We start from the raw sequence: 72,089 nt of genomic DNA, 5'->3' as shown, positions 1-72,089 counted from the left end.
TACCTGATAAGGGAATAATCCATTTATGAATTAAATAGGACTGATATATCTCTTCAACTTATATTAAACAGATTACAGAGGGGTTATTGCAAGGTTTATCAGCCCTATTAACTACCACTATTAATGATCAATCATATGTTAAATGTGTTCAACTAACCCATCTGTTTCACATTATTGAGCTTAAATTTGACTAATATCAACCTCGTATTATTGAGGTAATATTTTGATCTATTACAATAGAGGACAAACATTGTACAGTAATAGGGGAATCATTTAAAAATAAAATTCTCTTGATATTTATTAAAGATGGTAATTTACATCCAAGAAAGTAATTAATTCTTCTGAGCAGGATAGCGGTTAGACAAGGAAGTATTGTCTATTTTATCAGCATTTTGTCAATCCTAGTGTGTCAATCCATTGCATTTTTTAATATTTTGCTACTAGACCAATTTAAATCAATTCAAATAATAATCATTTTAATGATCTCATTATATAGCAATACAATTTATGAGTGTATGTTGTTTTCCATTCTGAGTGCCCCAGATGATCATTCTTTTCTCTCTTTTGAAATTTTGGATCAGTACTTGCAAAATGATCGGGTGCACCCTTCCTTGTTAGATATAATATATTTATAAGTCAAATTGATATCATAATTGGAGGAAGATGAATGGAGTGCTTGGTGCAGTCTTAATCTTTTGTCAAATAAGCCCTGATCCTTTGCCTGGACCTCACCTCGCTGCCTGCTTATGCCCTGAGACCTCGTCCTGTTCCTAACTACGCTTATCTCCTGCTAGAACTCCCTTGCCCACACTACAGTCATATCCATTAGCTTGTACTACCCTGAGTTTAAGACTTTGGGGCATCTGAGTACCTGTGAGTGCGACAAGCTCTACTGGAAAGGTGGCTGCTATAGGTGAAGATCTCTACCACCTTGTTCTACAAGCTTATGACATTAGCCATTAGCCGTGACATTGGTTATGTTAGATGTAAACCCAAGAGGGTGGTATGTAGTGTGTAAGGGCAAAGATAATCCAGTAATTGATGTGTGGATGAATGGTGCCATGAATAGATATATGTCTATGGCAGAGATATTAATTTTGATATCAACATTAAGGGACCTTTTAAATGGTAATTCTGCGAGGTAGCAGATGAAGGGTGTTGGACATTCTCTCAGTGAGTTTATCTCTCCCGAACAAAATCTGATAAAGATCTTCCTTATCCTTAACCAGGGGATAGTGAATAGTGGTATCCGTTTAAAGGGTGAGGTCAAGTATGTGTGACTGTAGTCAGAATACCTTTTGAAACAGAGGTCCTAGAACCAGTCAGGCCACATATGGATGAATGTAGCATCTCTATCCATATGACAGCAGGCGTAATAGCGCCCCAATTATCATCTCCATGTAATGTAATAACAAACGTCAAATTTATGTTATATACCTGGAGAATTTCAGTAGAGGATTTCAGAGTAGATTGTTGGAATCACAGATGTAAGGAACTAGTAAGGAACCAACTAGGTATGCTAAAGGGATGAGTAGAATCTTGACAAGAAGAGATGACTATAGGCTTAGAAGGAATAGGGGAAAACAAGATGTGAGCTTACAAAATGCATAGGTACAAGAACCTAGAGCTAGCATTTCACCACATTAATGTATTAAGAGTGCATTAACTAAATTGTTGCCTTTCGTTTTTTACAGCTGATGAGGAGTCGATGGGTCCTCCAAGACACAGCCAGAGGCTTCTGAGTCAAATAAAAAAAGAAGAAAAAAAATATCAAAAATATAAAGAAAACGCCAAAAAAGTAAAAACAAAAAATATCTAAAAAAAAATTTAAATACATTTTATTGATTGTTTATTTGTTCACATTTGTTGTGTTTTAGTTTATAAATGAAAAATGTTTTGTTAAAAGAAAAACTGGTATGTGTGTGATTTGATTGACCAAATTTACGTATTCTCATTATACACTTAAGTCAAGCTGTTGTTTAAAAGCCAATGGAGAAGAGGCCAACCAATAGGGTCACACCTCACATCCGGTATATAATGTAATAAGCCCCCAAAGAAATAACAGTTATGTACGGCATAACCTCTTTCATAACATATACTGAAAACAGAAACAAGACACAACATGATACACAGGGAAAACTGGGCTAGCGGCATAACCTCATTGGTGTTATAGGTTAATAAAGTAATAAAATAATTCCTTCATCAAAAGAGACTTAACGAATAAAATTGGATCATTGTTTATTTACAAAATAATAAGCTTCCACTCTTTTTCTATGCTGAAAACTCTGATCTTAAACAGACCAGACATGTACTTTGTGTTTCAACAAAAGAAGGTTGTACTGTAATTTACACATATCATATAACAATTGGCTGAGAGAGTATATAGGCGTATCCTGATCCTTCTGAGTCTCCTGGATGCAATGGACAACTCGAAAAAGTCTGTACAAGTCTTTGTTGAAAATCTCTGGATTGGAAACATCTGTTATTTAAATAACTCCTTCATTCCTGTTTATATCCTTTTCCTTCCAGCTCACACGAAAGGCTAATATATATATATATATATATATATATATATATATATATATATATATATATATATATATTATATAATACATATGACATAATAAAACCACATCAAATATACATGATATACTAAAATAAGATAAAACAATGAAAATATTTTCATATTAATAAATTTAATTAATTAAAACTAAAACATCTTGACAGGGTAAACAAAGTAGCATAACAAGGGGAATATATATTTTACGGTTAATTACAACCAGCAGCATGATTCAACAATTGAGAGATACACCAATGATGTTACTATGCACTAAACAGCGTAGCGTTCGCTTCTGCAGGTTATGCAAGTATGTGCTGGCGTGTACGGCTGTAAATGGCTACAATAGGAACATTTGCGCCGCAAGTCATGAAGCTGCGTATGTGAGAATACGCAGCTTGATGACTTCGGCCGTTCGCAGCCACCAAGTACGTGCATTAGTGCACGTACGTATGCTGCGCTCATTTTGCATCCCTTAATGACTCAGGCCCATAGTGTCATCTCTCCATAGTGGTCACTATCCATTAAACCTTAGACAGAGGATAAAACAATTTATCCCCCCCCCCTTTGTATTGAATCGTACAAACTGGTGGCTCACTCAGTGGCATGCTTGCCAGAACTTGACCTGTACCATTTCTTCTCTAGCCCCAGTTTCTGGAGATTAAATTTACACTGCAGTAAATTTAGATGTTCCAATGTCATGGGATACAATACTACATCCACGTCTCCAATCTGACATATTAACATATGAAGGGTCATATCCATATCCTTTTGACATGGATGGATGTTGGAGATGGGAAGATGCTTTATTGTGTTAAGGGAGTTATGATAGAGTACTGAGACAACAGTGCGGGGATACTGAAGGATCACGTAATTTGAAGTATTTGGGACAAGGATATTTGTATTGGTATCAATGGCAAAATACATCTTATACTGTATATGCAACTAACTGCACTCAAAGAGAGAAACTCCTCCGAGGAGCATATTGTACTCTTATTCCCACGCTAGGTACTGATGTAGCGGAGGAGATGGGAAGAACACCAGTGATCCCAGAGAAACTACTAGATATCCATCCAGATACTACTGTGAGACTTCAGAAAATTCTGCTTGGTTTTGGTACAGAACTCAAGAATTGGTTGCTTGACTTCGGGAAGGAACAAGACACACAAGAAACACAAGGACTCTGAGAATCAAGCTACATTCAAGCTGGAGCATGATGCCACCAAAATAACTGAAATTGTCCATGATTTAGAGGAAGATGCCAAAGTATTCTGGTGGGAAAGCATATTTGGTTACAGTCCAAAAGCAACATCATTCTTCAATCTGCTCATCCATCCCGTAATAGTTCTCATTCTATTGGTATTAGTCATGTACCTTGCTTTGATACTTCACTACAGAAAAATTAAATGGTTTGCTAAACAAAAAGACACAGTAAACTTGTACATTGAAGAACAACATATGAGCACTAAAACACAGAAAATGATGAACTATTAAGGGAAGGGGGTATGGACTTTGTGAACTTTATGGACTTTGCAGGCTTCACAGACTTTGCGGGAATAGAAATTGCTTTAGAATGTTTTGGGTTTTTTTCTTTGTACCTTTTCTCTCTGTTTCTTCTCTTTTCTCTGTCCCTCTTCACTCTCTTTTTTTCCTTCTCTTCTCTTTACACGCTCGGACATAGGATGTTTTCCCACTATGGTCCCTCCTTTAGGAGGTTTTTTCCTGTTGTGCACCAATAACACAAGAGGTTTTTTTTATGTCATCTCCATAGTTGGTAGGAAGAAGAAGTGAGTGTTGGAAATTATTGGGGCCTCTCTCTCTGTCCCTTTCTCTTTATTTTTTTTAGTTCGCCACTAGCTTGGTGCATGGCCACACAGAGACTGACCGGCGCATGCGCAGTCATATGAAGAAGCCCTAGTGTTCATGCAGACTCCTGCTGTTCATGCTGGGTGCTTTCCAGTCTGCACTATAAAAGCCTGACCCAGGACTCCCACATCGCTCTCTCTTTTTGATAAGTATAATATTGAGTTGTTTAGTACATATCACTTTTCCACACAAGGCCCGACATTCCAGGGAGCAGATGAGCATGAATAGAGCTTAAGACACCAGCAGAAGTAGCAGCAGGTAGTCAAAGCTTCAAGAACAGGTACGAGAAAGCAGCTTAGACTGCCACTTAAAGAAAAAATAGAGGAGAGCTCAGAGGCTACACTATTTTATATTTAAAATGAAATAATATGTAGGCAGAGTTTTGCAGTATTAAGGATTTGCTAAAAACTTAAATAATTAAAACATTTATTAAAAAGCATTTTAAAAGCTAATAGCAATGCTGGTATTCAAGCTGAAAATATACGGCTTACAATGCAAAGCAATACCTTTCTCAGTAAAACAGATTAAATAAATGCCAATTCCTCAATAGATGGCTTCAAAAAGAAATGTTAGCGTTAGAATAGAAAAATAGGATATAAATGTCCCGTTATATAGAGGGAGGATAATTACCCCCCCCCGGGGGACAATATACAGTCCAGTCCCCTGATGTTCCAAGAACTCCACCTGCAAGCTGGGATGCTAGATGTTAGTCTGTTGGCCACTAATATTAAGTTGAGATGTGAAGAAATTTACAGCTCACATCTCATCCTAATTTAGCTTGAATTCAAGCTACATAGGTGAAGTAGTAACAAAAGTATGCCAATCAGCCTGCAAGCCATGGTCACACCTCTCTGACTTAATGCTAAAAGTCAGCTAAAAGGAAGTAATCAAAGTGATTATGTCACTGACTTAAATACAACTTTGCCCGCTGAGCTAATTGAGGAATCACATTCCTGTATATGATTAGATGCAAGCCATGGTGACTTTTAACACAAACTGTGTACCTGCGGAATTCTACAATGTGTACAGTGATACTGTTAACTTAGGCAGAGATTTAATTGCTGCATTACACATGCAAGTGTTAAATGAGCTTGTTGCTACAAACAAGTCATGCACATAGACTCCAATTAACACAATCAAAATGGAGGCACCAATGGGGTGTGGAAAGGATTTTGTATATAACATAAAAAGATCATCAACATTTATTTATATAGCTCTACAGTGTTCCATATCGCTCTACTGTTGGGAACAAGCACAGTAAGAAAATGAGACTGGATATTATAGACAGAGACGTAAGAGAGCCCTGCTTGCAAGCTTACAATCTATTGGAGAATAGGGGATTGATACATGTGGTTAAGTGCTACATATTGCATATTGGTCCAGCCAGCATGCAAATGTAAAAAGTGTTAAGTGGGTTATATGATCTAGACATGCATCAATGTTGGTCAGGGGGTCATAGAGTTGAAAAACAGGAAAACAATGTAGAGAATGACAGAGGGGCTCAGCAGAGGAAGAATGATTTTTTTAAAAAACCAATCTAGTCGCTGCGTGCAAAATAGACTGTAGGACTAAGAATCTGATTTTGGGAAGACCAGTAAGGAGGGAAAGGTTTTGCAGTGTCTTGTGTGAGGACATTCAAGACAAAATGGCAGAAAGACAGTCAATAACGCGAGACAACACAGATGATAAGAGAGATCAGGAAAGGACAGATAAATTTGTGTATGAGAGATGATACCGAAATCCAAAGGAGCATATTACTTTTCCAAAAGAAGTGATGTAGATAGAGAATTGCGGAGGACATAGGACTGAGCATTGTGGTATACCCACTGATAAAGGAAGCGTAGCTGAGGTGAAATCAGAAAAATTAACACTGAAAGAGCAATTAAATAGGTAGGATGAGAACCAGGATAGGACAGTGTCTTGAAGACCTAAGGATGGTAGCGTTTGTATAAGGAGAGAGCAGTCAACGGTGTCAAATGCAGCAGAGAGATCCAGGAGAATTATAAGAGAGTAATGGTCTTTAGATTTAGCTGTGGTCAAATCATTGACAACCTTGGTCAGCGCAGTCTGAGGAGTGTTGAGAGCGAAAGCCTGACTGAAGAGAATCCAGTAGGTTGTTTGCTGTAAGAAAGCGTGTGAGGCAAGTGTAAGCAATTCATTTGAGAAGTTTAGAGGGGCATGGGAGCTGAGAAATGGGGCAGAAATTTGAGAGTGAATTTGGGTCAGAATTTTGTCTTTTCAGAATAGGAGTAATCAATGGTCTTTAGCTTTAGCTGTGATCAAATCATTGACAACCTTGGTCAGCGCAGTCTGAGGAGTGTTGAGAGCGAAAGCCTGACTGAAGAGAATCCAGTAGGTTGTTTGCTGTAAGAAAGCGTGTGAGGCAAGTGTAAGCAATTCATTTGAGAAGTTTAGAGGGGCATGGGAGCTGAGAAATGGGGCAGAAATTTGAGAGAGAATTTGGGTCAGAATTTTGTCTTTTCAGAACAGGAGTAATCAATGCCTGCTTGAAAAGTGATTGAAAGATACCAGTAGAGAGAGAGAGATCTTACAGATTTTAGTTAGAGGTGGAATGAGCACAGGAGATAGGGACCTACCAATTTGGGAGTGTATGTGATAAAGAGTACAGGAGGTAGATAATGAAAATAAGAAGAGAATAGATACTTTCTGTTCATTTGTGGGATCAAATGAAGAGAGGGTGTCAGAGGGTGCTGCAAAGGAATTGAGCTGATTGCTTGTCGAGGGAGATGATAACATTTCAAATCTGATCTGATCAATCGTGTCCTTGAAATAGGAAGCAAGATCATGGGCACTGATTATAGTCAGAGGGTTTGCGGTTGGAGGGTTTAGAAGAGCTTTAAATGTGTTAAAAACGCATTTGGGGTTAGAAGCCTGAGCATAGTGGAGAGATTGGAATTATGGACCAATCGTGGTGGAAACTGCTGCGCAGCCTAGAGCCAAACTCCCCTAAACATCATAGCTGATAGGAACATTTTATATGGTGGGTTTGGATATGCATGACAGGGTTGAATGGTTGTGGAACATATGTCACATATGAGATGTGGACCCAAGCGCTACTCTTGCACACCAAATTTACAAAGATAAAATGATCCTGACTACCTTCTTCTTGTATTGCCACTGATTTCTCAATTTAGCAGGGTGCTGATACTTCCCATCAGATAAATCTTTTTGTCTGCTTCTGCAAACATCTCTGAGTGCCAGAGGATAGAGGGACAGCCAGCTACAGAAGAAACTGTTCTGTGCTCATATCAAAAGCATGGTACTAAGTTTAACCAAGTCATTAGATTCCTTCAGTATTACTCAGAAGCTGACCAGCAGAGAACCCTGCTCAGCTGATGAATCTGTAAGGTCTCAGGACAGATATATCACCAAATGTGTATGTGTGTATGAGGAGCTGAGCACTGGTGTTTGATACTCATTCCACGTGGATGGGCTATGTTTTTTTGTTTCTTTCTTCTTTTTTATTAAAGTGTAAAGATACATGCTGATGCTGTCACCATCATCAACGTGTACCTTAAAACCAGCCTTAGGCACAGTGCAACAGATCCATTTCAAAGTATGATCTGTAGATGTCCTTCTACACTTAGGTGTGCACGCCCTAACTGTACCGAACACATGAACGCACCTGATGCAGAAGGAGCCATAACAGCATTTTACACAGTAAGTATGTGTCACTCACCGGACCGTGAGTGCCTCTGCGCTGGTGCGTGGCTCCCTAGCCTTCCTGCCGGCACCTATGCTGAACCGCGGCCGTCCGCCATCCTGATGGACTGAGCATGCGCAGCACCCAAGAACTCTTGTGTCTGTTGCTTTTAATCCAAATTGGTTGATCAGGCAACTCCCTATTTAAGGCACCTGTGTGCATTACCTCATTGCCTGATCTTGGAGTCTCATTCCCTGTGAGTCTCTGAAGGTGTTCCATGTGTTCTACTAGTGTCTTCAGTTTCCTGCTGATTCCTGATCTACTCATTGCTGGTTTCCATACCCGCTACTATCTCCTGTGTACTACTCGTGTCTTCAGTTCCTGTGGATTCCCTGTGCTACTCATCGCTGGTTTCCATACCTGCTACAGTCTTCTGTTTCCTGCCTGTGTCCTCAGCTGGACTCTGATTACCGGATCTACTCACCTGTGGTTCCTACACTCGTCTTTGCCGTCCAGCGTCTCTACAGTTCCTGCATCTCCCTGTGGACAGACTGTTCTACTGAATAGCGGTATGCCTATCTGTTATTGACTTTCTACGTTTACTCTGCATATCTGCTAGGACAAGTTTCCACGCTCAGCAGCGCTATAGACTGTTATTATTACGCTGCATACCTGTTTGGAATTAACCGTTCTCCTCAGTCGTTATATGCATAACTGTGATTGACTATCCATTATTGGCCTGCATATCTGTGCTGAGCAAGTCTCTACCAAGCAGCGCCACACATACCGTTATATAGACTTTGTTGGATACACTGCATACCTATTGGGATCAAGTTCCTCTGTGCTCTCAGTGTCTGCATCCTATTATCTTTGTATGCTTCCACTCATCAACACTTGTACACATCCTCACCTATTAAGCAGTGGTACAACTTGCTATACGCAGACCACTGACTTCCCCGCTACCTACCTGCACCTGGACAAGTCTTCTCACCATAAGCAGTGGTACAACTTGCTATATGCAGACCACTGACTTCCCCGCTACCTACCTGCACCTGGACAAGTCTTCTCACCATAAGCAGTGGTACAACTTGCTATACGCAGACCACTGACTTACCCGCTACCTACCTGCATCTGGACAAGTCTCTTCACCATAAGCAGTGGTACAACTTGCTGTACGCAGACCACTGACTTCTCTGCTACCTCCCTGCATCTACTCACGTCCATCCTGATCTCCGTGTTCAAATCTGCCTTTCCATTATATCAGCTAATCGCTGATTCTTTGACCAAAAATTGCTGCAAGTCACTGACTTTCCTATTATTTATTGGCATTCTCTCTCCATCTGCTGTGATATATGTTCTGCTAGTCACCCTGCTACCAGTGGACCGTTGTGTGAACTTCACTACACTGGTAAGCCCAGTCATCTGGTGAAATCCTGGGCAAGACTCCTAGTGCCCGTGACAGTATGGCTACATTGTTGTTCATCGCAAAAAGACTAGTTAATGTCTAAATTTAAATCAAGTTCAATGTGTTAAATTAAACATAAGCTATGTTTTGTGTTAGAATACAGGAATGTTAAAAGACATACAAATACATTTTACAAAACGATAATTCATTTAAGAGCAGAAATCTGTATTTATGGATTGTCATTAAAAAAAAGCTATTTTGTGATGGTTCCTTTTTCCTTAGCACATGATTAAATGAAAATGACATTTGTAGATAATCATCACAAATATACTTATTTCTCCAACATGCATTGCCAAACAACAATACAAACATCACCAACAGAAAGCAAGCAGCATGTTTCCACTGGTAGATATTGCCAGGCATAAGTGTCCTTTGCTAGATCACAATTTGGATAAACGATTTTGCTTCAATTTGAAATTGCAGGCAATTTGAACAAAGTATATTACAACAATAAATCTGTATACATTTTAAAGAACAGCTTTACTAAATCACTGCTTTTGCTTTTGTGCACAAACAATGTCTATAAACACATAAAATTGATAACATTGTGCATGTGACAATAGTTATAAGCATTAAAAAACTAAGAAAATGTAGCATTACGACATGTAAATGAGAAATTATAGAATTGGATAGCCAAATGTGGAAGTGACACTTTTATCTGTGAGTGGTGGATACAGCTTTTTCAATGAAGGACGTGTAAACCTGAATTTTTCAGAGTAGTAGTTGCCAGCTGTATGAGAAAGCAATGTGCTTGAAATATTGCTACCAATAGATCATATGTGAATGAATGACATTTCCTCTGCTTCTGTTTTTATTCGCAGATGGTTAATTGTGAAACAATCAGTTAAAAGGGTCTTTAGAGGAAAACAGAGAAGGTTTGTTTACACATAAGTTTACATTTTAGGCCAATAATGCATGGCTCACAAGCATAAGATAAAGACGGCAGATTTATACATTGTATTTGCTCATCATAAATCTGCATGCATCTTCCTGGTCTTTAAATAAAATAACAGTATCTGACAATCAAAGATTATGAATAAGTAGATTTAAATTTTGACTCAAACTTTTTCCACCAGATCTCTGAAGATCACGTCTTTCACAGTCAGCAGAAATAGGGTTTTATATGGTTATATGCTGAAAGTGCATATTTTCTACAACTAACTTCTCACAATATTTGGTATGGAAGCTTGCAATAATGGGGAATGCACTTCCCTTTACTAAGACAACCAGCCCAGGTGTTGAAAATCCACAAATGCTGGTGGTGGCTTGGTTAACCAAGGGTGGCATCTACACTGTGTAATAGTAAGAGAGTGAGAAAGACATGGGATGTGCAATGCACACAGTAAAAAACACTTTTATCTATGTTCTTGGGAGTTTAACAAGATCAAATATACAAACCTGTTCTCCCCTCTCCTAGCTTATACTACACTGTGGCCAGTTTGGAGATGTAATACAGTAAACAGCAAAACAGTATGTGGACTCGCTGAGCTGCTACTAGTTGGAGCTGAACAAACAGGCGCATAGAGCAAAAGATATACAAAATATTTCCGGCACTAAAGATGGCTACTCAGACAGGGCACCAGCGCTGGGGATCTGCACCCCCAAAAAATGTAAATGTAACCAATCAAATTATGCGATGGTATACCGAGTCTGCCACAAAGCACTCATGCACGTAATATACAATGAATAGTAAATTTAATAAAACATTCTAAAAACCACAATAATGGTAAATTGTCACAATTTTTGATATTAATCAACAAAACATAGGGAATAGATCAAAATTTAAAGTAAAATCTGAGTTTTTTCCAGTGCATATGAAAAGTCCACAGATGGACTGTTTCTATAAAGTAACCATGGAACAATTTAAAAATCTATGTTTCCAGAAGAACAGTTTCAATAGAATTAAAAAAGGAAACGTAAAGATTAACAAAAAGAAGAGGCTTGTTAATTTATCACACCAAGAACATTAAGTTGTTACAACAGGATCCATCTATCATCATTAAGAATGCCGATAAGGGTGGGGGAGTAGTAATACAAGATCTGATAGACTATAAGTTAGAAGCCCATATGCAATTAGATAATGAGGAGTTTTATAAGAAGCTATCTAGTAATCTGGGTGAATTATATAAGTCACTATTGAAAGATTTTTTTGGATTTAAATATGGAGGAAGGCACAATTTCAAAAAACGAAATGGAATTTTTATATATATGTCATCCAATTACACCAATATATTACCACTTGCCGAAAATTCATAAACAATTACAGTCACCCCCAGGGTGCCCCATAATTTCGGGTCTTGGCTCATTGACGGCTAATCTTTCTGGCTATGTGGATTTTTACTTACAACCACTAGTAACTGAATTGAGATCATACATACGTGATTCCTCTTATCTTTTAGCTCTATTACAGGACATCACATGGGATGAAACTTTTGCATTTTTAACTATGGATGTCGAATCCTTATACACAAACATTCCTCACACAAAAGGGATAGAGGTTATTAAAGAGACACTGAATCAAAGTGGTGGGCTGTCAGTAGAACTTCAGAGATTTCTTGTTGAATCAATATCCTTTATCTTAACACACAATTATTTTTTATTTGATGGGAGCTATTATTTGCAGACCAAAGGGACGGCTATGGGGACGTGCTTCGCCCCGAGCTACGCCAACCTATACGTGGCAGATTTTGAAGAATCCCGCGTGTGGGCGGGCGAGTTCGGGGCGGACCTCGTCCTCTATGGCCGTTATATAGACGATTTGTTTTTTGTTTGGAAAGGGGGTGCGAGCACAGGCCTTTGTAGATTATATGAATCAGAATGATTATCATCTCAAATTTACTTACAAATATCATAAAACTAATATTGAGTTTCTGGATTTGTCTCTAATGGTTAGAAATGGGAACATCTCTACCTCTACATTTTTTAAAAAGGTAGATTGTAATAATTATCTTCATTTCAAAAGTGCCCATTACCATAAATAGAAAAAGAATATACTGAAGGGACAATTTATGCGTATACTTCGCAACTGTTCAGACAAAGATGTTTTTTTACAACAAGCTAAGATAATGTCTAAAAATTTCCTTGATAGAGGATATACACCTTTGCTTGTGCAACAAGCATTTGAGGAAGTAGAATTAATGAATAGGGGGACTTTGCTGAACCCTAATGATAGGCACTCGGATTTAGAAATGGAAGTGCGTTCAGAGATTAACAACAAGAAAATGGTAATGAAAAAGGTCAAAAATAACGCAAATGCAGAGTGGGCTTTTATTTCTAAATATAATGAGTCTTCGACAGCAATAAGGAATATAATATGTTCTAATTATTCCATTTTAAAACAAGATCCAGTTTTGAAATCAATCTTACCAGAAAAATCATTAGTGGTTTTTAAAAAAGCCAACAATCTGAAAAATAAGCTAGCGCCAAGTTTTTTGAAATCACGACCATTAGTTAATAATATAGGTGACAATTCCCTGTTAAGTAATGAGAGTTCCTTGACAGGATCACATTTGAAATGGTTTCCATCTGTTCCAGATGGTTCATATAAGTGTGGGGGTACACGTTGTATAATGTGTGGCCACATTAAGAATAAAGAACACTCAGTAGAAAATCTGGAGACCAAAAGAATATACAACATACGTGGTTTTATTAATTGTAACTCATCTTATGTTATCTATCTATTAAGGTGTAGTTGCGACCTATATTATGTAGGTCGCACCACAAGAAAACTTAAATTACATTTTAATGAACATAGGAGGAATATCTTGAAGGGATTAGGATCTCACAGTGTTTCGAGACATTTCTCTGAGAAACATAATAATAATCCAGAAAGCCTGTCAATTACAGGGTTAGAATTTGTAAAACCTACAGCAAGAGGAGGGGATCGATATAAGAGATTATGCAAACAGGAAGTTTATTGGATTTATCTTTTAGATACACTACATCCTGTAGGTCTGAATGAATCACTTGAACTTAATGATATTATATGAATTGCATAAAATTGTTTTTAAAATAAAATATATTGTGATTTATATCTGTTGTTCTATGTTTGATATAGATACATCTACATGAGTTGCCTTTTATATGAAAATATTTCTGTAGCGCGTTGATGGTATAGGTACCTATTGTAATATGGGTTTATGGATCTATAATTTATAGATTCGTATTTGATATTTAGGATATCCTGTGAGATGAACAAAGTATAATTAGATTGGTATCCATCTAAGATCGGATGATATATAGAGATATATATATATATATATATATATATATATATATATTGGGACAAAATTGTATTTTGTTTGTTTTTTAAAAAATGTCAACACCTAAAAAAGGCGTTTGCTTATTGATTTAAATATCCTCTATGGGAATAGGGGCAGAGCACTCCTGCACGGAGAACAAAAGGTTAATTTTCACCATGTGTTAATTGTTTTGTAATCTGCTGTGGATTTAAAAAGACGACCAGGGTCATTGTGAAATTTATCTCTGAGGAAACCACCTATACGGTGATGAAACGCGTCAGATGAGCAGTAATACTTTTGCTGGCTAAATTCAAGTGCCTTTTATCTAATAGTGCTTCTTTATCAGCAACCGCTAACTCTTTGAATACTTCCGGAGAGTTCCGTAAAAGACGGGTGCGCACCTCTATGACGTCGGATGTGCGCGATCCCATGCTCTACTGTTCGCCGACAGTGTGGTACGGATAGAAGCAGCAATTGGAGCTTTGATCACTTTCTACAGTTACTAACGAAAGGAGGTTTATTCAATTCAGGATTCGGAACATACCATCAAGGTACAGGTCTTGTGATATCATGCCAGGGATCTGGTAAGAGACTTTGATATACCTTTGACACACCATTTGGAGTCCTGTCACTACCTATGTAGTGTTCCTCCTCCTATATACTGTTCTATAGCTCCAAACTGCAGATTCACCATATTGGGAACTTTGTCTCCATGAATGCTATAACATACAGTGCATAACAAAGATATGAGAAGTGGTTGCGCTAAGTTGCTGGACTGGTATATACCTGCAATTTTTTATCCTTTTTTGAACATCGAGCACACACTCGCACTCTAACATTTATTTATATATTTTATATTTATATTGGTTCCATTCCACAGTGATTTATGAGCAGATAGTATTTAGTTTATTATTAGTTTATATATTATAAGTATATGTAAATAAATAGACACAACTGGGCGCTAATACGACCTATATAGTGAATACCAGCAGCTTTATAATGGGCTCCAGTCCCATAAACAGATATACAAACAGCAGAGTAATAAAGCGCTAGGTATAACACACACTGAACATTTATTAACAATAATATGCACAATTAAAAGCACAATAGTATATGGCCATAAACAACCCCACAGGGCACATAAATATATAAGCATTCAATGCATAAAATCTAATAGCAGCAGATGCATATAAGTAGAGTATCGATAGAAATGAAAGCGCTGGTGAATAGAAACAATCTTAACACATTATAAACACCTCCATGTTTTCAATATAGTGTGTAGAGGAGGTAATGTGTTAATTGCAGCATAAATGCTTAAGAGGGCAAACACCTCACAATGTATATACGATCCTTTGATGTTTTATCGGCTCCAGTCCAGCCAATTAGATGATATCATGAAGTTCAACAAAAGTTTTGCGGCTGCAAGATAATGACAGTTTACTGTATGTAAAGAATTTCTTTACTAATATGTTAGCGTGCTTCGCTAATCATATGTAGATATTCGCACCAATACATATGCATGCCTTTATAGCTGTATTTAGGGAATCCATATGAAATTCAAATCACACCTGTTTCAGAGCACAACTCCGTCTGCCATGCAGTAGAAAATGACAGTGTAGCGTCCCATAAAAACTGTATAAAATAAGCACAGTACCTTGCGGCGTTGTCTCTCTGTTAGGAGGAGTACCTTGTACTGGATGTTCAGCACAGACTTTTGCCGGCTTTCATAATCAGCGTCTAGCTGATACTCCTTAGCGATGTGATCCCAAATAGATTAACTCACATGTAAATCTGCTGCTTCCTTCTCCCAGCGCCACTGATCAAAAAACCCCGGGGTTGTTAAATGCCAAAGTTTGGAAAGCATATATTCTCCAAAGTATCAATAGTAAACTGCTTGACGTGTTTCTCGGCGAATGCCGTTTTATCAGAAGCATGTTCCTATGGTCCTCAAACTTCAGTATTTAACCCCTTGATCCATTGATCCTCCAATTGACAGCTTGTTTGCACAATGGTCATGTGACCTTCCAGATTTAGTCAATTAAGCTAACTTATGCTGATTCAGGGGTATGTGCAGACCTCAGTGCTTAGAACGAATAAATATAGAAAAGGTCTCTGTCCATAAAATACAATTACATTATAGATTATATAAAAAAAACATAACCAACAGGAATATATATTCCCATATGTACATATCCACAATGCCGTGAATATGAAACAATAATACCAAATTACACCTGCATGACTCAGTCTCCCTACTACAATGAAAAATAACCCACATCTAATAGGGTCATATACATATTGTGTTAAAAACAAAATGAATAAAAATGAATAAAAATGAAAATAAAAATAAAAATAAAATTAAAATAAAATAAAATAAAAATGTACATACACACTGGGATTTATCCAAAGAGTAAGATTGTCCAGCCCAGGACTTATATCTCCTCTAAATTCCAGATCGATCTCTGGGGTCTAATTCCACTTGACTTAATGTGGTTATCTAATATTCCTAGTAAGATCATTAGACTATCCCAAGCGTTGAACAAACATGTGAAATGCATATAGCGTTAATCAGCTATAGCGTACTACATAGATACTAAAATATATATATATATATATATACATATATATATATATATATATCATTGAATAACATACTGATATCCCAACTCGTATAGGAATATTAGCAATAGATATTGCATTTTATTGGATTTTTATTTTTATTCGTTTGTCCCTATTCGTAGTTAAGTCAGGAGTATGGATAGAGATATAAATGTATGAATACATATTTGGTCAATTTTATGGACCAAACATATATATATCATTGCACATTTTTCCCACTGACTACAGAATATCATGTGTCCTCTAAATCTCAACTCCTTAAAAGATGATGCATGACGGAGAGACATATAATACACTACGCACATTGGATATAGTATCACTCAAAGATACTTTAAAATCTTCAGAGGTTGTTAAGTTCTATGCAGTCATTAAGACCACCTGGTGACAACGTTTTAAGTCTGAAAATCCAATAGGCTTCTCTTCTTCATAGTGCATTGAATCTATCACCTCCCCTATTGGTGATGTCTACTTGTTCAATAGCTCTAACAGTCAGACCCTCCAGATTATTTCCCTGACATAGATTCACATGTGCCGACAAGGTATGCGTTTGTACATTTTTTACTATGTTCCGACGATGTTCTGAAAACCACACTGCTAAAGATCTTATGGTGCGGCCAACATATTGCATACCACACTTGCAACTAATCATGTAAATCACATATGTTGATTGGCAATCTAAAATCTTTTCAATCGGATAGATGTCGCCTGATGAAAAGGATGTAAATTCTTTGGCTCTGTGTTTGGCATATTTACATGAAATACATCTCAATTTACCACATCTATAAAATCCCTTATCTCTGCTTAGCCACCTCTCAGCATGTGGGATTTTTACTACAGGGAGTGATGTATTATTTCCCTTAAAATAACTGGGGGCTAATTTTTCTTTGAGGTTCTTAGATCTTTTAAACACTGTCATGTTATCTTTCTTTATAAGGTGGCCAATATGGTCATCGAGCTCCAATATAGAGGCATTTCTCTTTACAATTTGCTTGATGTCCTTCGCATGGCTATTAAATTGGGTCACAAAGACCAGAGATCTATCGTCACATTGCCACTTAGATGGTTGTTTTAGGAGACTGGATCTATCAAGCCTCACAACTTCTTCATATGCCTTATTCAGAACCTGACAAGGGTAACCCAATTCAACAAAAGAATCATAAAGTTTAGCCGAGTGTATTACAAAGTCCTCTTCTCTTGAGCAATTCCTCTTCATTCGGAGAAACTGACCCTTAGGTATATTAACCTTCCAGGGTCTGTAGTGACTGCTATTGAAATGTAGAAAACTGCAAGAGTCCACCTCTTTCGAGTAGTTCTCAGTGACAACTCTCCCTTGATGGATTTTCAGAGTGATATCCAGATAATTGATAGTAGAACAATGATAATTGCTAGTAAACTTAAGTCCGTACTCATTGGAATTCAGATGTGCAACAAAACTGGATATGGATTCTACATCCCCATCCCAAATAAAGAAAAGATCATCAATATAACGGCCGTAGAGGACCAGGTTCGCCCCAAAGATCGAATCACACACATATTCCTCCTAAAAATCGACCCATGTAGAGATTTGCATAGCTCGGGGCGAACCTGGTCCCCATAGCCATCCCCAGTATCTGTAAATAATAAGTAAAATAGTTATGATAGAGAATAAACTGAATTGCCGATAGCAGAAAGTTACAGAATGGGGAATCCAATTTTTCTTGTTTCTCAAGATAGAGCCTGACTGCATTGAGTCCTAGAAGATGTGTACACTTTAGTGTTATCTGAGGTTCAGGTTGCAGGAACGGTGTCATGTTTAGTATCATTTTAATCCCCTATTCATCAGCAGTTGTCTGGTTCTTTCGCCGAAGAGATCGCACATTGCATACTCTAGTTATTGATGTTAGGGAATAAATGATCAGAGTGATACCAATTCTAATATGCTAATAGACTAGTTGAAACTGGAGTCTTGGCAGGAGAGATGACCCCCACTTTTGGATATATTGGTTTGAACTGGCCTATGACCTGCAGCACACCGGACCTTCCTGATACCTGGACTAATAGAAGCAAGCCACACCAGCTGCATTGTTTTCACTGTAACACTGAGAGTGTATAATACTGCTCTAACTGGTACCAAGTCAGTCTTCTCTGACCACAGTATTCTGGAGTGAAGTACTGTACGCTGGTACCAGTGGGAGTGCAGCTTAGCAATCGCATGCGGGCGCGGTAGGTATGTATCTTTTAGGTATTGGCTGTGCTGTATTATAATTATGTATTGAACTGCTAAATTTTATATCTGCTAAAATAAATTACTTTGTGCTTTGGAAACACAACACAATTACTTGGGCAATGCTTATTTAAAAACGATAGAATTACTTTAATAATTTGGGTGCTCTTAGTGGTGAGGTTACGTTACCGGAAGGAACGCAACGCTTACGGATTTCGGTTCCTCAACAAAGGGTGGATTGACGCGTCACATACGCAAAAGAACACAATGTGTTCAAAACCTGTTGTTCATTCTGTGTTGCGAAACCGAATGTCTGTTGTTGCGTAATCTGAAGGAATGCTAACTGGAATCTAGGGACAAGAAAGAAAAATGTTTCTTTTTTTTGTCGTTTTGTGTTTTAAAAGATATTGCATTGCATAGCGTATGTGTACTTTCGGTATTTATTGCCACGTGTTTAAACAATCATGTTCATAGTCTGTCATATATGTATAGTATAATCACTTGTTAAAACCTCTGAAAAGATATTACCATTGTTTGGGAAATCTATTTTCTGTGCAAAAAACAAAAGGTTGTATGTGAATGGTATGCATAAAGATAAGAGAAGAGTTTGTATACTGTTGAAAAGAGACAGATAAGGGAAGAATTTGCATACTGTTGAAAAGAGGCAGACAAAGAGGTGATTTACTGTTGAAAAGAGAGGGATATCGGTTGCTGCCTGACGAGGTGGACTGGACGGCCGAGGTTGTGTTTGAAATGAGAACGCTATTCTAGTAGTATGCGGTATTTTGAGTAGAATACGGTGTTGGTTTTTAAGTAGTATACGGTTTATTAGTAGTATACAGTGTTGGTTTTAAGTAGTATACGGTATTTTAAGTAGTATACGGTGCTGTTTTAAGTAGTATGTGGTATTTTGAGTAGCATACAGTGTTATTTTAAGTAGTATGCAGTATTTTGTGTAGCATACGGTGTTGATTTAGAAGTAGAATACGGTGTTTATTAGTAGTATACGATGTGGTTATTAGTAGTATATGGTATCTTGAGTAGTATGCGGTGCGGATTTTCAGTAGTATACAGTATTGTGAGTAGTATACGGTGTATTGAAGAAGTATATAATTTGAATAAGTAGTATACAAGGTATACGGTAAGAACAGGTTTCTAAACAAATGTTAGAAATGGTAGATGAGGTTAAGGAAGGGCCTATTGGTTCAGCGAGATTTCTTATGTGTAAGAAATATGGTGCATATGCAACTGCGTATTGCGACAAGTGGGTCAAGATGACCAAGGCTTGTGTTAGGCCTTTCCCAACAATAGGGAGTTTTAATTCAGAGGTACTGAATAATGTTAAAGATAAAGTGCAGTTGATTAAATCAACAAAAGTGAGAACTAAACATAATGATTGTTTAAAATTGTGGCAAATGGAAGGCAACACGTGGCAGAGCAGCGAGTACTCAGCGGAAGTAAGCGTGGCGCAAAGCGCGCACACAGCGGAAGTGAGCGTTGAGAATCATGGATAACTGAGCGCACGCGCGCCCTCGCAGCCAAATGTGATTGAGGTGATAAGTACAGCCGACACCAAAAATTTTAAGAATGTAACCAGTAACCTGTATCCTATAATTTACGTTAAGGATAAGGTATCAAGAGAAGAAGCTGAACCCACCGTCATTTCGGCCACTGCCCATGCTAGTAACATGCAAGAGGCACCACCAGATGGGGCAGCGGCTGAAATTGGTGAGAATAATGTAGAGATCAATAGAAGGGGAGACATCCATTATACTGCAACAGCAATTCCAGCAGCTAGTTCAGAATATAGTGATTTAGTAGGTTTGAATCTTGTCCGCACAATAGCAGTTCCCAATGGGAAGGCGAACAGAGATGGCATAGTTCCTAAAAGACATGTAGAAATGCATTGTCCATGGACAATGGACAATGGCATCAGACATGCAATTATGTCTGATTTCCCAGACCCTAGGAAAGATTTAGCCAAGTGTCAGAAATTTGTTAGAGATTTATGCACATGAGCCAACTAAAAAAGATTGGCGAGTGGTGTTTAGAGCCTGTCTTCCTCCCGCTACTGATATACAAAAGTTTATTAAGGATTGTATGTTGGAGGAAGAGAAGTCCTTAACAGATGATGATAATCAGAAAAATATTAAACGCATAATCTTTCAGTTGGCCATATACTTTCCTGTGGTAGAGGACTGGAGTAAAATTTTCACTATCAAACAACATGATAATGAAAATGCAGTAGAATATTTTTCTAGAGCTCTGATAGTGATGGCCAAATACACTGGGTTATCAGACATAAAGGATGATGTACACTACAGGGAGGTAGCTGTTTCAGTTTTAATGGATGGCCTCAGAGAAAATTTTAAAATATGGGTGCAAACTTCATTACTAAACTGGAGAGGGATCACTGTAGATGCTCTCAGGGAGTTAGCTATAGAACATAATAGAAATATAAATAAACAGAAAGAGACACTAAGTGATAGGTTAATGATGGTGAGTATCCAGGCACTAGAGGGACTGCACACACGACCACAGTATAATAACACCTGGTTTAAAAAAGAAACAATATGAGTTGAGGAAGTGTTTTAGATGCACTAAAACGGGACACCAAGCAAAGGACTGTACAATGACCAGAGCGGAAGCAAAGTGACTTGGGACATCTAAAGGGGAATCACACAGACACCCACAAAGACGGGGCACACAAGCCAATGCCTTGGGGGCGAACTATAGCCAACTCTAGAGGTCAGACCTGTAGTCTTACAACCAGGCGGGGTAAATGTTAATTTGTGGTAAGTATTAATGTGCAAGTTTAGAAAGAAACTGATTTAAAAGTATACTTTGTTGATTTTGCTTGTTTGTTTTATGTTGTCACATGTTTGCTTTCTTGATCGTTGGCCGATGGTAAAAAATGAAAATGTTTTTTTCGTTTGTTGTTTAAAGATAACTATCTTGTCTTTTCTTCTCACAGATAAGGGTAGACAAAAAAGAAATATAGACTTAGTGATTAAGGGGGTTGGATAGAGAAGTAGAAAAATTACTCCTGAAAGACAAATTAACAATGGATCATTGGAATACCCTTTGTTTTAGGCTGCAGTGGCTCATAATAATTTGTTTGGCTGAGAATCATTATTCAAAAATGAAGTATGTACATACTTTGCTCTAAAATATCGTCTTATGTATTTCAGATAAGTATGAGTCACTAAGAGTTAATTTTTCATTTCTTTATTATAAGTCAGGAAGTTTGTCACAAAGGTATATAGTTATGATGATACCGAGTTCTTAATGAACAAAATGACGGACGACACTGGATTGCACGGTTGATGTAAGACCCCCTAGTCAAGTATGGGGAGAAGTCATAGTTTAGCGAATAGCTATGGGGATTAGTGTAATGAATGCAGCCAGTGTCCAATCCAGCTGTCATGTTTACTGTAAAATCTCCCTTTCTGCATTTCTGTTTGTTTTCAAACCCTTGTTTTCAAATCTTCATATTCTTATTATTCATTTCTTTCCTATTCTTCATTCTTTTACATCCCTGTTAGTATCTTTCTCTTCTCTTGTATAGAGGTACAAAAAGAAGTAGATATGGTCTCATTCATGGGGCTAAGACATTTGTGACATAAGACGGACTCAAGGATATACACACTAGTTTGACATAAGTCACAGAAACAGTTAGGGGTTTGGTGTTATGTGTATAGAAAATGCTGGTTTTTAAGCAGAAAGTTTTTGTTGTGGAAATACGATTCATGTTTTATAGATTGCATATCTGTTTTGTTTTGTTTTTGTTTTTTTTCTCGTGTCTCCTGTACAAAATGTGCCTTTATATGTATGCACAAAGGGTGGTTAGGAGATTGCTGGAGGTTAGACATACAGATATGCATCTCTGTGTAGAACATTGGAGTAGGATTTTTTCCACAAGATACGACATAATGTGAAACCCTAGAAAATGATACTGTTATACTTGAAGAAAGGGCTATAGAGATAGACCTCTTTGCCCTTCTCACTTAGTCAAGTAGCTGAATGTGGCATGTGAGTTGGCAGAGGAAAAATCGATTGATATACATTGGTCTTCAGCATTTTTCTAGTCTAGGGGGCGATGTTGAGGTGACTGAAAAAGCTTTTTATAGCAATACCAGCACATGAGTAGGACACTACATAGAGGACTTGATACAGTGACACAGTTACCAACTGAAGTAGCTGCTAGCAAGATCCACTTATACACACACGACTCTACATGGCTTGCACACCAGGATGAACATGGCTGTCAAATGGACAGCAGAGTTGTATATGACAGCTGACAAATCCATGTTTTGTTTTGTTTTTTTGTTGTATTATTTTAAACTGTACACACACACACACACACACACACACACACACACACACACATGCACACACGCATGCATACACATATTAGTTAATATATGAACATTTGTGTTACCTGAAGAATTTCTCCAGGTGAAACAAATCCACGTCATCCAATTACCACCTTGCAGGATCCTCAAGTATACACTGGTGTACCGATGAAATATGTTTGGGTAAAGGTGTATTGAAATGTGTATAATGTATTACTGTGTCATACTCAAAGCTTTTGTATTCAATGTGATAGCGCTAGAGTTATAATAGGTGATAGGGGTATTTATGTTATTGATAATAAATGTAAAATGTATGAGTAGTGGTAACAAATTACATACTTTTGATTAGCCACAAACCAGTGTGAACATAAAGTAATGGTACTAGTTAGAACAAATTGAATAGAATGAGGGTTGGAACTTGATTGAGGTGGCTGGTAGCTTTGGCCACTAGTCCTCCCCACTATCAAGATCACTCCTGAGCTGCCTCCTAACCTGTTGACTTTTGAAATGTTTTTGACTTTTGTTGTGATGAGTTTGTAACTGAAAGACTGGTCTAGACCTTGAGAGGAAAGGTAAATAGTGAGACAGCAACCGGGAATGTTCAAAACACTGTCTCCTGAAGAGTTACACTAACTGTCAGGACGTTGGACTGGGAGAGTAAGTTGTGGAACAGTAATTTCCTAGGCTCAGGTTATTTGACAGACAGGTACCAAGTGTTGGCTACCAGCATCACGACCTCAAGGGTAGCAGAGACACACTGGTACCCATTCCACCCACTGCAGAGGAGCCAACACCCAGAGAAGGGTCCAAGGGCACTCATGAATCTGTTCTGGGAGGCCTCGAATGCAGTTAGTAGCACCTGAGCCACAGACTAAGACAGTTGTCCAGCATGAAGTTGCAGTGTTTCCTGTTCTGTGTTTCTCTCATTTCATTATTTTTTCAGAACAGTCAATTCTTTTAAGTGTGGACAGGTGACAAAGGCTGGTTCAGGTAATGATATTGAGGAGTTGGGGATAAAGGAGAAGTTGGTAGTACAATTGGTCCAGCCAAATAATCTATTTAATTCAGGGATAAAGGAAAATTTGGAATCCTTGGAGCTTGGAGAAAGTACGAGGGGCTATTGTCTGAGTAGCATTACGTCCGTAAGTACGTTGACCCCATAGTTGAAGAGAGGTACATCCAGCGATGTCAGTCCAGTGATATTCGGACTTGAGCAGGCATCCTTGAGAATGATTACCATTCTTGGGTGGGTAAGGCTGTAGACCAAAAAGTGCTGAGTGTGCTCTCATGTGCCTCAGTGGTTATAAATAGTAGGACTAGTTCTGTTTCCACTAAATATTCCTGAAGTACCCGATTTATGGGTGTGAAGTCACTGGGGGAAAAGTACGACTGCTAGGTCCCTTAGTCTGGAGTCTCCCAATATTTAGCAAGCCGATCACTGTTTCATGTACAAAGAAACTTGAGTATTGGGAAGAACGAATGGACAATAGCCCGCCCCACAAGTGTAGATGAAAAGAATTGATGACATTATTAGAGTGTATATACTAACGCAATCTGAAGGAGATTGTATATGACATGATTGATAGATTTAGGATGATGTTATTGATGAACATGTAATATCTAAATGTTGTCTGAGCTAAAAGACATGCTTTGGACAAATGAACCTGTTAGACATGAAGAACTGTAGTAGAGTATTCTGTATAACTGATACATGTTCTATTGTACTCTGTACCCTTCCAAATAATGTATTACATGTTCTATTGTACCCTTGAAGGGCATACGAAAAGGTTATCTCCAAGCTCCAGAGGTATACGGTCTATAGTAAACGAAAAAAAAATTGTTTTGAAGATTAAGACTCTCTAATATGCTACAGACAGCGTGGTCATACACCAAGGGGGGCTTACATTACAGGGCAATGAAACGTGATGAATCCTGCATATAAAATCTTTAAGGTGATAGTTTATTATACTATCAAAGGGTGGAGCTTTCGAAGTCGTATAATTGGATGAACGAAAGTATATTGGTTAATATTGTTTTGCTGTTGGATTGCGATCAGTATGCCCTGTAACACGTGGCATAGCGAGATCGCACAGTAAAATACGCACGCACACACTCTAACATTTAGCTATTTATATATTTCATATATATATTATATTGGTTCCATTCCACAGTGATTTATGAGCAGATAGTATTTAGTTTATTATTAGTTTATATATTATGATTATATGCACACTTTAGTGTTATTTGAGGTTCAGGTTGCAGGAATGGTGTCATGTTTAGTATCATTTTAATCCCCTATTCATCAGCAGTTGTCCGGTTCTTTCACCGAAGAGATCGCACATTGCATACTCTAGTTATTGATGTTAGGGAATAAATGATCAGAGTGATACCAACTGTAATATGCTAATAGACTAGTTGAAATTGGAGTCTTGGCGGGAAAGTCAGAGCACAACCCCTGGAGAGATGACCCCCACCTTCGGATATTTTGGTTTGAACTGCCTATGACCTGCAGCACACTGGACCTTCCTGATACCTGGACCAATAGAAGCAAGCCACACCATCTGCATTGTTTTCGCTGTAACACTGAGTGTATATAATACTGCTCTAACTGGTACCAAGTCAGTCTTCTCTGACCACAGTATTCTGGAGTGAAGTACTGTATGCTGGTACCAGTGGGAGTGCAGCTTAGCGAGCACATGCGGGCGCAGTATGTATGTATATTTTTGGTATTGGCTGTATTGTATTATAATTATGTATTGAACTGCTAAATTTTACATCTGCTAAAATAAATTACTTTGTGCTTTGGAAACACAACGCAATCATTTTGGCAATGCTTATTTGAAAATGATAGAATTACTTTAATACCTCTCATCCACAACTATCACCACCTTGTGTTCAACTAGCTGTTCCAGTGATTTCCTGGTTGCTGTTCAGTGCCTCTCATTCACAACCATCACCTCCTCGTGTACAGCACACTGTTCCAATGATTCCATGGTTGCTGTTCAGTGTCACTCAGTGGCATCTCTCTGCAGACTTTCTCCCATTCCTGTGTTCTCATACGGTTTTCTACTAACGCTCTCTCTGAGGGACGCGACCTGCAGGGCACTGCCTGCAAAGCCCATACCTCCTTGCGGGGTTCCTTGTGAAGGTGACCTGTCCCATTAGATTCCGTGCCTCAGGGTAAAGAAGTGCCAAGTTATGCAGATCTGGGGATCCTATATTTCTGCATCCGACCGTGACACCAGATCAGTTGTTAAGTGCACACAACTTCCAAGAATTGAATCTAAAATTTGTATTATTTAAAAATATTCTTGATCATAACAAGTGGTTATGGAAGTTGTCTTTAAGAAAAACTAACTCATTATCAAAGGATTTTTTCTTAAAGAGAGGTATAGAAGATGAATGTCAGAGAAAGATATATTAAAAGCAGAAGCCCCTGAATGTTGAGATAGGAAATGAGTGTTTTTATAATCACACAGGCTATGAAAAATGGAAGTTATATTTGTGAGAGAATGCAGGATTTGAACTGTCACTTAAAACTGTGGTACCTTGAAACTGAAGCAAGGACATGAGGTTCTATTTCTCCAAAAATATTGGTGGCTCTTTTGGCATCAGAGACATGTGTGAATGACTGCATTGGAGAAGTCCAATCTGGCCTATCCTTAATTAGGCAAGATTTCTGCTTTGGAGGATGATAATGCCACATGAGAGGTGAAATTTTCAGTTTTGCCACCAAATTTAGGATTTTTATGTAAAAGCGTTCAGATCTGGAAGGCAGGCTTTGTAGGGATAATATAGAGTTTGATGTTCTACCTGAGAGAATTGAGGGCACCAATCCAAAAACCTTTCTGGACCAATTTGCAGTGGAAAGAGCCCATCTTCTGCACAGCCTCCACAACCTGGTGCCCCACCACGTACTTTTATAGTGAATACACTATAAAGACAGGGTGTTATCCTGAAATTGGCCAAGCAACAGAGTCTATTGAAATTGGAAAATTACACTGTTGCTGTTTCCCTGGATCTTGCCCTAGATGTGCAAAGGGGTTGTGCGCAATTTTCTCAGCTCAAGAAAAATTTGCAGGATCTTTAGCTTCCATTCTCCATGCTGTTTCCATTATATCTGAGAGTAGTAGCGGATAGTACAACCAACTATTTTCTCACGCCTCAAGATACCATGGAATGGCTGGATGGCCATCCCAGCGAGGGCTAGGCATGGACAGTGAATCAACATAACTGTGAGCTTTATCCTGAGTCTGCCGCTGAGTCTTTATTGTATAATACCTTCTATACTCATAGGGATTCATCATGCAGACCTCTACAACTCTACATTTGGTATGGGGTACAACATGTTGCTAATTGTCCTCTATCCCGCCTCCTGCAGTGGGGTACATGTTTATTTAGTTTGCAGGAGTGTCCTTTATTTTATGAGGAGAAGTCTCTGCTTTTAAGAAGGGTCTCTTTCGCCTTTTGCTCCTTGGTGAGTTGTCCCTGGGTATTTCTGTTCTGGGCTTCTGTAGTGGGCTGGCTCCTGCCTAAAGTTCCCACTGCATTGCCCACAGGATTTAAGTGTGCCCCTTTTGTAGGGGGTGTCGGGGGATTGGATAGTTGGTTCAGGGTTCCAGGTATATCTAATATACGGGGTGGCCACTGTTTAATATCAGGCAAAATTCATGATGGTAATTGTATTATTTGTATCTGCTCTTGAATGGGTGTTTGTTTATTTTGGATGGTCTTGAAGGTCTGTCACTTATTGTACTGGGTCTTATATTATCCGTAATGTGTTTGCATGTTCTGTGCTGGACTTGGTGCCTCAGGAGTGGGTACATTCTAGGACTGGCATGCTACTAGTCCATGTGTGAGGAAAGATGGGCACGGAAGTAAGTGGATGGCTCCGTCTGCTAGTGTGGAGCACATGCAGACTGACCCATATGGTTGGTTTGTATTTCTTCGAGCAACAATTGACACTCTTTGTTATCTTGGTGGTGTACATTTCCCCTCCTTGTAGTAATGATGTTCTCAGAAAGGCATCTGTCTTTGTAGCCCTCTCCCTGGATAGTCAGGTGCTCTGTGGATGTGATTTTAACAATATGATTAACACAGGGCTTGATAAATGGAGGGAATCTTCTTCTGCCCGGACCATTCTCTACGGACCCACGGTGTTTGAAAACTGGTAACCAAACTTGATATGACTGATGTCTGGAAATGTAGGTTCCCTTGCTCAACATTATTCCTACCACTCAGCTTCCCATCATACTTTGTGCAGAATTGACTTAGCCCTGGTCTACCCTACCGTGCTCCTTCTAGATTGGGATATTTATCTAGAGGAAACTTGGAGCACTCGCCCCTTTCATTATGTGCCATCCTTAAGCACTTTACTGGAGCCAAATTCTGGAAATTTTCTCAATTTTGGCTTACCCTAATGAGGGAATGACCTGAGTCACTCTGTTGTGGGATATCTTTAAGGCTAATGACCTGAGTGGCTGTGTTGAGGGATGTTTTTAAGGCTTTTCTACAGGGCAACTTAATTACCAGAGCGGCGGGTCAGAAATAGTTCTCGAGAAAGACAGAGGTCCAGTTGGAACAGAAGTATTGAGACCTAGAGGTGACCTATCTTTCTTCCCACTTTCGTCAGGATCATTAAACCAAAACTGACCTGGCGCAGAGATTTATCCCTGCTGTTTTAGATGTTCGGGGTGATACTCATAGTCACATTGCTGACATCCCTGAGGTGTTTCAGGTGTACTGTGACCAACTATACAGTTCCCAAATGTTTATTTCTCCCAACAACTCTATGTTTATGTTGTCCAGATTAATCTGAGTCATTCATTGCAATAAAGAATATGCCTGCATATTCCGGAATATGTGGCCACAAACGGGGAAAATATTGAATTTGGTCCAGTTGATTCAAAGGCCAGAGTATATGCCAAAGTCTTCAACCAATCTTAGCAGGTTATTAAGGGATATGTTTGCATCCTTCAAAAAAAGGAGAATATCATCCATGTCTAAAGCAATTTTATCAATGGCATTCTCCACCTGCAGACCACACACCTAGGATGTCAACCAGCAAGACAGGCTAAAGGCTCTATCACAAGGATAAATAGGGAAGGATAGAGAGGGCAATACTGTCGTGTGCCAAAGGGGGCAGAGGTATAGAAATAAATGCACATTATCGCTGCTGGAGTGGAATAAAGCACTCAACCCAAAAATTTAGGGCCAAGCCCAAATTCTGCAATAACCTCCCAGAGAAAACACCATTCAATGGAATCAAAGGCCACATCCAAGGACACAACCAGTGCCCCATCTTAAGGAGAACACATCTAAAGGTGAGTGAACAACCTTTGGAAATTTGATAGTCGACTTTCTTGACTTAAAAGCAGTCAGGGTGTGTCTGTTAGTTGAAACACAGCCAGTGATGGGCGTTTTCTCTTAAAGAGAAGGTGGGTGTGTCACCTGTCCATCAAGCTAGGGCTGGGGGAGGAGTATCATGTATAAAGGCTTGTTTGTGCCATTTGTTCATGGAGACCAATGCTGGGAAAGCTGGCTGGTCCTGAGAGAGAGCTGGTCTATGTATAGCTAGCGTTTAGGGTCTCCATGATTGCTGTGCAAGTATACGGTGTCAAAACATTTACCATCCTGACATTAAAGCACCATAAAAAGGAAGAAATTGTTTGTGTGTGCTTCTGCAGTAGCGGGCTCTTGCCACAATATATATATATATACACACATATATATATTTATATAATTATATAGCTACATATAGATAGATAGATGGATAGATAGACAGACAGACAGACAGACAGACAGACAGATAGATAGATAGAGATGTATATATACATGTATAGCCAGTACAAGACGTGGTTGGCTTCGCCATCTGTGGCATGATGACACAGTTATGAAATTATGTCTTATGTCCATGGAGGCGGCCATTTTCATGGAGACCAAGATTTAAACAAAGACTGACAGGTAAGACAACATGACTTCAGTAATGGAGACAGAAATGTAAAAGACACTTCAGTCTCTAGAGATTCATTAGCTGTTTTTTTTTAACGCATAGTTGCCTATTTTCCGGGAATGTCTGGGAGACTCCTGCATTTCTGGGAGATTATTCCAACCTGGGAAGGTCCCTTTTTGTAACCTGAATTGCTAACTAAATGCAGCTGGGCTTGGTCTCTCAAAGAAGAAAAGAGAGACTTAAAGACGTAAGGACGTCAATGAGGATCAACAATAAGACCTACAGACTTTAATTAAAGTGTTGGTACGCCTAATCACATGAGGAGTGTGCTGTGTGGTGGTGTGATCCACATCAGTTTGAATACATTATAATAATTACTACAATATATGTGATCTCTTTTCGTGTTTTCTTGAGATGATTACATGCATTTGAGAAGTACGTTGGAATAGACCAGCATTCCAGATCTGTTGATGTGCGCATGTTCCTTTCTACATCTGGTGCGCATATAAGAATAATTGTGTTCTTGCTGATTTACATTTTTAGGTGCCCATCCCTACCCTTTTGTTTACTATACTATTTCTGGACTTACCATCCGTTATTGGGAATAAGGCAGCCACCCATACATGAGGAGTGAATCTGCAATATATTCATGCTTGTTGTATATTGACCGGATTATTAAGAAGAGCGCCGAGTGTATTTGGATTTATTACAATATATATATATCTGGATTCTGGAATGTTGGGGAGCTCTATTTGAAATTTAGAATACTCCATCCAGTCCCGGCATTAAATCAATATCATTCACGTTTAATAATTGGGCCTCCTAGCCGCAATATTAAATTAATAGTATTCCCATTTAATAAATAAACCTATTTCACTCCCTTCAAAGAGCCCTAGCATTAAATTAATAGCGTTTGCGTGTAATAAATATAACCATTTCACACAATCATCCCTGGCATTAAATAATTCATATTCACATTTAATAAATAGTCCTCCTAACCAAACTCAGACCCATATTCATTTAATAGACCTAAACCACCCCAGCATTAAATTAAATGTCCTGTCACCTCACCTTAAATAATAGGCCCACTATTAAATTTAAATAGCCCCACCATCACCACACAAATAAATTAATAGCACCACCATTAAATAATCAGCTCCAACCTACAGCCCAAAATTAATTTTATAGCCTGCCTCCCAAACAAGTTAAAGTAGATACCCCCCCAGCAATAAGTAATAACATTTACATTTAATCAATACACCTATTTCCTGAAACCATCACTGCCATTAAATAATTCATATTTAATAAATAGACCTCATTTTCTCCAAACAGCCCCACCTTTAATAATAAGCCCCAATACCACCCCATGATTAAATTAAATTAAAGGTTCCATAAGCCCATCTTAAATTAACATGCCCCACTATTAAATTAAATAGCCCCATCACTACACAAATAAAATCACACTCATTAAATAATTAGCCCCCACCTACACTCCTCCATAAAATGTATAGCCTCACACCCACATTATATTAAGATCTGCCCACTCACTTCCATCACAAATTATATTAAGACCACCCTCCTTTCCCTTACACAATTTAGTAACATAGTCCCTCCCCATTCCCTTGCACATTGTAGAAATATAGCAGCGAATTTGCCGGCAGTTTAGTCATCGCCAGATTTACTAATGGTAAAACCGCCGTTCAAACGGCCAGAAATTACTTTTCCCAAAACCACCACTTTAGAAATCGCCATGACGATTTGAACAATATTGAACATACAGCCAGATTTACTATTGAGGGGTTTGTTAAACCGCCGGAAAAGCGCCATTCAAACGACCAAAATAAAAGAGCTGCTTGTGAGCGGCGAGATTGATCAAACAGCATGCTGTTTGGGCTATTCTGCCATTCAGAACATAAGAGAAAGCACCATTGATATTTTAATCATTTGGAAAATCATTATTAATTGCTAAAGGGACAATATAAATGTAATATTAATTTATGAGAAATTTTTTTTTATATTTTTTTTAAAGGGACACTATTATAGCATTATATTATGTAGAAAATGTTTCATTTATTTAGTACCTTCTACAAAATTATAGCTAGAATCTGATTGGTTGCTATAGGCAACATCCCCACTTTTTCAAACCCGCAGTTTAGTAAATCTAGCCCTAAGTGTTTTTAGAAAAAAAAAACCCAATAATTTTATAGATGGAAAAAGTACCTAATAGACATGCGTCACCATGTGTCCTTGCATCCTCTTGCCTTTGCTGCAATCCCTGATTGTCAGAAGGCAAAGGAGTCATGTGCACTCTCTAGCCACACAGCTACAAGATCACGAACCTGGAGAGACATGTAAAATATAGTCTGGGTATTTATTGAGTTTAGATTCTTCCAATTCAAATAAATCAAAGCATTCCCACCCGACGGGACCAGGGCTACATATGTTCAGTCTACTGCTTCTATGAGATGGAAAGATGGCTATGGTGGCAAACTGCTGCTTTATTGGCACAAAGGACTCCTCATCGAGTAGCAGATGGTTGAATTGCCTGAGTCATGACAGGAACGCCTGCAGAAAAACCTTCATGGCTGAAAGGTGTGAAAAGTGCAATACCGTCAACAGTTTGGTCAATGGCGGCATTGCTGTAGGGATGTTATGCATTGGCTCTAGCTCACTCTGAACAAAGTGCAGGGTGTCCAGGATGACATGAGGCAGGAGTTGATAGCGAAGGACCACCTCAGCATCTGACATCCCAAAGAGGCTTACACGTGGCCTCAAGACAGACTCCCTGGGCCTGCAGCAATGGACTAGTTACTGTTTTTGGAGAGGTTGACGCCTGTTGCCCTCCTGAGCTGCCAACTGTTACTTAGCCATTTCCAAGAAATGCATTATTTGATGGATGAAGGAGTTCAAAAATTACATTACTTCATGGCTTTGAAAGTTTCATGTCTGTTTGGACATAAAAGATTTAAAATATACTTACACCTACAAGTGGGGTAGCAAGACTCATAATAGAACTTTAAAACAAATGAATAAAAAAAAAATGGGCATACACTGAGAAACTGCAAGGAGTTAAATAAGGAAAAAGAAAAAATAACAAAATATATTACTATTAAGCAGACACATCACAGGGACATAACATGAAACAAACAAACAAACCCCCAAAAAACAGTGTGGCACATTACTAGGGGGGTAAAAGTATAAGCAAACAATAACACCAGCAAATAAAAAGAACACAAATTAAAGTATTATTAAACAAACACATCACAGGGACATAACAGGAAACAAACAACCCCAAAAAAACAGTGTGGCACATTACTAGAGGGATAAATATTTGAGCAAACAATAACCCCAAAAAATATATTAATAAAAAAAACATAAGCTGGATGAAAATAAATATCTAGTTAATAGAATAAATCTCCAACAATTATATACAGAAAAATCAATCTCACAAGTAGACAAAATGGCACCATACTGAGCATCCTCCAATGGGTCTTAATATAGTTGGGGCCTGAGTCACTAAGGAGAGCAAAGCCTAAAAAAGGAGTATCATTTACACCTGGGCAAAATCATGTTGCATTGGAGGGAGAGGTAAATTTAAAATGCGGGGACAGATTTATATTTGGGGTAGGGCATGTCCTAGATCAACATTACATTTCAGTGTAATAATAAAGGTATTACGTTTTTGTGTGTTAGATGAAAAAACAGCTAGTATTTAACTTATTTGCAAAATAATAAACTAATTTGCACCCCTTGTATTGAAACATGGTTTATCTTAGAGAACATTTACTCCTTTTTTGCCTTAATGACTCAGGCCCTTGGTATTTAATGAGAAGAGGGTATGCAGATGCAGGGAGCAAATTTCGCAATTCCATTAGATGACGGTGTGCAGCTGTGTGTGTGTTTACAGTTGATAGCATGGATTTAAACTAGACCCCGAGCATAGGCATACATTACTCAGGGAAACATACTTGCGGCTAGGTTCACCTGAACCTGACTTGGACGTTTCTGCACAGGAAAGCCCTCATAGTACATTGACTATGACAACATAACCCTTCCGCTCCACATTCACACCCAGAAATTGAACACTGTAGTAAGTGTTCTTTGCGTCCGCATATGCAGTGAACTTGGTTTTGTTGATGGATAAGTGTCTATGTTGTATGCTCAGTTGGAAATTGCGTACTATATGCACAAAACCCCAAGATATGTGCCTTAATGACTCAGGCCCAATGAGCGCAAAGTCTGGTCAATACTTCTGTCACATGTCTCCTGTGAGTCTTAATATCTGGGGAGAAGATTAGAATATATTTTTGAGATATACTACAACAGACAGGTATAAAACATCTGGGAAGATTTCATTTACAAAATTTTTACAACCCACAGTAGAATTGCATAACCTGAATGACATCACAAGATATTTGTAATGCCCGTCCCTGAATGCTGTCTTCCACTTGTCCCCCTTTTTAATGTGAGTGAGATTGTAGGCACTTTGAAGATCTAGCTTAGAAAAAATGGAAGTACCTTGGATGCGGTCCTTTAACTATGAATTAAGGGGTAGCAGATATCTATTCTTAACCATGATGGCATTCAGGCTTCTGTAATCGATGTAGGGATGCAAACCATCATCATTTTTCTTGACAAAGAAAAACTCAGCTCCAACAGGAGAAGTGGATTTGTGTATGAAACCTCTCTCCAGATTTTCTTGGATGTACTCTGACATGGTTTTAGTGTCTGGTAAAGACAGAGGGTACACCCGGCCCCAAGGAGGAGTCTGCCCAGGTAAGAGAGCAATTGCACAGTCCTGCTCCCAGTGGGGAGGTAATTTCTCTGCTTTGTGTTTGCAGAAAATATCAGAGAAAGATGTGTACTGAGGAGGTATACAAGGTTCCATGGATGTAGAAGACATTGACATACAAGATGGAGGTTGAGCTCTCTGTAAACACTGTGAATGACAGCGAGGTCCCCAGGCTAATACTTGCACAGAATACCAATCTATAATGGGAGAATGCAATCGCAGCAAGGGAAGTTCCAAGACTATGAGATTGATGGCCACAGGAATGATGTAGAAACAGATACTGTCTTTGTGCAGAGCTCCCATTTGTAAGGTAAGTGGGGCAATGCCCAGATGAATTGTACCTTGTGCAATCTTACTGCTATCAATAGCTGTCAAGGAGAGTGGAGTATCCAGAGAGAGAGTGGGAAGTGCCAACTTAGTGACAAGGGAAGCTGAGATGAAATTGCCAGCTGCGCCTGAGTCCAGAAAGGAAGACAAGGTGACTGATGACAAGCAATAATACTAGGATACTGGCTTGGAAAACTGCCACTGTGATCAGAAGAGAGAGAGTTTACAGATGTACCTAATATGTCCTCTCTGGTACCTGTTAGGCCCTGGAGTCCCGAACTCTTTGGAAAGGATCCAAGTAGGTTCCAAGCTCTGCACAATATAGACAAAAATGTTATTTTTGAACCTTCTTTCTTGTTCTTCTGGGGTAAGTCAAGATCTCTCCAACTACATAGGTTTCTTAGTTGATGAAACTGAAGTCCATTAGTAGGGTGCCTGCTTGACCATAGAATGGCAAGAGGATTCCTTCTCTTGAATGCACTCTTTAAAGAAGCGGATGGTTAACCAGGGAAGATGGGATCCCTCAAGAAGCTAGCTTGTGTTTAACGCGGTCTGACAACCCTTGCCCGAATGTTGCCTCTTCAGCTTCACTTTTCCACTGCAGTTCAAATGCTAAAGTCCAGAACAGAGCTGCATACTGGCCCACTGTGTCAGAACCTGCCCAGGTAAATGCTTGACCAAAAAGTAGGGATAAAACAAAGGCTTCTTTCTCTTTTTCAGAAGCGCAATTCCCTGGAAGAAGTTCAAATTGTATAGCTCACTGATTCCGAAAGCTTTTTCAGGCCTTCGGATCCCCACCATATTTAGGCTGTGCAGGAATACAGAGTTGGGATGGTCCCATCATAACAGTAGGTGCCTGTAAGGGGTAGCTGGAGGCGTCTGAAAGCCCAGTTAGCCAGAGAGAACTTGAATAATTTGCATCAGCTGGTTCTGATTAGTTTCTTGGTTTTTCAACCCGCTGACAAGGTCTTGCAACAGGTCCTGAGAGAATGAATGACTAGTGGATTCCATGGCCAGAGTGTACTGTCACCAATCAAGCGGATAACGTGGATTCACTTTCGGAAACCTGGATTTGCACTGGCAGTAACAGAGGCGTGGCGTCTAATGAACACCTAGTTTTCGCAATGGTTCCCCGCAAGGCGGTTTAGACTTCACTGCAGGTAGGGTCACAAATCGCAGTCCTCTGCACTGCCTCAAGAGACTGGTAAACATATGCAGAACCGGTACACAAATGGACACAAGGTGCCAAATCAGCAAACCAAAGGAGTGTCAGAGCAAGCCAGGTCAGCAAAAATCAGGTATAAACAGTACCAAACAAAAAGAAGAAGAGAGGTAAGAATTCACAGGGATTAGCCACAAGAAGTAAAGGTTTGGAGCCTAATATTCTAGTATTGTCCTGTGTGCAGAGCAGGGTTAAATAGCTGAGCTGATAAGTAGGGCAGGTCACAGGTCAGAACACATGATTACATATTCAGAGCTGTTTGCAAAGGGCCATGTGCCCTTTGTTGCACAGAGCAGGAATGTGGTACAGAGTTGTACTCCTGGAGTGGAGGGAAGAGTAGAAGGAGCTTGCGGGACAGCGGGCTTGAAAAGTAGCAGCCTGACTCCGATTTGTGACATTAGCACTCAGGATTCCTCCTTGCCTTTAACGGAGCAGACATTGTGTGTGCATTATGACTGGATGAATTTCAATACATACCATGCTTTGCATACACAATAAACTTGGTGGTTCAGAATTTCTTAAAAAAATGAGAGTCAGTGCAGGAGATGCTTGCTCGTGGCTTGTAAAGTTTCTTGCCATTTTTGATATTCAGCGGCCACAAGTAGAACATTGCAGAGGCTGCAAAAAAATGTCATCTGTCATGCCACTAACTGAAGCAAAAGGTTGTAACAAAGTGAATTTCGAGAATTGATATGCTTCAGCAACTAGCCTTCAAGACCTCATAAAACCACATCAATCCATGAGATAGAGAGAGTGGGGTCATGATACATTTTGCAAGTACATTGGAGAATCTTTACTGTTTCATGCAAGCTACTGAAACCATTTGCAATTGTAACAATTAAGTGTTTTCAGACACTGCCAGCCTGAGTCAAGTCCCATCCCTAATAAAAAAAATACTGGAAAAACAGATGTATCTGAAGGAGGAGATGAAACTTAGCGATTCTATCCTGCTTTATCCTAGATTTAAGAAGTCATATGTACAGGGCCGGTGCTAGGGTCTATGGCGCCCTAGGCAAAATCGGTGCCCTCTCCCCCCCCCCCCCGCAAAATTCGCGCCCTCCTCCGTCCTCCCTCCTCACCCCGTCTTTTCTTACCTTGTCTCACCACCGCCGCCTCTCTGCTCCGTCTCCTCCCCTCCACTCACTGACACTAGAGAGTGGAGGGGAGGAGACGGAGCAGAGAGGCGGCGGTGGTGAGCAATAGCCTCTTCCCCCCCTCCCCATGCATCTGAATGCTGTGCGGCAGCCGTGACAGGTATGGTCAGCGGTCGCCGCACAGTTTTAAAATTAATTTCCAGTTCTGTGGCGCCCTCCAGGCGCCCTCCAGAGCCCGGCGCCCTAGGCAAGTGCCTAACCTTGACTAATGGGAGCACCGGGCCTGCATATGTAGTGTCTTTCCTTCCAACTGACACAAATCTTCACACATGCAAACAGTGCCTTCTGACCAAGCTGTTAGATCAACTTGCATATGACACATCCACTGCTTAATCTTCACATAAAAATTTTAGAGCCAGAAAAAAACTGCACTTTTCAAAGAGTCACACCAATGTGAAAGGTTATGACATCTGGTCAGGCTAAAAATAAATGCCCAAATATATTGACACCTCTTTTCTTTTTTTTTTTTAAATCCAGTATTTTTATTGAAATTTTTTAAGATATAAACATACCAAACAACAACAAGAAAAGAAAAACAATCGCATACATATCAGAATTAAATGACGGAATTTACAAGATTACAATAAAGCATAATAATAATAAATGTGCTATATTCATTCAGGATCATACATCGTAAATGCTTATACATAAGTATGTTACACATGCAGGGTTTATTACATGAACTTAGATACTTATTATAAGAACTGCGGTAGCCATACATTTAAGTAAATAGAGCATCTGTACTAGATGACACAGGATAGAATGGAGACTCTAACCATCTGTACCATATATTCTCAAATTTCTTCAGAGCCTGTCTGCTAGTATAAACAAATCTCTCATGCCTTATGGTGGTATTAACCAGTGCCTTCCAATTTTTAACCGTGGGACTCGTCGGGGCCAACCAGGGCCTGATCAACCACTAGGCTGACCAGGCTGCAGCCTGGGGCGCTGGGTCCCGGGGGGCGCTGCACTGTGGGTGGGGGGGGGGGTCGCCGCTGGGGATCGCCGCGGGGGGGGGGTGGAGGGCTCGACGATCAAAAGCATTGGTGGTCAGTGGTTAGCAACACACAGCCAATCGCCAGGCTGCCTGTTGCTGTGCAGCAGACAGGAAGCAGGGCATCTTCACTTCCTATCTGCTGATCTGAGGAGAGGAGCGATGCTGGCACAACTACAGGTAAGTGAAGGGGGGAACTGCCCTGCATATCTATAGGGAGGGGGGAGAACTGCCCTGCATATCTATAGGGAGGGGGGGAACTGCCCTGCATATCTATAGGGAGGGGGAGGAACTGCCCTGCATATCTATAGGGAGGGGGAGAACTGCCCTGCATATCTATAGGAAGGGGGGGAACTACCCTGCATATCTATAGGGAGGGGGGGAACTACCCTGCATATCTATAGGGAGGGGGGGAACTACCCTGCATATCTATAGGGAGGGGGGGGGACTACCCTGCATATGTATAGGGAGGGAGAGGGGGGACTGTCATGCATATGTATAGGGAGGGAGAGGGGGACTGTCATACAAATCTATAGGGTGGGAGGGGGGGGCTGCCATGAAAATCTATAGGGAGGTAGAGAGGTTGATATGTATGAAGGAGGGCAGAGGAGGGGGGCTGATATATGTGACTGGGGGAGTTTTGATGTGACTGGGGGGGATAGCTAGCTAGCAGAGTGGAGGTAAGGAAAATAGCTGCAAGGGGGATGGATGCAGGGTGGGAGGTAAAGAAAATGGCTGCAGCAGGGGTTAAGGAAAATGGCTGTGCGGGGGGGTTGTGGTTAAGGAAAATGGCTGCAGGGGCTTTTTAAAAAATAGAGCAGCTTTGGGGGGCAGAATCTCATGATTGTGTGGTGGTCACATGGGTGGTCTCAGCAATCACTAGAATACTAAATATTAGTGAGATGGGGCTGGTAGAGGTTTGTATTTGATTGACAACAAATATTCAGATATTGCTTATATATGCCTGTCCAATGGGGTACTTTTAGCTGGCCATAATGGAGTGTTTTGTTTTAACTAAAGGGCCTAATCATTCAGGGTTTGCATTATAATACATTTTTGCATTTTCAAAAAAGGACGCCAACTTTCCAGAAGCCAGCGAGAGGATAACAAAGTTGCAAGAGAGAAGAGCAAGAACAGGTAAGAGACAATGGCACAATCTGTCTAAATTTGAATGCTGGAGAATACACCTGAACATTCATATTCAGGAGTGTTCCTATACACCTATATATTAGGAGGAGGGGGGGGGGGCGCTGCGGCCGTATTAGCCTAGGGCGGCCAGAACCCTTAATCAGGCCCTGGGTCCAACCACAGCCTCGCTATACAGACCTTAGCCAACATCAATAACTGTGAAATGTACATTTTTGTCAGTTTATTAACTTTCCCCTTCAATCGGAGCCCAAAGAGACAAGTGGCCAGTGAACTAAGAGACACTTCAATTCCAGTAACCTGAATACATCTCCTGATCCTTTGCCAGAAGATTTGTATACATGAACACTCCCATAGAAGGTGCCACAAGTTGGCATTGATCGAATTGCATTTAGGGGTAACATCCGGGCAAAATTTTGCCAATCTAATAGGGGTAAAGTAGGCCCTGTGTAAGATAAACATCTGTATTTGTTGAAATTTTAATGATGAAGTATAACCTTTAGTACTGTCTGTAACCATTCCCCACTCCTTGTCTGATAAAGGGCCAATATCTATTTCCCACTGATTCCTCAAACCATCCAAATCATCTGCAGTGGATTCATACAGAAGACATGAATACATTCAAGAGATCAGACCTCTATAACCCAAGGCCTGTACATTGTTTCCTCAGTGGATCCACCCCAAACACCAATGTCTCCCGTTTAAATTGTGTGTTTAGGGCGTGTCGTAATTGAAGGTAAGAATAAAACATTGCTCTGGGTACAGAGAATTCCCCAACCAACTGTTAGAAGGATTTAAGTACATTTGTATCATAAAGCTGACCTACCGACACCACACCCAACCGAGACCACTCCCTGGCCCTCTTCACTGTATTCAACTTCTCAAATTTCTTTGCCCCCCAGAGTACATGGATCAATGTCAGTTTGTTTCATTATTTTATTACAGATTGTCCAAATCTTAACTGCCTGAATCAGGAGCAGAGGAGCCCGCAAACCAAGCCATCCCGCCAGCAATGACTGTAAGCGAGTGTGATTAGAAATAAATTGGTGTACCAACACCCAATGTAGCTCATGGTAATCGGGGTCCGAAACCCATGCCCTAAGGTGGACCAACTGAGAGGCAAAATAATATAGTTTCAAGTTAGGAAGTGCAAATCCACCAGAAGATCTGGATCTATACAGCGAGCTGAGCTTGACCTTAGCCCTTCCCCCTCCCCAAACCAATGAAATCAAATAGCTATCAATGCGTCAGAAAATGGAGGGTGGAATATATACAGGTGACTGATGGAGTATATACAAATACTTTGGCTGCACTATCATCTTAATTAAATTTATCCTACCGGAGACAGAAATTGGGAGCTTCTTCCATATATGAGTTTTTTCTTTAATGTATTTGATCTGGGGCCACAAATTAAGTTCTACATATTCAGCGGTGGTATTAGAGATCCATATTCCCAAGTATTTGAATTTCGATGCCCATTTTAACTGTAAGCCTTCTAGCATTGTCACGGGACACTCCCATCCCAGAGGGAACACACTAGATTTATCCCAATTAATTTTTAGGCCGGAAAAAAACTCAAATCCATCAACCACCCGCAGCAAATGTTTTAGGGAAGTGTCGTTATCTGAAAGGAACAGCAGCATATCATCTGCATATAATGCCACCTTATCCTCTCTGTGCTCTGATCTAAGTCCCACAATTTCTCTATCATGCCGGATCTTACAGGCTCTATTGCTAATGCAAACAGGGCCGGAGACAACGGGCATCCCTGTCTAGTACCCCACTCTAATTGAAATTGTTGAGAAAGATGCCCATTGACACAGACCCGCGCCACTGGATGTGAATACAAAAGTTTAACCCATTTTATAAATTCCGGGCCCACTCCAAATCGGGACAGTACCTCCCACAGGTATGGCCACTCCACCGAGTCAAACGCCTTGGCTGCGTCCAAGGACACCACAACTTCGCTCTCAGAAGAGGGTGACCCAGAGGCTCAGCACTTTCTCTCCCAGTCCTGGGTAAAATGGCGTCGGAGCAGATTGGCGGTAAAATGGAGACTATACCCCGCAGGAGACCATTGGGGAGAAAAACAGCCACTAAAGGATCACCTCCACACCAGCCAGACAGGAACCGAGAGCACCAGCTATTCACCTCTCCGCCGACACAGCCTCCCTCGGCTCTCACCTCCGCACCAGTCAGGCCCCGCCGATCACACAGAACTCCTCTCTCTCTCTGGAGGACAAGAGCACTATCAAAACAGGTACACTATGTACAGCAACTATTCGGATGCACAGTTTTGGGTCTAAAAGTTTCTTTATTCCACTATAACGGAGATCAACAGGATATCTGGGATGGAGAGCTTGCAACTGTGCTTGCTACTCCATGCTCGTCCAGGCCACGCCCCCCACACATCTTGTCTTAGTAGAATAATGGAGGATTACTTTAAGTAGAACTCGGAAAGAGTGTTTAGTATAGCTGAAAACAATGTGAGTCATTGTCGGAGGAGACTAGTTCCCAAAAATGTAGAAAAATTGGTATTCATCTAAATGAACTACAAGTTGTATAAAGAATATCGTCCTTGCTGTCAATTGCAAACAGAATATGTAGACTCCAGTGGGGATGAATTAATATTGTGTGGTGGTGATGATGATCATGACATCAGTGATGAGGATGATAATGAGGGTGAAGATGATATTGTCAACATAGGGGAAGATGACTTCTGCTAGCCAAATGGCCATTAGTAAAATCCCTATCTATGTCCAGTTCATTAGCCAACATAAAAAAATGTTCTCTTTTGTAGGAGCCCAAACAAATTAAGCACTTCAGCCACATAAGCGTCACTCCCTGTACTTAGTTTGTTTAACTATGTGCATGTCCTTTATAACATACGGGTGGTTGGGTGCACCCAAGGACCCTTCCATTTTGCACAATTTGACATTTTGACCTTGGTCTATCATGTTGTGTAACTGTAAAATCGTTTGCATTCGAAATGTCGACCAAACGACATTCATTTTATCAACATTAAAAAATAACATTAGGGCTACAGTTCAATGGTCGACAGTATGATTAGGTGGACAATTCAAATGTCAACAGTATTATAGTGATAGAGATAGGGACATGGTTAGGGATAGGTATAGGGACAGGGTTATGGATAGGGTTAGGGACAGGCACAGGATTAAGGATAAGGGTATGGTTAGGGTGAGGAACAGGTTTAGGGATGGGAAAGGGTTAGGGATAATAGTGTCTACATTTGAATTTTCAACCTAATAAATACTGTCTACATTTCAATTGTTATCCTAATACTGTCTATCTCATTATATTGTGAATTTACAACCCTGTCTATTAGGGTGCCAACCAGTCATATTATGTCAATCCTGTAACTGTTGATGTGAGGAAACGGGTTGCTACTGGATTGAGAACTTTGTATTCATCACCCGTTTCTCACGGTTTAAGGTACTTTTTAATCCTTGGCCCAGTCTAAGTATATACACCAGAGCATCTGTGTATTATGTGTATTATTATTTAATGTTATTATATACATTTTGCCCATACTATTACCTTCGATATTGTATGTAGTATAAATATAAACAATATTGCCATACTGTGTGAAAATATCAGAACAACAGCAGTCATTTTGCTTGTGCTAGCTAATGTAATTACCATTTGTCTCAAATGTCTATTGTATGGGGTGCAGCTGAGATGAGGTTTGTTATCAGAACAATGTCTGAGTTAACTAGCTGGCAGCCCATGTTAATTAGCTAGGTCAACAGATAACCTGAGAGGTAATGAGGTTAGAACTTCTACTCATATGCAATGTGCCTCCACAGTAATATATTGGTTGAAATAGCATGGGGAAATGTATCAATATGTATCAATATAAATGTAATTGTATAAAAAGGTATCACAGACTTATATTGTGTAACCCTGCTGATATAATGTGTCAAAAGTCTTATTGTTCCATGTAAGCGTGCAGTGTCATTCCTTGATGTACTATTGTAACCCCATGTGTAGTGTATCCAGCCAAAACAGCTAATTGAGTCAAGCCATTCTATTGTCTAATCAAGGTAACAGGGACAGTATGTCTAGCAGCTAAATTGTTGACTGGGAGGCCCCTTCTGTAAAGGGGAGGTTTGAGACATTTGACCCTACTTCCTGGGTACAGAGAAAATAATATAGGGCGAGGAGAATGCCAGGAGAGCTATGCTAGTTTGGAGGATCCTGGTGTAGAAGACATCAGTGAAAAGGACTCTGGGCCAGGCACTGTGGTGCCGCTGGAGGGAACCCTACCAGGACAGGGTTGGTGTGAGCTAGTAACCCAGGCTAGGAGACACCATAACTGTTTTGCTAAACGGTAGTGGTAAAATTGCGGGAGGATAAGACCCTGAAAGGGACAGAGATTATGACTTTGGAGTGCTGACTGCAGGAGGCTGCTGGAGGATACGTACTACCATTTACCCTGTAACTTGTGAACGTCTTGTGGTGTTGTGCTGTCGTAATAAAGTCTTATTTTGGATATATCCTGGTCTACCCGAGTGAGTTGAATCCCACAGAGGGTAACTTCCATCCCAGCTAAGGGTGGTATCCTCACATTTGGTGGCAGCAGTGGGATCATTTGGCCCGATGTCACAAGAACCGGGAAGGCTGCAAAGGACGCAAGCGGTTGCGGTCCAAGAGCCTTGTAGGTACAGCACAGCACAGCACCGGCTACACAGCACCCAGAGGAAGCCTATCAGAGGAGTTGCAAGAAACGTGAACCATGAACAAGTATAACTCCCTAAAACTGGATGAACTCCGGGGATTATGCCGGACAAGGGAAATTGCTACTACCCAGGATGACTTCAGGCCACAACTAGTGGAAAAACTACGCAAATGGGACCTGTGCCTACTCGATAATGCGGGCAGGAAGGAAATATCAGACGCCCCAGCAGTGGAAGCCACCCAAGTTGAGACTTATGTTGCAGAAATCCTGAAAGCCAAGGAGTTTTATAAGGACCAGGAGCAGCCAGTAAGGATTCAGGTGATTGCAGCTACAATACAAACATCCCCCACCCCAGGCCAGTCAGCAGTGCACAGTGGAAGCTATGACTATGGTCAGCTTCGTCAATAGTTGCAGCATGTCCTTGGTCAGTGGATCCGGAGAAAAGGGCTTGAGCTGGTAAAAGCAGGGCTGACTGAGATATTTCCCAGCCTTAAGGATTGGGTGGCAAAGTGTAACCCACAGTCCTGGGAGAAAGTAGAAAAGGGGCAGAGTGAAGGCCCAAGGAGACCCAGCAGCCAAGGACAAGCAATACCACACTTGGGACAAGTCTGGAAGTGGTGCCATCGATGTGGATACTGGGGACATCTTCAACAGCAGTGTCCCAGGAAAGAAGGTCAATTAGACCAATTACCACCCACGGGGGATGTTGGCAGGAGCCACCCCCGGAAGAACAAACACTACCACCCTGATGCGCCAGAGGCAAGGGGGGTAAAGGCCACTTGCAATGCTGTGGCTGACATGAGGCAAACAACAGGAGGACGCCTTTACAGGCACTTGAAACCTGTATGGGTGGATGGCAGAAAAGCCCAAGGATTTAGGGACTGTGGGGCAGCCATCACCCTGGTACGCCCCGAGTTGGTGGATTCAAGAAGAATTATCCCCAACAAGTACTTTAAAATTAGGATGGACGATGGATGATGGGCAGAGATTCCAACAGCCCAAGTCCAGTTGCATTGGGGCCATTGTAACAACCTGGTGGAAGTTGGAGTTATGGCAGGAATGTCCAATGAGGTGATTTTGGGCAATGATTTGGGGCAAGACCTCAGGAATTATTTTGTTGGAAAAGCCCATAGAAAGGTGAGCCCCAGGCAGAAGAAGAACAACCACTTCTACACGCCAGTAACTAACGGGTATCAGCAACCTCTCTTTACCATCTCCGGGCCTCTGAGGGTGAGTAGCCAAGACCATCCTGAGGGGGGGTTAGTCCTGGGGGAGGAGGATAAATCTAGACTGCAAGAAGCCCAGCTACTAGATCCAGATCTAGAAGGGATGCGGGCACTAGCAGATATGTCGTATAAGACTGGGGTGGTAGAGGATTGTGCTTGGTTGGATGGGTTACTGTATACGGTGTCCAGCCCAAATCATAAGTACAGGTTGGTAGTCCCACCCGAATATCGGGATCGGTTTATAGCTCAGGCCCATGGGGAAGGGGGTACCGATCACAGAGGAAAAAGGAGAACACGAGCCAGGCTCAGACAGCAGTTCATGTGGTTAGGTTTAGCGAGGGATGTAGACCGCTACGTAGCCAACTGTGCAGACTGCAAGAATATGTTAGGGCAGGGCTGCAACAGTGACATTCGGGCACAGGAGGGGAGAAGGCAGCATAGAAAGCAGGACATTGATGACTGCGTGATGTTACTCTCAGTAGTCCCTGCAGGAGATAGTGTGCAGCAGGATTCCTGCAAGAACCCTGTGCATAAGCGGGTGCAGACTGGGGAAATGAGTAATCCCAGTGCAGAAGGGAACTGGGGAAGGGGGAGGCGTAGCCAGACAGGACCCCAGACAACCAGGGAAAGGCAGTCGGTAAGGTTCTTAGACAGCAGGGCTCAGAGTAGCTACTGGAGCAGGAGACCGAGACTTCCCGCAGAGGCTCTGGCAATTGATAGGTGCTGGCGGCTACAAGAATATAACAAGGTGCAGCAATTGAACGCTGGAGGCTGCGCACAGCCCAGCAGGAAATTGGTTCATCTCGTGGGAAACCGCATAAAACCTGCACTAGAGTCTGCAGAAGAGACTGGGGCTCAAGTTTAAAAAGTAGGGGAGGAATGTGAGGAAACGGGTTGCTACTGGATTGAGAACTTTGTATTCATCACCCGTTTCTCACGGTTTAAGGTACTTTTTAATCCTTGACCCAGTCTAAGTATATACACCAGAGCATCTGTGTATTATGTGTATTATTATTTAATGTTATTAGATACATTTTGCCCATACTATTACCTGTGATATTGTATGTAGTATAAATATAAACAATATTGCCATACTGTGTGAAAATATCAGAACAGCAGCAGTCATTTTTCTTGTGCTAGCTATTGTAATTACCATTTGTCTCAAATGTCTATTGTATGGGGTGCAGCTGAGATGAGGTTTGTTATCAGAACAATGTCTGAGTTAACTAGCTGGCAGCCCATGTTAATTAGCTAGGTCAACAGATAACCTGAGAGGTAATGAGGTTAGAACTTCTACTCATATGCAATGTGCCTCCACAGTAATATATTGGTTGAAATAGCATGGGGAAATGTATCAATATGTATCAATATAAATGTAATTGTATAAAAAGGTATCACAGACTTATATTGTGTAACCCTGCTGATATAATGTGTCAAAAGTCTTATTGTTCCATGTAAGCGTGCAGTGTCATTCCTTGATGTACTATTGTAACCCCATGTGTAGTGTATCCAGCCAAAACAGCTAATTGAGTCAAGCCATTCTATTGTCTAATCAAGGTAACAGGGACAGTATGTCTAGCAGCTAAATTGTTGACTGGGAGGCCCCTTCTGTAAAGGGGAGGTTTGAGACATTTGACCCTACTTCCTGGGTACAGAGAAAATAATATAGGGCGAGGAGAATGCCAGGAGAGCTATGCTAGTTTGGAGGATCCTGGTGTAGAAGACATCAGTGAAAAGGATTCTGGGCCAGGCACTGTGGTGCCGCTGGAGGGAACCCTACCAGGACAGGGTTGGTGTGAGCTAGTAACCCAGGCTAGGAGACACCATAACTGTTTTGCTAAACGGTAGTGGTAATATTGCGGGAGGATAAGACCCTGAAAGGGACAGAGATTATGACTTTGGAGTGCTGACTGCAGGAGGCTGCTGGAGGATACGTGCTACCATTTACCCTGTAACTTGTGAACGTCTTGTGGTGTTGTGCTGTCGTAATAAAGTCTTATTTTGGATATATCCTGGTCTACCCGAGTGAGTTGAATCCCACAGAGGGTAACTTCCATCCCAGCTAAGGGTGGTATCCTCACAGTTGACCACAAGGCAATGCCATCTTGCACCATTTAACATTTTACCTTTATTCTCTCATCATCTCTTAAATCATGTCTACTGATGCCGACGCTGTCCAACTAATGAGCTCTGATACTGCCATTGCGCTCCACCTGCAATGTATTGACTGTGGATCCTCTCCAATGTATTGCTGCTGACTCTGTCCAATGTATCACTGCTAACCTTCTTCAATGTGATGCTGTTGTACCTCTCCAATTGTCACACATGCTGCCTAATGATTACCTACCTGAATGTAATTGATGTACACATCTTTGATGAGAATGATGATGAGGGTGATGATAACATATTCATTTGTCACCATTGAGGAAATGACCACTGTTATCCAAAGCTATGTCTAGTTTTGTGAACCAGTGCAAAATGAGATTTCAGTTTGCATAGCACAATTATTGAAATGAGATAAATAGGTTTTTGTACTAGCTCAGACTTGGCAGAGATTGAGTCTTATTGCATATGTGAACAGGACTCATTTTGCACCCTCCAACTGCACTTCAGCATTGACATTTGGTGAAAAGTGATGTCTGTGCCATTTGAAAATAGACTGGAAATTACAGGAAATGACTGTAAATGAATAGTAAAGCTATAAATAGTACTATAAGACCGAAAACAGCTTGAAATCACATAATTGTACCTATTTTTAACGTTATTTAATTAAATCCAGATCCAAAACCAAAGCCAAAACCTTTCATGAGTTTGGAGCAAAACCTGTAACAAAACCAAAACATGAAGACGTTTTAAAACCAAAACCACAACCAAAACCAAAACATGGGAATCAGCGCACATCTCTATTATTAAATATAATCACTTACATTCATAAATACATCTATTGGATTCTTTATTTTCACTACAATTAATACATGCAATAATACTCTAACAGCGAATATACGAACATACTAGAAATAATCTGAGCTTAGTATATTAATAATCATGGATTGAACTAAATAGAGTTTCTTTAAATGAGGTATACTTCCAAGATAATAATGTCAATCATTAAAATCACTAATGGATTAGTTAAAAGGGATTTAAAAACCCTATTTGTGCAATGGACTGATTGATACCCAGATGAAGCAGTAGTGAAACGTACATCATTAGCGTTGCAAGATGGCAGTTAGTGATTCTTTTATAATGTGAATAATAATCACGAATGTAGCGAGGAATTAAATTCTGCTACAACACAATGATCATGACAGTTTAACTACTGTGACCATCCTAAATATAATGCCACTAAGAAATTCATCTTAAATAAACTTTAGAACATTAATTTAAATTTAAAGCTATATACAATGACCGTTCAGATAAAACACAGCAGGCAATATGTACTTACAAACGAATGCTAATGTTGAAAACACATTAAGTACAATCATATAAATGCTATCAACACCACAAAGAGCTGGTACTCTATGTACAGCATGTATCCATGAATTAAAACTAAATTGTTATTACTATCAGTCATTATCAAAGAGACTGCTATATGAGTAAAAAAGATCTGGGGCTCTTTGAGCAGCGTGTATCCATGAATTACTATAGGAGTTATTATCACACAGACTACTATATTAGTAAGGAGATACACCTAGTTAAAATATAAAACAAAGCAGATAGCAGCTAGCACACTAACTGAAAATGATGTCAGTGTGAAAACTATAAATGTACATTAAACACTATTTTATTAAATTGAAGTAGCAATCACAAATTCAATATTGTAAATGTTTAGTGAACCACAATAAAATTAATCTCCTATACAAGCTGTTATTACTCCTGGAACTGACTGTTAGACTAGTATGAAATTAAAGCATATGTTCGTTAATTAAACACTGCTACATTTAGAGCAATGATAGACAGATGTGGTCTAACAAATTTATTCGATCATATTTTCAGTAGTGTGGTTTGCAGACAGCATTAACACATTAATGTAACATAAATGTGACAACCAGTTTTACATTAAGAGCAGTATGTGAATTTAAGGCCGGGAAGACTGTCTACGTTAGAATTATAGATGCACAAAGAATTTTATCATTCAAGATAACAACTACAAACTTAGTGCTATAGAGGATCAGTGAAACAAAACACGATCATCCACTGTTGCTAATAATTCCCTTAACGGTCGCCCAGATTAGTGTCAAGGGAAAAGGCTAACCTGTTAAACAAACAATGCCAGAGCCTCAGTAGATAGGGATTGACTTGACAGATTTAATAAATCAAATCCCTAACAACACGGTCATCATGATACAATCACACTGAAGTATCATGAAATAAGTAGACAGTAAATTAAGAAGATGAAGATATGATCAGAACTGTAAAGTGTTATGAGTGACATAATCTATATAGGACACAGAAGATATAGCCCACTAACAGAATCTTAATAGATTCTTAATAGATTGTTGATTTGACAATCTTTTTAACACTTTTCTATAACTATTTTTTTCACTATCTTTAGCTATCAATTTTACACTAATTTGCTAGAAAATATTAAAACTTTATATTGTTTGGAAGAATTTTTAAAGTTAATGAAATAATGAATTATACATTTTAATTGATTAATGTGGACCTTTATAGTGTCCCCACTATATTCCCCATTCTTTGACATAAAGGATTAATGACAGGTAATACTGTCAGGTAATACCTTGAGGAGCACCCCTCCAAACATCCATATACAAATATGACTACAGTTCATTTGATAATCAGATATGGATAAATTAGGGAGGTTCACATAAGTTTTCCCCTTGTTCAGTGCTTATATTCAAAGTTTTCACATTAAAAATGACTAGCATACTTCCCTCTCCCAAATAATGCTACTCCTCCATGTCGTCACTGTGTGTTTTCTGCAGTCATAGGACCTCATTTAGAGTCGAATGCAAAGTCAGTTTTAGGTGCATCCAACAAAAAAACACTACCACGCATGTGCAGAAAGCACCAAAGCCGCCTGCATCTTGGACGCAATTACCACTTGCGACAGCTTGCGACTCACTGCGAGAAACTTATTAAGCTCAGTCCAATCACGTGCAAAAACTTACGTTCCGAACCTCCTTACGAGTGCTGAAACATAACAGCAGTTGGAACGCACCACTTACATAGTACTGGAAATCCCAATACATCATTTCCAATTACTCGTAACAGTATTTTCACTACCCACATAAAATGTGTTTGGACACAGAACATAACAAATACATAGATAATGCATAAAAAAGACATAAAAATATACATAAAAATAGTACACATATCACATGAAGTATTTACAGAAGTGGTATAGGAAGCCTGTGATACCCATGCGCCATGTTGTCAAAGACCAATTAGCTATAACAATTCCATATTTCCAATTTCATAAACTTAACTCTATTTGAGATTCAAAAGAAGAGTCCTTTATCTAATAACTACATATAAAATATATAAAATATAAATCCAATATAAAAAAGCTGTTTACAAATATAAATTACACTGAACTGAGCCCGGACTTGGGTGCTACTTTGTAGAAGACCATTAGAAATTTAGTGCTACCCTATTTATCATTTAACATTATCACATTTAACGTTATATAAAAAATTGTATCTGATTTTAAAGAGAGGGAAAAACTAACATCAATAAAAATACAATAAACAAGTTGCATATTATAGTAAATAGCAGAAAAAAAACATTCTCTAGCCTAACAGAAAGAAAAAAGGATTCAATAAATGAAGGGAACAATTAATGGATAAAAGAAGCTTCATTCAAACCATTAGGTACTAGAGTATCAAGTCTGAATATCCAAAGCATATCTCTACAATTGAGCTTATTAGTCAAATTTCCACCTCGTGCACCCAAGGTCACATGCTCAATACCTTTAAACATGAGACCACTGAAGTCCTCATTATGAGGTTTAATAAAATGTTTAGACACTTAGAGAAATAGCCTTTGTCTGAGCAGAACTGTGAGGCTAGGTACATTTACATATCAAATCAATTGACCTCCAATCAGGCCCATCCCACAGAAGTTTTGTAATTAAGCTCTGAAGATAAAAGTGGTCTTTTGGATCAGACTGTTTACACAGACAGACACACATGATTTCTCTCCCCATTTTGGAAACAGACACAAGGATTTTGCTACATGTGCCCATTTTGGGGTATCGGTAATGTTTTGAACATGAGGAAATAAGCTTAAATATGAGTAAAATGTACACTGTATTATTTGCTAGTGCCAAATTCTGTCCACTTAATTTTTTAGAATGTGGACTTTCAATTGCATTAAGACACTTCACTGAAATAATATATTGAATATAGAATAAGCATATTCTGCTTTATGGTTACCCAAAAAGTTATTGACAACTGAGACATAAGTGCACCAGGCAGAAGCTTTAAAATCATTCAGAAATTTAGTGAAATTTGAATCCTTGATAAATTTACGAATTTGATTCCAGCTTTTAGCTTTTCCATACTTAGTTCAGGGACAATCTACAAATCTATTTGAAGCAATTGCCATCTTTGACCAAGGCCTTAACAAATTGTTTCATTAGTCCCAGCTTGGTGGTAGAATTAATTTTTCCATATCAGCCATTTGACTTTATTGCTACTTGAAGCAATCTGTATACACAAATTGTCGCAACAGCCACTCCATATACAACTTGACTTATTTAAACTAATTACATGTATAAGAATATATGACATGAACGAGAAACAAGAAAAACACAATAGACAACGCGGGCCATTCAACTGCCAACTGTCAACTGACTGCTGTTTGGGTGACCGATCACTTATATATGGAGGACAAATATTCTAGAATGATCGTGGAGTAAGCACCTAGAACATTTGCGTGTCTCACCTTCTAGAATGTTCTGATAGACTCCCACATGCACATGTTCTGGCTAAGTTCCCTATTAATTGAGGGTAGCTATTATCTCAAGAACTAGAGCCAATTTGAAAGAAAATACATGAATTGTTAAATTCAACAATCACAAAATACTCTAAAGTCATTCAAATATCCTTAGCTACTAAAAAACATGTTTTCTGTTGGGCTGTGTTATTTATACATTCCATATTTATATACATGGGTCTTCGGGACCACCTCCACAATCCCAGGCAGTCCCTGTGCACGGTGAGTGTTCCAGTCCCACTACCAATGCATTTTCAGGTAGCCTACGGACCCTGTCCCCCTGAGAACAGGCACCTGTGGCTCCAAACACCACTAGCCATCTGAGATCAGAACAAGGAGATCCGCCCATTCAGGGCATCCTGAACCAATTGTACTTAGTCAGATACCACACTTGAGCTTAGCTGAAAGGATGAATCAAAAAACTGAACATTAGTATGTAAATACATGGTAACTGGATGTAGATATACATAATAACTGCCATATATATCAGAGTCTTCTTTTTTAAAAAAAAGTTAGCTTGTGGCTGATGAAACGTGTTAGAACTATTTCCCTATCCATCTGGATCCTATTCTTGAAGAAAAAGGTATTGATAATATCTCCAAGGAGACTACTTCATTACGAAGAAGGATTGTGACCAGCTTATTATCCCGAGCGGGTACGCTGAGCTGCCAATAACAAATGAGACAGCTGTTTATGGAGTCATCAGTCTATTGGCACATCACCTTCCACGATTGAATATTATTGCCTTATTTGGCTACATCGTTTTGTATATATATCTTTTTATCCAGAAGCCGGGACTTAACAGCATTTACCCTTGTTTGGATCGTTGAATTTATATAGCGGAGCAGATACACTTCAGCGCTCCCGAAGGTTGTTAAGATCTCTGAGGAGACTGATCACAGATATTATTCCGGGCACTGCACTAAATGATATTCTAAGATTATTTCCAGGACAACACTACATTACTTTTCTACATGGATTAGGAGATATTACATCTCCTCACTACAAGCACATTCAACAAATGGGTGAGATCTTTCCCGTTATAAATCACCTATACACACAGATCTGGTACTCTGAATAATATATCCACACTGTGGTTCTATGGTGTACTGGCCAGACACCTAAATCGTTATTACCTCCAGAGACATTTTTTTCTATTTTATTTTAATTTATTTCATAAAGTGTCATTCATGCCATTTCATGATATTGGTTTTATATGTACATGTTTTGCATTGATTGTGCTGCACATGTGAGATCAGCAGCTTTTTAATTTATAATAAATACATTATCTATTTTGGACGCACCCTGTACACTTGTTTTATTTTATTATATATATCAGAGTCACAAGGGCATCATTACGGCCCACATCTACCTTACTCGTAGCCTTAACAATCACTTAAGTAAAACAAGGTATTTGAAAGCTTCACTCTAGACCTCCGATGAAAAATCTGTCCATTAAAAAGTGGATAGTACTAGTTTTTAGTATGGGTGCAGGACACCTTAGTCTATTTACTCCTGACAAAGTTGCATCAGGTGAAACACATAGAGGGATTGGATGAGGATCATCGTCTGTGCGATCTGCTCTTATCTGGACATGTTCACAGAAATATTAGAAGCAAGCTGATGAATGACTTTGATATGCTAACATTTTTTATTATCTCTGGTATGTGCATAATCTGTTTGTTTTTATGAATAAAATTGTTATCTGGTTAATGAAATACGGAAGCGCCACCATCTGTTTGTATTTTCAAAATAACTCAATAACTGTTCATTCACACCACTGTCTATCCAATTACCTCTGCCTGTTTCTGTAGTATCAGTTTCTATGATGGTTGCCTTATTTTGTTCCAAATTTATTGTGTGTGTAGTCTTTGAATATTTCAGAATAGTTGTAGGTCAGCTTTTTCTATCATCATCAACATTTTTATATAGCGACAGCTAATTAAGTAGCGCTTTTCAATTGGGCATCTACTTGTTAAAATATCTGCTGATGTCTCTTTCCATCTTATGCATCTGATTGTTGCCTCTTCACTCTCCATGCATGCTGTCTGACATTCAAAATTTAGTGTGTGCTTAGTGCATTTTTATCTCTTTCACTTTACACTAAATTTTTGTTGTTTAATTTATCAAATTGGATTGTTACAGTTGGTGGCATGGCAGATGAAATTTTGTTTGCAGCCTCAGCAATTTTCTACTTACAGTCGTTGAATTTCGATAATGCCCAGAATAGACCCTCACACGCAAACACCCTTTGTTCCCACCTAATATAGATGTCACTGGATGACCCTTAACAAAGTATTGAAAAATTATTACAATCAGAAGACCCTCAGGGCCTTCTAGGTTTAGTGCCACCTAGAGAGAGACAAAGAATCTAACGTAGCAGAAAGTATTCACCAGTGACCCCCGCAAGGAAGTATGGGCTTTGTAGCTTCTACCTCACAGGTTGCAGTTCTCCAAGTAGGCACCTAGCTAGAAAAGTGTAGGATAGAAGAAGATACAGAGGAGATAACAATTTGCAGCTGGAATACACAGAAGTCTAGGTATGCTTGGAAGCAAGGGTGTAATGGTCTGCAGCAGGTACACACAAAGGTCCAGGTAAGCTTGGAAGCAAGAGACTGGATCAGCATGGGTGTAATGGTCTGTGACAGGTACTCACGGAGGTCCAGGCAAGCTTGGAAGCAAGAGACCGGATAACAAGAGTCAGTGAAAGTCACATCCACACAGGTAGAAAAGACTCAAAGATCTGACAATTAATGAATAACCACAGTGCCTTGTATCTGCTGGCCAATGGAGGGCACTAACCAATGAAAAGGAATAGGATATCATAAAGGGATGGGTCTGCACAGACCCAGATCAAAGATTGCGGCCACCATCAGCCGCAGCATTAGAACTCCAAAAATGAGAGACCATGGGGATGATAGGTAATTATACCGGAACCTGATGGCGGGCCCGGTGCCTGATAGCTGCCCTCCTTTTAAAGGTAGGCACCGAACACCTATGGTTAGGTTTATTGGGGAACTTGGAATGGAATTTCTTCAGCAAGAAGGGAGCATTGATATCAGATGCATTAACCCAGGAACGTGCCTCCGAACCAAATCCCTTCGAGTCTACCAGATATTTACCTCTTCCACAAGAGATCTTGGAATCCAGGATTTGGCTGATCTCAAACTTCTCTCCCTGTTGGATATTAATGGAGGAAGGAGATGCAGACGAAGATGAGAAGTGGCTGATGATCTGTGGCTAAAGTAGAGAAACGTGAAAAGTGTTGGAAATTTGAAGAGAGGCAGGACATCTCAAATTGAAAGAAACAGGGCTGAAGACCAGTACAATTTTGAAGTGACTGACAAGTTGGGCAGCAAACTCAATGCAAGGAACTCTTAGATGGATATTTTTAGTAGACAGCTCAACATTTTTTGTCAGCAGAAAATTGTACCGAATAGAATATTTCTTGAGGTACTTCAGAGTCTGGGACCAGATGAAGGCAAATTCACAGGAAAAACTGCAGCAACCTGGTTGGGAGGGAGGTACAAAAATTTCGGAACGTTAGAATGAAGGCCATAGACCATGGAGAAAGTGTTAGCAGAAGTGGTAAAGATTGCTGTGAGCTAACTCCGCCCAGGGAAGAAGGTTGAGAACAAATATCTTGAGTGGCAGTCGAATACATCCTGATGAAGGTTTCAAGGTCTTGATTAACCCTTTCCATCTGCCCATTAGACTACGGGTGTTAAGCGGTTGAGAAATTGAGCTGGATGTTAAACAATTTGCAAAGGGCTCGCAAGAAACTAGAGGTAAACTAAAATCCCCATTTGGATACAATTTCAGTTGGAAAGTCGTGTTGAAAAACCTTGTTAATGAATGATCGAGCCAGAGCAGAGGGAAGACTGATGACAGGGATGAAATTAGTCATTTTCGAAAACGATCTATTATTACCCAAACGGTTTAAAACCTCTTTCTAGGAGGGAGATCAGAGGTGAAGTCCATTAAGATATGTGACCATGGCTTGGCAGAAAGTGGCACTTGTAAGAGAGGACCACGGAAGGTTTATGATTGGCACAGCTGTTACAAGAAACCATGGATTATCTAGCAACAGGGCAATAAGTCAACCACCAGTTATTCGGGGAAATTAATTCAGTGGTTTTGAGACCATTAGTATTACCAGCAAATAGAGAATCGTAAAACCCTCAAAGGAGTTTCTTGCAAAGTTTAGGAGGAACTTGCCCAGGGGTGGTAGAGGAGAAGATGGCAAGGAGGCAGTCAGAAGACATTTTGGGTCCAGGATAGGATGGTCATTAAGTTTCTCAGTGTTCTTTTCAGGAATGTTTACTTTAGAAAAGAGGCGTCTAAGGGGAGATATGATTACTATGTACAAATACATTAGGGGTCAATACAGAGAGCTTTCATGGGAACTTTTTACCCCAAGGACCATACACAGGACACGTGGTCATCCCCTAAGGTTAGAGGAGAGGAAATTTCACAACCAGCAAAGGAAGGGGTTCTTTACAGTAAGGGCAGTCAAGATATGGAATTCATTGCCAGGGAAGGTTGTGATGGCAGATTCAATAGATATGTTTAAGAAAGGGTTAGACAAATTTTTAGCGGAAAGGTGTATCCAGGGATACGACCGTTAATTTAAAATAAAGGATAGTAGTGGATATAGGGTAAAATTGGATTGCAATATTGAGTCTGGGGGGGATTTTCAAAATTGAAACAGATGGGCGGTTGCCTACTCTGGATTAATTTCAAATATAAGTGCAGGATCGCAGGAGATCCAAAATAGGTTGAACTTGATGGACTGGTGTCTTTTTTCAACCTCATCAACTATGAATGAAGGCCCAAGAAAGGCATCAGCCTTCTAGTTCTTAAGTCCCAGTTTGAATGTGATATGCAGGTGAAAGCGAGAAAAGAACAAAGGTCACCATGCTTGGTGAGGATTAAGGCACTGGAATGATTAGAGGTACAGGGAATTCTTATGGTTTGTGAAGCTAGCAACCAGGAACTTGGATCCTTCCAGGAAATATCTCCATTCTGACAGAGCCAATGTCATGGCAAGAAGTTCATTATCTCTGATTGTATAATTTATCTCAGCAGGGAGAAATTTGCACAAGAAAAGGTACAGGGATGCAGTTTCTTCAGTGGAGGAGATTACTGGGAGAGAACTGCCCCAACTCATACTCTTGAGGCATTGACCTCTAAGAAAAAAGGTAGAAAGGTATTGGGCTGTTTAAAAACAGAAGCTGTAGTTAAGGCTCTTTTGAGAGCCTCTATAGGTCTCTATAGCCTCAGGAGACCAAACTTTATTGTTAGCTCCTTTCCGGGTAAGAGCCACAATAGGAGAAACAAGAGTAGAGTAGCCCAGGATAAATTGCCTATAGTGGTTTGAACACTTGAGAAAAATTTCAATAGTTTTGAGTCCTGGTCACTGGGGCCATCTAGGATGGCACAGACTTTTTCAGGGTCAGTTTGTAGACCTGAGTCAGAGACTATATAGCTCAAAAAGGACATTTGGGAAGCCTAAAGCAGAATTTTACTAGTTTTCAAAATAGGTGGTACTTCCAAAGTCTGTAGAGAACTTCTGAGACATGGAGGTGGTGAGTAGCGAGATAAAATTAAGATGACACCAAGTGGATGACCACGCAAGTGTAGAGAAGTTCCCTGAAGATTTTGTTTGTAAAGCTTTGAAAGTTGGTGGGGCGTTACAGAGCAAAAAGGCATAAGAAAATACTTGTAGTTGCCGTCCAATGGTGTTGAAGGTGGTCTTCAATTCATCCCCTTTACAGATCTGGATCATAGACTAATTTGGAGAAGATCAGGGCTTCCTTAATTTGACTAAAGAGCTCTGTTACCAGAGGAATGAGGTACTGGTTCTTGATGGTGATTAGAATTTAATCCCCGGGAGTCAATGCATGGACAAAAGGAACCATTCTTCTTCTTCACGAAAAAGAAGCCAACACCAGCCGGAGAACTGGAAGGTCTAATAAACCTGTGAAGAAAATTCTCCTTAACATACTCAGTCATGGCCCAGATCTCAGGAACCAACAAGCCAAATCGGGCCTCTGGGAGGAATGTTGCCTGGTTGGAGCTCAATAGGACAGGAGAGTACCTCAGAATGGCCCTTGCAAAGGCATCAGAAAGAGATGAGTACTGAGGAGGAATGAATGGTTTGACTATCTCAGATATATAAGACACTGACTTCAGAGGTTTTTACTTTGGCAAGGCAGCGATCTTACAGTCCAAACCCCAGGCCAGAATTCGGGAGGAGAACCAGTCCAATTGGGGGGAATATTGCTGGAGACACAGCAGGCCTAAGAGGATGGAGCTAGAAATCGTGGGAGAACTAGGAAGGAGATCGACTCTGAATGCAGAGACAGAGGGATGGTGCGATGTTGGATGGTGGTAATGCGATTTCCATCAATTGCAGTAATGATGACAGAGACCGGCAATAAGGTAATAAGCAGGGACCATTGATGAACCAGGGAAGTGGTGATGAAATTTCTGGCAGCCGTGGAATCCAGGAAGGCAGTAGAAAAAAATTGCCTAGAGGGGCAAAGTAGTGAAACAGGGATGGTACAAATGGAAGGGTGTTTTGAATTAGGAGAGGATTTAGAAGACCCGAGCCTGACCTCCCCAAAGAATGCTAGGGCTTAGCATTTCCCTGGTGCTTGGAACAAGAGATTAGCAGATGTCCAGGTTCAGCACAATAGATACAGAGATAAATTCTTATCTGTCTCTGTCATTCTTCGGGAGTAAGTCAGAAGCGACTGAACTGCATAGGTTCTTCCGGAAGGCTTAGTGGCTGGAAGTGAGGAACCAATTTGATGGCATAGCGTCGTGAAGGTTCTTTCTCTGAAGCCCTTTCCCGGAAGTGAATATCCACCCTTTTACAGAGCACTATCAGGCATCCAGGGTAGATGATAACTCCTGGGAAGCAAGGGCATCCTTTATACAGTCAGAAAGACCCTGCCAGAAGGCTACCACCAAAGCATTGTTGTTCCACTTCAGTTCTGATGAGAGCGTGAGAAACTGAATAGCATACTGCGCGACTGTATTGGAACCCTAGCAAAGTCTAAGGATGCTAAAGGCAGGTAGAGGAAACCCATTAAGGCTCGTCAAAGATCTTACGGAAGGCTGAGTTGAAGGTGGCACTATCCAGAATGAGAGGATCATCCTGTTCCCACAATGGAGAGACCCAGGCTGGAAATGAGGGAAATAATGTAGGTTACTTTCACCCTGCCAACTCAAACAGAATGGAGCATTGATTTAAGAACCCCTGACATGACTTGGGGTCTCCATTGGGTGGTGTAGGTAGTGTAGAAGTGGCAACTTGGGCTACTCCAGGCCAGGGACAGCTGGAGATGGAGAATTATGCAGAGGCCCTTCAAGAGAGTCCAGATGAGTGGCCAAGGCTTGAAGGCATTGAAGTAACTGGAGCAGGGTAGCATCCTGCTTTTCAACTCTTCCCACCAAATGTTGTAACATATCCTCAGCAGAAGGTTCTCCAGAGGGATCTATATATGGCCAGATCTTACTGTTTAAATCAGAAGGTTTCTGTAGGATCCTCAGGACCAGCTAAGTTTAGTGCCACTTACAGGGAGCCTCAGAGTCTAATAGAACAGAAGGTATTCACCAGTGACCCCCTGCAAGGAAGTATGGGCTTTGCGGCTTCTGCCCTGCAGGTTGCAGTTCTCCAAGTAGGCACCTAGCAAAACTCAGTGCAAGATGGAAGAAGATACAGAGGAGATAACAGTCTGTGGCTAGAATACATGAAAGTCCAGGCTTGCTTGACAGCAAGGAGACTGGAACAGTAGAGGTGTAAAGGTCTGTGGACAGGAGTACACGGAAAGCCAGGTATGCTAAGAAGCAAGGAAACTAGAACAGCAGAGGTGTAATAGTCTGCATACAGGAATACACGGTGGACCAGGTAAGCTTGGAAAAAGCAAGCTAAATAATGGTCCAGGTAAGCTTGGAAGCAGGGAACTGGATCAGCAAGGGTGTGATGGTCTGTGGCAGATACACACGGAGGTACAGGTAAACTTGGAAGCAGGAGACTGGATCAGCAAGGGTGTAATAGTCTGCGGCAGGTACACTCAAAGGTCCAGGTAAGCTTGGAAGCAGGAGACTGGTTATTAGGGACTGGACCAAGCGATTGGCGGTCCGGTGTGTGATAAAAATACAAAAAAGTTTAGAATATAGTACTTTTTTGGCGCAAACACCCAGTTTTTTCCCCACTTAATACAGATGTAACTGCCCCACACAATATCACTTTCACTAAAAAATCTTACATTTTTAAAAGCAATTAATCGAATTGCTTTTTTTGTGTTCTGATGCTAATAGTAATACAGCAAAAACAAACTGTTTTTCACAACTAAATATAGAATGATAACTTAATTATAAAATGATATCTTTCTCAGTTTGTATAGTCATACTATATACTCTCTGACAGATTGAAATTTAAACCAATTGATCAGCAAACTACTCTAGATGATTGATCACTACAGAACTGCTTAAAAATGATCACAACTATTCTATTGTTTTCTCTGTCCCTATTTCACACTGTCTAAAGCTGTATTCTGTATTTTAACTTTAAAGTCTAGAGCACTGCAGATAACATCCTCCCTACATGATGTTTGTTCTAAAATGGCACATGAGCAAACGAGGGAGGGCTATATATAGAAGATATAAACATTTTCAGTTTTGTATGAATATTCTCCCAGAAATGATGTTTTACCTCATTTTTAGATCCAAAATTATCGCATGAAACAGTCATTACTAAGTTTCACACTGATTCATAAATCTTGTATGTGTCGGATTTCTTGGAATCCGAACCACTCATTTCTAATATATATATTATACACCAAGGTCCACATGGGACCTTTTTCAAGATTAACCATTCCACGCAGAACGAAACGTCAATGTTTTAATGTTTTTGCAATTAATAAACATAGTTTTTTTTACAACATGGAGAGTGCACCCCTTCTTTGATCTGTATGACTGGCAAGTGGATTTCTTTCTACTGGACCATGGAGTTGCACTCTGCCATTGGATTGGATAAATGAGTGCTGACACCTATGTATGGTGACAAAAGGTAATGATTTTGACAGGGTATGATGATTTTCTATAAGCACTGTAGCTAAATTATATCAAGTCGCAGCCATATGTTTTGTGTGTGCCTTTGCAAAGCGCAATTGTGTGCAACTATAAATGACCCCTACTAAAGTATAGATTATTAGGGTTTGGACTACTATTAAGGGTTGATAAATGTTATTCATACATGTATATAAATTAGAGATGGTCACTGACCCCCGTGTTTTGGTTTTGGATTCGGTTTTGGATCTGGATTACCGTCGTGTTTTGGTTTTGGTTTTGGTTTTGCAAAAAACAGCCATTGCGTGTTTTGGTTTTGGTTTTGGTTTTGTTTGGTTTTGTTTTGCTATTTTTTTGGAAAATCCATGTTTTTGGGCCTAAATTAACCCAATTTAGTGCTCCAACTGTTTTAGAGACAAGTAATCTAATTGTTGAGGTAATAAATCATCCAAAAAACAGTTTAATTCTTCGTTGGTAGGCCTATTCTACACACAAAACAGATTGTCTTCCTCTCCATCTATGCATATTGGCAATGCAGCCATCGTCTTTGAATGTATATTACACCCTACACTTATAGTTAAATATGTAAAGAAATGGAAAAAGCCAGTTTGGTTTCTGTCTCTCAAGGCCCCCCTCCACTTGTATAAAATACCAAAAAATTCAGCCATTATAGACTGTACAATATTAATTGACATGGAGAAAGCCAGTTTGGTTTCTGTCTCTCTAGGCCCCCCTCCACTTGTATAAAATACTAAACAATTCAGCCAATATAGACTGTACAATATTAATTGACATGAAGAAAGACAGTTTGGGGTCACTCTGTCTCTCTAGGCCCCCCTCCACTTGTATAAAATACCAAAAAATTCAGCCATTATAGACTGTACAATATTAATTGACATGGAAAAAGCCAGTTTGGTTTCTGTCTCTCTAGGCCCCCCTCCACTTGTATAAAATACCCAAAAATTCAGCCATTATAGACTGTACAATATTATGAAAAATGGACAAAGCCAGTTTAGGGTCACTCTGTCTATGACACCCTACCCTTAAGGATAAATTGCCCTAACAGCAGCCTTTCAAGATGGTATGTGATATGGAAATGCCACAAGTCCCTTTCCTCTTTGGGGGTAGATTGCACCCTACACTTACATAGAAAGTTTTAAAAAGATGTTATCGGCATCATCTTCAGCTTAATCCTCACCCTCATCAGTGTGTACGTCATCATCACAGACTATCAATTCATCGCCGCTTGAATCCGCCATTAGAGAACAGTCAGTGCTTGGATGTCTTGGATGGTGAAGGCCTTCCTCGTGGAAGATGTAGTTCATTTTTATAAACATCATTTTCTCCACATTTTTGGGAAGTAACCTTCTACGGCGATCACTGACTAAGTTCCCTGCTGTGCTGAACACTCGTTCAGAGTACACACTGGAGGGTGGGCAGCTTAGGTATTGCAAAGCAAGTTTGTACATGGGTTTCCAAATGGCCTGCTTTTCTTCCCAGTAAGGAAAGGGACTGTCTGACATTTCCATATCAACTACCTCTTGAAAGTAATCCTCCACCATCCTTTGCATGTTTATACTCATATTGGATGGAGTTATGGGCAAAGTGACACATTTTTTTGAAAAATCCTTCAAACCAGCCCAGATGTTAAATTGTTCTGGTCTGCCCCCTGCGTCTTCCCTGCTTCTTTTTTGGAAATTTAATTTTTTACGAGCAACAGCTTGAGAAAGTGAAGGAGGACACGTCGTCAAGCCGAGGCCCAGTTCAGCGGCCAACTTGCTGAGCAATAGCTCCTTGCAAAAGTTCACATCTCGCTCATTTACAAGTAAAGACTCAATGTAGGTTTTAAACCTTGGATCAAGCACAGTGGCCAAAACGTACTGATCCGAGTTCAAGATCTTAATAACTCGAGGATCATTGTGAAGCGAATTAAGTACTTGATCGACAAGGCCAACATACTTTGCTGAATTGCTTGCTTTCAGCTCCTCCTTCATTTTCTCAAGCTGCTTTTCCAATAGTCTAATTAAAGGAATGACTTGGCTCAAACTAGCAGAGTCTGCACTGACCTCACATGTCACAACTTCAAATGGTTTCAGCACCTTGCACAGCACTGAAAGGATTCCCCACTGTGCAAGAGTGAAATACATCCCCCCTCCTTTCCCAATGTCATGACTTGTGCAATATGCTTGGATGGCTTTGCGCTGTTCCTCCATCCTCTGAAGCATGTACAGGGTGGAATTCCACCGAGTTACCACCTCTTGCTTAAGTTGGTGGCAGGGCAAGTTAAACTGCTCTTGGAGCTGCTGTAATCTCCTACATGCTGTGGCTGAATGCCTGAAATGGCCTGAAATTTTACGGGCCACCGAAAGAATCTCTTGCACCTCACGGTTATTTCGTAGGAAGCTCTGCACCACCAAGTTGATGGTGTGAGCAAAACAGGGAATATGTTGGAAATCACCCAGCTGTAATGCTCGCACTATATTGTTGGCGTTATCTGAAATGACATACCCTGGGGAGAGTCCGAGTGGTATAAGCCATGCATCAATCACATCTCTCAGTTTGCGTAACAAATTGTCAGCCGTATGCCTGTTAGTGAAGCCGGTGATACAAAGAGTGGCCTGCCTGTGACAAATGTTACGTAGTGGTGTACATGCTGCTGCTGTTCCTGCTGGTGAAGGTGAATGACCAACCCAGTGGGCTGTCACAGTCATATAGTCTTTGGTTTGGCCACTTCCACTTGTCCACATATCTGTGGTTAAGTGAACAGTGGGCAGAATGGCATTTTTCAGCGCAATCTCTACATTTTTACACACTTTTTGGTATAGTTGTGGAATAGCTTTACGGGAGAAATGGTGTCGCGATGGAATTCTGTAACGCGGACACAAAACCTCAATTAACTGTGAAAAACCAGCTGCGTTTATTGTGGAGATTGGACGCAGATCTAACACTAACATTGCAGCCATGGCGTCTGTGATTCGCTTGGCGACTGGGTGACTGCTGTCATATTTGCTTCCCCTCGCAAATGATTGTTTCACAGTTAATTGCTGAAATGTAGGACTGCTCATTTTATTAACCTGCCTCTGGGATGATGATTCACCCCCAGCAGCAGCAACAGCAGCAGCAGGACTAACGCTTTCTTCAGAGGAATCAATAATAGTGCCGGAGTCATCCAGCCTTAAGTGGGATGCCGGGCTAACTCCGAGCGCTACTGAGGATATTGATGAGGATGGTGTGGTGGGTGTATTTTGTAGCCGTTGGTATGTCGGTGAGCGGAGGGTCTTAGCTGATGAGGGAGTGCTTGTATTCTTTTGGGAAGAACTTTCAGCTTTTCCCAACACTTTGCCATGAACTCTCGTTAAATGGCGTAACATAGACAAGGTTCCAAGATGGTTAAGGTCCCTCCCTCGACTGACTGTGGCTTCACATACACTACAAATGGCTATACAATTGTTGTCTGGATTTGGGTAGAAATAATTCCACACATAAGAAGTGGATTTTTTTGTTTTATGCCCAGGCATGACAATGGCCTTTTTCTTGTCACGTGCCAGAACTGCTGCCACTGGTGCAGGACTTACACAAACAACCTCATCCTCATCAACATCCTCATTAGCGCCCTCGTCGCCTACACAAATCTCCCCCTCATCCTCTTCTAATTCCAAAGTAGCATCCTCAATTTGGGTATCACCGGCTACACTCGGGCTATTAAGGCACACATCAGCAGAATGCTCACGATTAGACATCCCACTGTTGGATGGACTCTCCACAGGGATTGTTATCATTTGTGAATCAGAGCAAATATTCTCCTGTAATGCCTCACTGTTATCTTGCAGCTCGGCTTTGACGCGTAACAGTAGTTGTGCACCAATTGTAGGCTGGGTAACTTTTTGGGATCTGCCACTAATAGCCAAAGGTGAAGGCCTCATTCTCTCTTTGCCACTGCGTGTGTAGAATGGCATGCTTGCAATTTTTTTTTTATCGTCACTTAACTTTTGCTCAGTTACACTTCTTTTTCGCTTCAATACAGTAAATTTTTTTTTGGTTTTTGTTTTTTGCACTAATTTGAAAACACTCTGTTGTTTGACATCGCCTTGGCCAGATGACGTACTGGGAACACTAACATCAGGACTGGTGACAGAACCTGGTTGCTCATTCAGATCATATGTGGACTGCTTTGAATCCATTCTGAGCGCAAACCACTGGGGAGTGCTAAAAATTATTTAGTAGATACTGCTGACAGTTATGACTTTTGACAGCCAGAAATATTAATGCACAATTAGGGAGGACACCCCAAAAGCACTGAGGAGTGCTAAAAATTATTTAGTAGATACTGCTGACAGATATGACTTTTGACAGCCAGAAATATTAATGCACAATTAGGGAGGACACCCCAAAAGCACTGAGGAGTGCTAAAAATTATTTAGTAGATACTGCTGACAGATATGACTTTTGACAGCCAGAAATATTAATGCACAATTAGGGAGGACACCCCAAAAGCACTGAGGAGTGCTAAAAATTATTTAGTAGATACTGCTGACAGATATGACTTTTGACAGCCAGAAATATTAATGCACAATTAGGGAGGACACCCCAAAAGCACTGAGGAGTGCTAAAAATTATTTAGTAGATACTGCTGACAGATATGACTTTTGACAGCCATAAATATTAATGCACAATTAGGGAGGACACCCCAAAAGCACTGAGGAGTGCTAAAAATTATTTAGTAGATACTGCTGACAGATATGACTTTTGACAGCCAGAAATATTTATGCACAATTAGGGAGGACACCCCAAAAGCACTGAGGAGTGCTAAAAATTATTTAGTAGATACTGCTGACAGATATGACTTTTGACAGCCAGAAATATTTATGCACAATTATGGGGGACACCCCAAAAGCGCTGGGGAGTGCCAAATATGAAGAAAAAATAATAAACCTCTATCCTCCTCTCTGCACTAGCGATTTTGGTTAGAGCAATTGCAAGAACAATATTGTATTCTCTGTCCCTGCTCTAATTAGCCTATGACTACACCCTGCTCTCTCCCTCTGTCAAATGGCGATGGATTGCTGTGGAGGCGTGTATTTATAAAGTTGAAGTATCGCGAGAACCGAGCCCCGAGATCTGACGACGTCACAATGACGTTCGGCCTCGATTTGGATTCGGAATGGGCGGGAGAGTACCGAGCTGCTCAGCTCGGTACTCGGATACCCAAAGTTCGGGTGGGTTCGGTTCTCGGAGAACCGGACCCGCCCATCTCTAATATAAATACAGTTGGGCTGATGCAAAGATGTTAGTAAAATGGCTGTAAATTACTCCAGCCTATTCCCATTCATATGCAGAGCAGTACACAGCTCAAGATGCAACCGTTTCCACACTGGCAGCATATGCGCCTGGCTTACGACAAGTTACCATAATTACAGTGTATTTGCATCTACACAGTATCTGGTGCAAAAGATATGCCTTCTAACAGAGGTATATACTTTGGTCTGCAAGTGTGCATGACCTTCCTTTACTGTACCCAACGTATGCTAGAACACCTTATCACCCCCGTCCTGCCTCTCAGGTGCAAGTGGGCATAAGTGTTAGAATGATGCAAGTCTGCAAAGGTGCATATGTGAGTGCCCACTTTCAGGGCATATGCAGTGCGATTTCATGCAACATATGTTACACAAAATTGTGTATGTCCCACTATTCATCAGCCCCACTATGCGTGTGTATTTTTTATTTTACTTTTCCATTTATTTTATGTGTTTTTTTTTACAAATGTATAGTATCTCTACCCTCCAATCAATATGGCAAATACTTTTACTTTTTTATTTGTTAACTTTTGAATAAAATAGCCAGCCAGTGACATCTTAGCTTATATTACAATATATTAACACATGCTTTAAAATTAGAGGTAATCTGTGGAAAGCCTTTATGGCTCTGAATAGAGCTAAAGGCTCTGTCTTGTCTCTGTAAATCTTGGTGATCATCACCAAGGTTTGCTACAGAAACAGAAGATGAGTGTCTGCATAACTTACACAGCATTCTATTTAGAATGCAGTGATCTGTCATCCAATAACCACTTTTATAGTTCTCTGCTGGTGCACAGAAATTAGGAATTATCAGCCTAGTTCCTGTGTGAAAAGCACTGTCATCAGTACAGTACCATGAATTAGATGGCACTAACTATATGTCCTTGTGTACTGTACTTAGAACATTTACAGTCAGGTGCAGAAAGGAGTAAGTGAAATGGAAGTTAGCATACAAATTATTACCAGACGCACATTTAAAATAAACAATTTTTACAGATAAATATTGTATACACAATGTTAATACAATAAAATACACATACCGTATTTGCCGGCATATAAGACGACTGGGCGTATAAGACGACCCCCAACATTTCCACTCAAAATATAGAGTTTGTTATATACTCGCCATATAAGACTACCCCACCAAATAAACGGTAAAAGAACATCAGATTTGATTTCAACATGTTAATTTACATTCGAATGCCTATGACATGCAGGAAAACTGTCACAAGGCTGTATGTTATCAAACATGTACAGTAAACATAAAACAGTGCAAGTTTATTAAACGTAATTCACTAGTCAATGATAGAAGGAAGATAACAAATAGAGGGAGAGAGCAAGTACACACTTACCCCTTGGCATAATCTTTAATGCTTTTTCATTTGATTTCCAGTCCCGAACCATCTTTTCTGTTACTCCATATTGTCTTGCAGCAGCACAATTATTATGTTCCATGGCAAAGTTTACAACTTTAAGTTTAAAACTTGCATCATATTTCTTTCTTTTTGCTGGTGCCATGATAGGGTTGATAGGGGTTTGACTGCTGGACATTTTCTATGCTGTATTGTACTGTACAATGGTGCAGTACTGTGGTTGGCTGTATACAAAGCCTGATTGGATTGGTCCCTGCTCCCTGTCTGCCCTCCCTGTCAGCAGAACGGGCCGGTCACGCCGAAAAGGCTGGCACCCCTGTATCGCTGCCGATGCTCGCCGCAGCCACGCTGATGACCCGCCACGGCCGCACTGGATACCGCGCAATACTGGACCCGGTGTTTAAGACGACCCCCCTGCTTGGAGGCATGTTTTTCAGGGCAAAAAAGTAGTCTTATACGCCAGCAAATAGGGTATTTTCTATTATGTATTACTGATGCATACAGCACATTCAGTGTCTAAAAACACATTGTAATTAATAAATATCTAATTTTTATATAGATTTACAATGTGAGCATTCCACAAATGCCAACACTTGGCTTGCATTTCATAAATCATAGTGAATCAAGTACAAATTACTTATTTCTACACCTTTATTGAACAAGTGAAATTTGCATTGTTACTGTCATGGTTTGTTATGTTAAAGTATTCCTTGACTATGTAGCGTCAATCCACACCATTCACGGCAACATAGATATGATTCGGCTAGAACTTACACTGATTTGCAGTTATAAAATATCTAAATGGAGAAAAAAGGCAGTTAACATCCTATCATCATCATCATCGTAGATAAATCATGCGTAAACAAACTCTTAAACCTCATATAAATAGATAAATATTTAAGCCCTATTGTATTAGCTAATCTCCTACCCAGGGCCGGATTAACCCAATGGGCTTTCTGGGCTACAGCCCAGGGGCCTCGGGCAGCTGGGGGGCCCTAACAAGGATTTTTATGAGTTCTGTCACTTTTTTTTCTTCTTTTAATTATACCGGCTTCTTCATCGGGTCAGGGGTGGCCCTGGCCCCGACTGTCACTCTATGCAACTATTTCCATTAGCTGCTCTGCTGTCACTAGTGCGGGTGTGGTGCGCTTCTTAGTGAGGAGGACTTGTGAGAGTGAGACTATGTCATAGTCTCACGAGATCTCCTCACCAAGCAGCGCACTGCGCACTGTGCCAGCCCTGGGGACAGCAGGGCAAGAAGAATCAGGGTGTCGCCTGCAGCGAAGAGGGGAGAGAGAGGGACCAGAAGACGTAATTCGTAGGTAGGTGCTCGGGAACGGGGGGGGGGGGAAGGGTTCTGGTGCATGTACATGTTAATTAACACAAACTTCACATTATCAATTGATATTACTCATAAATGTATTACAGGTTTTTCATTGACTTCCCATTATAAGTTTAGCCAGTTTTATAGATGGTATTAAATTGATTTTTTAATGATTTGCTCTGGTAAAAATATAGCTAGCTTGTCTTGGAAGAATAGGTAAAAGGATGGTGTCAAGATTAAGTAACTTTAATTTTTGGTATAAATACATATTATTCTTCCACAACGCTGATGATATTCAGATACAAAATTTAATTTTATAGTAGGTTCACTAATATCTGGAATATGGACAGACTGGCTATTTTATTGGATGCTGCCCACCAATTTTATCCACCACTAACTTGATAGCCTTAAGAAAATTGCGACTGTATCCTTTCTCTAAAAAAACAAACGGCTCGTCTATTGTAATTGTCTGAATTAGTACATGTAAGCATTAACAGATTTGAAGTGCATATAAATAAATACTTTATGGTTGTCTATATTAAATTCAATATTAAGATCTAGGAATATTTTCTTTCTGTATAGCTGATGAATTGCCTTTCCATAAATCAAAACATCATTGTTGTATCTACACTATAGGTACATCTAATTAGAGAAGGGATTGATGCCCTAAATAAATTTTTCAAATCTACCAATAAAAGATAGATCCATATTTAAAATACTCCTTCTCTAAAATAAATTGAGAACATAGAATAATAAACAGTATTTGATTATCTAGCACATAGGTGTTGGTAAGGAACCATAGTACAGTTTGTATACACTAATCATGACGTAAAACATTGTAGATGTAAATGGAAGCCTCACACTACCCCTAGCCCAGGGGCCTACAATGTCTTAATCCGGCCCTGCTCCTACCCCCCAAATTGTAGAAGAATGGGATGTCTAAAATAAACACCTGCAGCCGCCAGGTTCTATGCTCAGGAGGTCATATTCCACAATTATTCTCCCCTCAGGATTTTTACCCTTAGTTGAACCACTTTTCCGCAACCACTGCATTGTCACTGCATGTATGCGATAGTGCATGATGTGTACGTATTTTCACATTCGCAGACCATGATGTTAGACAATAGAAATGATATAAGGCCATGTAGACTGAAATAGGCTAGCAATGACTTTGGTTCTGTTCGCAGTAAAAACTATAAATTCATTATAAAGCTATAATTATATAATGCATACAGTTCACATATTATACGTAAGATAGAGTACTTCTGTCATATAATGTCAATTTAGTATTGGATTCTGAGACTTAAGAAGGTGGAATCAATTATTTTAGTTCAGACTGAAAAAGCTATTTAAGGAGTGTAAAGTTGGACATTTATTTGGACCTCTCTGGTAGGTAAAGAAGTAAAATGCTACTCTCTCCACCAGCATTCTAGGATGCATGATTCAACCTGAAGGGCAGTAGGCTTGCAATAGGAAAACTCTTGCATATATCCGGGGAATCAATTGGGATAATTAAGTGAAATAAATTATTTTCCTTTAGACTTTGTGCATTGCACCATCTAACCTGCATTTTGGTCACTGTCCTTACCTGTTTCCCTTGCTTCTCACTCCCTGCACTCACTTGCTGGTCTGAACTGAGAATCTAGTCTTTTCAAAACTTCCTGCATTCTCTTGATTGACTAATTGTCTGTCAGCTTTGTCTATTTAAAGCACCTGCTTCTCTACCAAGTTGCCATATCTTCAGGTCTCCTTACCTGTTAGGATGCTGTTCTCTCTGGTTCCTGTCTGCACCTTGGTATCCTGTGTTACCTGTTACATGACCAAGACCTGTGGTATTATTGCAAGAACCTCGTGCCTCATCATCGGTCCCGTCCTCAAACTATTTGCTTTCCAGGTATCTCAGTGTATTAGTTCTCTGCAGTTCACCACCTCTCAGTTGGTATCCTGTGTTACATGTTCCCCGATCAAGACCTGCGGTATTGTTGCAGGAACCTCGTGCCTCTTAATCAATCCTGTTCTCAGCTATTTGATTTCTAAAGACCTTAACAATTCGGTTCACTACCGTTCACCTGAACCTCTGCATTTATCTTCCAGCAGGCCTGCTCCACTCCACAGATCTATCTCACCCTGCTATAATCCCCCTTAGAGGACCACGACCTGTGGCTAGAGAGTAGCTAAATCCATATCCCCTTGCAGGGATCCCTGGTGAATACCTCTCTACCGCTAGACTCCACACCTCTCTGGAAGTAAGTCTATCTAGAGCGGGGCTTCGAGGTCTATTCCAAACTAGCCTGTTACAGGTGCTACACTGCTGCAGCTTACTATCTAGCATGCAAGCCAAAGCATAGGAACACACTTTAAACACTATTGCAAAGTATAGTAAATTTGGAAAGCCAACTGTGAGGACACCGGGGTTAGAACCAAAGCTCACTAGTTACCCTGTCCTCTAGGTTCACAGGTCACACAGGTAAGGAGACAGGAAAGAAATAATAATCCCTTTTATTAAACAAAGTGTACACACTTAGTAAAATACAACAGTGCTCCCCAAGGAGAAACTTGTTCCCCCACCAAATATATC

This window comes from Mixophyes fleayi, chromosome 7, assembly GCF_038048845.1.
Source record: "Mixophyes fleayi isolate aMixFle1 chromosome 7, aMixFle1.hap1, whole genome shotgun sequence".
NCBI lineage: Eukaryota > Metazoa > Chordata > Amphibia > Anura > Limnodynastidae > Mixophyes > Mixophyes fleayi.
This window is presented reverse-complemented; position numbering follows the sequence as displayed.